This window comes from Ylistrum balloti, unplaced genomic scaffold, assembly GCF_031769215.1.
Source record: "Ylistrum balloti isolate Yb309-2 unplaced genomic scaffold, AGI_CSIRO_Ybal_v1 Utg371028, whole genome shotgun sequence".
NCBI lineage: Eukaryota > Metazoa > Mollusca > Bivalvia > Pectinida > Pectinidae > Ylistrum > Ylistrum balloti.
The window spans coordinates 1-67,817 of NW_026782571.1; the positions used below are offsets into that span (position 1 = coordinate 1).

At 34.1% G+C, this 67,817-nt stretch overlaps 3 protein-coding genes across 3 annotated transcripts; all 3 read right to left on the minus strand.

Moving 5' to 3' along the window:
• Positions 1–1,463: 1,463 nt before the first annotated feature.
• LOC132560184 (ubiquitin carboxyl-terminal hydrolase CYLD-like) lies at positions 1,464–27,952 on the minus strand. Its single transcript, XM_060224834.1, has 12 exons — positions 27,245–27,952; positions 23,882–24,193; positions 23,249–23,378; positions 16,465–16,688; positions 15,657–16,090; positions 10,144–10,235; positions 9,538–9,604; positions 9,042–9,177; positions 8,616–8,724; positions 7,700–7,815; positions 6,324–6,564; positions 1,464–5,649 (listed from the first exon to the last, which is right to left on the minus strand). The coding sequence occupies exons 1-12, from the start codon at positions 27,692–27,694 to the stop codon at positions 5,462–5,464; spliced, it is 2,499 nt and encodes an 832-aa protein (XP_060080817.1). The 5' UTR covers positions 27,695–27,952; the 3' UTR covers positions 1,464–5,461.
• An 11,938-nt stretch (positions 27,953–39,890) lies between these two features.
• On the minus strand, positions 39,891–54,349 carry LOC132560185 (tyrosine-protein phosphatase non-receptor type 1-like). The gene is made up of 9 exons (XM_060224835.1): positions 54,281–54,349; positions 46,939–47,047; positions 45,485–45,585; positions 45,012–45,110; positions 43,848–43,988; positions 43,055–43,264; positions 42,277–42,465; positions 41,324–41,700; positions 39,891–40,209 (listed from the first exon to the last, which is right to left on the minus strand). The coding sequence occupies exons 1-9, from the start codon at positions 54,347–54,349 to the stop codon at positions 40,014–40,016; spliced, it is 1,491 nt and encodes a 496-aa protein (XP_060080818.1). The 3' UTR covers positions 39,891–40,013.
• An 11,831-nt stretch (positions 54,350–66,180) lies between these two features.
• Positions 66,181–67,657, minus strand: LOC132560186 (uncharacterized). Its single transcript, XM_060224836.1, has 3 exons — positions 67,359–67,657; positions 66,547–66,759; positions 66,181–66,274 (listed from the first exon to the last, which is right to left on the minus strand). Exons 1-3 carry the CDS (start codon positions 67,571–67,573, stop codon positions 66,181–66,183), a joined length of 522 nt encoding a protein of 173 aa, XP_060080819.1. The 5' UTR covers positions 67,574–67,657.
• Between the last annotated feature and the right edge of the window lie 160 nt (positions 67,658–67,817).

Below are 67,817 nucleotides of genomic sequence, written 5' to 3' on the forward strand. Positions count from 1 at the left end.
TTATCTTGTGACAGATAGAAACTGAAAAAATAAAATCGTTTTATTTTGTATTTTTCAAGTAATGCATTTTGTTATTTGTCATTTTAATGATTTACAAGAAATTGGTCGATACACTTTGCATGATATGTATACTAGACTCTTATGTCCAGCAACAGACTTTTGAGGGAACAGATATGAAGATAATGCTGAATATTATGAAAAAAGGGCAATAACTCCTCAAGAAATGCTCAATCAAGATGCAGTTCTGGAAAATACGGCTTCATTTCATAGTCATTGAAATTGATTAACAAGAGTGAAGCAGGACAGGACAATATATTTTCTGGTCTACTGCTAGTACAATACATGTATTAATGATAAAACATAGGAAATGCAGACAGAAAAAACAATAAAGGCAATTATACTTAAAAAAATATTCATCAAAATGCTGTGACGAGGCCTGGTAAAAAAACACTGGAGGAAATAATAAAAAGAAAAAAAGGGCAATAACTCTTCCAAAAAATGTTGAATCATTATTTCATAAGGAAAACAGTTGTAGGCCATTGTTATAAAGATTGAAACAGATTGGTGGAAAACTGGGAGGTAAAAGTCAAGTTGGATAGAATCAATTTCATACTGATATGTCCTGTCAACATTTTTTGAAGGATGCATAAAAACAGAGAGGAGATACCTGGACAAGATCGAAATGCCAGAAATTATAAACAAGGGAAATACTTCTTGAAGAAAACAACTTTAATGCATGACGATTCAATTGAAAACTGTAGGAAATCTCCACACAAATGAAAGGTTACAACAGACAAACACTGCCATACTACGATACATTTACTGTACATCCCATCAAATTTTTGTCGGGTATTTAAAAACAATGGATGATGTTTGATGAGTTAAATTGTTTGTAATATTTCAAATAAACATAAGTTTTCTCTGCCGACGGTCAAATGAATGAAATTGAATGTACACATATTTGTATGTTATTCAATGAGGATAAAGAATGAAAAAAATTACATAGATCACAGATCATCTAAAGCTATCAAAGTTGTGTCCTTTTTGTAAGTATTTAACAAATTGTTTGAAATAGTATGGAGGCAACGAAAAGGAAACTGCCTCGCATGACCCTGGCTTTTCCCCAAGATGATAAACAGAGAAAAACAAACATGTTACTCTCATTTGGTTGGGATAGTATGTAGAGTTAGTCACAGGTACTACAAGGAATCTGCAAAATAACCTTGGCTGTTGCCAGAAAGATCAAGCGAGCAAGCAAACAAACAAAGTTAATGGCTCTGTAATAAAGACTCTTTTGAACCAATTGTTGAGAAAAAATTTGGTAAAGTATTCAAAGTGCATTTAAAGTGATTTTCATTTAAGGTCATGCAAAATAAATAACAAAACTTTCTGTTAACATTCAACTTTTTATTTTAAAAAAACCTATTTTAAATGAAAAGTGTGTCAAGGACAACATTAAGACAAAAAAAATCGTTTTCACCATGTTGCCCTTTTAAACAGGTAAATGTACAAAAATCGCATGGAGGCAGCTATAGTAGCAATATACTTTAAAAATAGTCAGGGTGTCAAACAAAAGTAAAAACAACTCAACAAAACTTTTGAAATATGCTTTGACATTAAACCAACTGGTTGACAGTTTTTTTTTGTTTTTGTTTTTGTTTACATAATCATTGAAGTTCATCTAAAGGAGCAGGAAAAAATTAATAATACATGTACCTATATAAAAATATAATAATCAACAAATACTGTAAAATCATCTATTTTTGTGGGATTCAATTTTCGTGGTTTATCCAAAGAATCGTTTTTATGGACACTTGATTTTGTGGATAAATATAGCTCAATAAATAAACTTGAAAATTGTGAATTTAACAGTTCACGGATGTATGAATCGATAAATTATGTGTACCCACAATGTTACTGAAAATAAAACCACCATAAAAATGAATGATTTACATAATACAACATATAACACATAACAAAATAATACATTAGATAAGCTTGGAGGAAAAACTGAAAATTTTGATATCTCAAAACATTTCTCAGTTAGATAGGGATGCTACAAATATAAACGGAAGTAAAAGTAATTCACATGATTTGTCGAAGTTTTCTGTCACTCAGAAATGATATGACATTTATTAAAGTTTCAGATATTGTAACCCGCACACCATGTTTGCATTCATTTGAATAGTTGCATTGTTGAGAATATACAAATGTACATGACATTATTCTAAATTTATCAGAAATATGAAAATTATAAAATTTACTGTTTCATGGGGCTAAATATTGACTTTTCTTAGGTCATTTTGAATTTTCTCAGTCACCTTGACTCCAACGAGTCCTAGAAGGACAGCTCTATGATAAGATTTGGTTCTAACACATCTAAATCTTGAATTAAAAGGTGTTATTCACATTCGTATCTTTTGTACTATCTCATAATAACAATTATGTCATTGTTTGTATTTATTAATATTGTTTTGTTAAATATTCTTAGGAGGTTTTTGATAAATATACATGAAAATAAAAGTTTTCATCTAATTACACATTATCTAGGTACAAATTTAATATCCTTACATCTACATTGAAAAATAAATTCAACATTATCTTATGTCATAACATTAACCAAAATGTTAGATAAAACAATCACTCGAGGATTAACAAAAATTAAAACATTTATCTTGTATTCTTTTCTCTATTATGTCATAAATACACCAAGTTTAACACTATATGTATATCTCTGTATGTCCTGAGGTTTTCTGAATGAATTTCTATCAGTTCAGTGTTATGCTATTTACTTTCAACACAAGAACTTTGAGCATACATCATACATTTAAACTGACATCATTCTCACACAATAAAAATCTTCAGTGTGTAAAGTTGCTGAAAAGCAGCATGAATATAAATGGTATATATGTCTTGATTTGAACAGTCCAAATAGGACAAAGAGCTACAAAGAGTAGCAGTCTCTATACACAGCATAAGCAACGTTTCACAATTCTAAAATTACAACCCACAATCCTTCACGCGTACATCAAAAGTTGAGAGGATGGTTTGGCCCAACAAATAACTGACATAACTTTTACTTTAAAACAAGATATTGAATAATTTTCCCTGAACTTGACGTTTTTTCATCCCATCCCTTGCTTTGCTGTTAGTATTGTCTACAATACGACTTTGATTACATCTTTTTGCTTCCTTTTCAAACATTGTTTTATATTATATGAAATATTCTAAATAAAATATATGAAGAGTCAATCGCAAAAAGTTCATGCATCACCAGTAAAGTATCATGCTTACCTTTATTGCTGACTAGTTTTGCCTCCTCAGTCGAGGCTTCATCAGAACAATTTTGAACGGTTTTCTCACCCCTAAAATACGCTGTGTAGGGTTCCCTACTGATGGACAAAAACTAAGGGCAGATAAATCCCCTTTAATGCTCACGTTATTAACTTATTTTACGTTACTATGCATCTAATATTATTTGTGGCAATATTTCATAATTTTCTCTTCGCTAATAAAAAGTTCCTATATATAAAAGAAGATGCTGTCTTTCATCCTGGCGTATCATGGAATTGGACTTATACCTACCTCTTGTAGTCCACAGGTACACCCAGTAAGTCCGGAGTACAGGTAAAATCTAATGAAATAATCTTTGTACATATAGATAGTATATGGACAAATAGGACGAGTCAAAGAAATGGAAAACCTCTAACCAACCAACATACAACCTCACAACTGGATCAGAAATTTTCATGGCTACATTCTAAAGCATTTGGAAAGCTAGCTCTAGTTTGAAAAGAGAATATCAAAAATTGTTTATTCACGTCTAGTAATTATCATCAATGATTGAACCAAAAGTTTCATCAACCATTCTGTGACAATTTTGTCATGACAAGGTTAGGTTGTTTTACATATCTGAATGTTTGCTTCTTTCCAGAATTAGACACCAGCATAAAAAACATTCATGTTACGTTGAAAAACATCTTTCATTAGTGGTTTAAATGATCTAGTAAGTATTAACAATCTTTTGTTTAACATATCAATCAAATTTAAATAAACACAAATGACTCTCTGAATATAAAACGTTATGCCTCTTCTGGCTGAGTAAATAGTTCTTTGGATTACAAAATGAAAATGTTCAGGTTGTCCTAGATTGAAACGAAAGGCTGGAGAGCAAGTATATACAAAAACCGGTTATATGATATCTTTTAAAATCAGACTCTGTGATATATAGAAGTTTCCTTACATAGAAAAATCCGTAATAAATAGTTTCTCAAGTGTAGAGCTGATAATATATATAACTACACTAACTGTTAGGTTATAGTAAATTCTAAATGTTGGGTCATAGAAGATATATTGGGTCATAGTAAATTCTAACTCAACTCTGTGATAAATTTATTGGTGTTCCAGAAACTCATAAAGATGATGTGACAATGACGGCCTTCAAACACTGCTTACATCAATAATAAATTCATATATTTCTAACAGATATCATGAGAAGTTCAAACATGAAACAAGTGGCCAATAGGACCGGTATCGCTCACCTGGATGCTAAAGCCCAGCAATGGTACACATGCCTGTAGGTTGGGCATTTCAAATACTTTCAAATTACAGCTCAGTCACTTGACCTCTTTGATAGACCAATGAATGAATTCCTTTATCATGACTGTCTTTCTCTGTTGATGCCCATTAATAGTTTATATGGTCATAGGCTTGAGATCTCAACTGTTTCAAAAATATGACCCAGAAATTATGCGCCTAGAGATGCACCATACCCACAGGTGAATTCTTACCATGACAAATGTGTTTAACTCTTGATGCCAAGCAATTGTATATATGGATATTGGGTTGGAATTTCAACTGTTTCAAAGGTATAACCCAAAAATTAAGTCCAAAGAGAGGGACCCACAGCCAAGTTCTTATCTCTTGATGTCCAACATTGCTATATATGGTTATGGATTTGCGATCTAAACTGCTTCAAAGACATAACAAGGAACCTTAGTCCCTGTGGGTGGGTCAAGACCCCAGAGCAAATTCTTACATCAAAATTGTGTTAAACTATTTATGCCCAGGAAAGTTATATATGGTAATGGGGTGGGGATCTCAACTGTTTCAAAGATATGACCCAGAAATTATGTGCCTAGAGATGCGCCATGATAGAACCCAATTCCCCTCTTGAGCCCCATCCCTCCTGCCCTAGGAGGCCAAGTCCTACCTTTGGGTTGGAGACCCATCGTTTTACAAAGTTTGGACAAAATCCAACCTATTTGGCTACACCCCTCTGACCCCTTTTTTACTACATATGTGTCCTTCCTTCAGGATTCTTCTGACCAAATTTGGTCAAAATCACCTCAGTTGTTCATGATTGGCAGCATTTGGTAGAAGTTCACTGACAAATGACGACGGAGGTCGGACGCCATAGTATCTCGGGCCAGTTGAGTAAATAATTTCAAAAACTCTTTGTTTACTTGAACATAGATACTTCAGGATTTTGGTACATGCACATATAGGCATCACACAAGAGTCTGCGCATGTGTTCTGGGAGGTCCTTATCGTCTTGTCGCATTATCTCTGACTGGTAATCATCCGACAACCACTGTGACAAGTCCTGACACAATTTTACTTCTGGTATATTATAACCACTTTGCTCGCCTGAAACACAAAACAAAACTGTTACAATCCTCTACGACCAAAGACATCATTGTTAGTGAGCGTAGTGACCAGGGCTTCACACTCCATTCCAATGTGAAAAGCTATGAGTTTCTTGACCATACAGGTATTTTCAATTACTCTGGATTTTTTCTACAATACTTTCTCTTTACAACTAAGTTTTTGTTCAATGAAACCTATTCTTTTAAATTTCATGTCATTTTAAATATCTTAAAAAAAGACTGACTGGCTCAAAACTGAATACTGTAAAATTGCATCTTTTTCATGGGACTTAAATTTTGTGGTTTTCCAAAAATATACATTTCAGAAAGCATGTGATTCTGTGGATGAATCAGACTCACAATATCAACAATATAAACATTTATTTATCATTTTACTGGCACATAAATTCAAGGATTTAGAGTAAGTAACCTACAACTTCCATGAAAATAAATCCCTCGTGAAAATGAAATGTCTTAAGAGACGATGTTCTTGAATATCAACCAAAACTTTTACAATAGAGGTTCATGCCCATAAATTTCTTAACTCAAAGCTGTGCTTTTCTTTTCATAAGATAACATTCTATTAAAAGATTTTAAAGGCTCAAACTTATTGGATAATATTATGTGTATGTCTCAATTTTAATCCTCAAGTAACGGTACAATACGACCACTCACCCATTCTATCTGCCATGGAGTCAAAGAAGAGCCATGGGGCACTTTTGCCCTTGCCACACTTCACAAAAGACACATAATGACTTGTTTGTATACAAACTACTGCAAAAAGTTCCATTTTCTCTCGAGGTATTGAAGGGTTTTGTCCTGTAACATTTTTCTGGTGTTGGTGTCTCTCACGATATTCTTGTGGAACAGAGATTTGCCGAGGCTTGTGATGTTGTCGTAATTTATGCATATGACTCTGAAAGAAAAATTTGAAAATTTTTACCAAAATTATAGAACTTAAAATGTTTCCTTTGTATAATGCAAAATTTGAAGTTTCCAACCAGTTGATTCCGTTTTTTTTAAGATTTACATTATCATAATTGTACCATCATGACACTCATAGTTTGCATTGTGATGTAATAATGTATGTTTTCTACAATATTTGCCTGAATAGTTCACAATGTGATAACAAAATAAGATTGGGATTTTGTTTCCATTTGAAATGTAACTTATGAAACTTGTCACAAATTTTCCATCCTAGTTTGCAAAAAGCTGGCTTAAATCAACAACAGGGCCATGGCCCTAATCGGTCATCTGACAATCAACGAATGGATTGACAAACCTCAGAATTTTACTGATGGTGGTCTGACAAATCTGATGAATTCTCCATCTACAATGACACTTTGTACCACATTTGGTTTAAATCCATTGAAGCCTTAAAGAAGAGTAGTGATGTGAAGTAAAATATTGTCTAACTTTCCTTTTGGGGTGTCATCCCCAAGTCACTAGTGGTTGAATCAACTTTCTGAATTGAAATGATTCCCCACTCTCAAAGCATTAATAAAGGGTAATGTTTTGAAGTGAAGTATTGGCTAACTACCATTTTGAGGCCCCATCCCCAGGTCCCTAGGGGCTGAATCAAATTTCTGAATTTAAGAAATGATCCCTCACCCCAAATGATATTTCAGACCAAATGTGGTTGAAAACTGCCCAGGCATTAAGCAGGAGTAGTGTTTCAAAGGAAAAGTTTACAAATGGCAAACGGTGCATGATGACAGACGAAGCACAATAGCAAGCAAAAAGTCTAGACCTTGTTCCATAAATCTCAAATCAAATTGAAATTCCTACAGGATCCTATGTATAATGAACATATTAGATAATGAATCTTTTCTGGTTCAGCCTGTTTTCCTTTATGTGAAAGACAAATTCACTGTACAATATACAAGTTCATCTTCTTTAAGATAAAACAGAAACTCACTATTATCAAGACAGCTCATGCCTGGAAATACGCTCTGAGTAAATGTAACTTTAATGCCTTTTGCAAATATGTTGGCAATTGGGCTTCCTGCACATTAAATATGATCATTTCAAACCCAAATATTTGCACTAACCATTTGTTTACAGCCTTCACAAAAGGCAATCGTATTCAGGCCAGCTCCATGTGTGTTGTAGCAGTCCTTGCATTCAAACATGGCCAGATCACCACAGATTATACACTCCCGTGGGGCTGTAACACAAAAACACCATCTCCAAAATTCTATATACTAGTTACCATACATTCTGATACCATGCCATGAATACATAGCATATTTACACAGGAAAGCCGGCAGTTACTAGTGTTTTTGTAGCATTATCTCATAACACATAATTCATTAATTTTGCCGTCTTTAATGCATGTTAGTTGTGACCAGGATTTTCATAGCAGTGTGGAAATGAAGCACAAGATGTTTACTCTTTTAGAACACCTGGTCTTTTGCTTTTTCTGGAACTTTTACATAGTTTTTTTTCTTTTGCTCACATTTTTGCCCAGATTCATTGATTGTGAATTTAAATTAATATTCTAATGACTTAAATCAAGACTCAATTTACATGTCAACATTTCTTTCCTGTTGTTGTTGATGTGGAGAAAAATTTCATCTTTCAAAATTATCTTATACATCAGGATCATGGCACTGTTTTTACTTCAATTAATTCTATATAAATGTATATACATGTGTATTATACAATAATGACATTTATTCCATGTCAGTATCACGAAAGTCATCGCACACTACAGCATCTTCAGCTGAGTTTTTCCATAAGACACTCTAATTGTACTCAAGAAAAAACTTTAGGAAAATTTTCCCTCGAGTTCCGAAATTTGTTATACATTAAGGATTTTTCTTTAGGAACTTCTGTTAGACTTTTCAGACATCTTGAACAGGAATTGACAATTGATAGGAAAATAAGGATGACATACTGATATATGTATTACAAAAAAGCAATCAGTTTGGACCAGTTTCTGAAAAGTGACGACTGTGCACTCACCACAATCCAGGACATCCGAGATATCAAGCTCTAGACTGGGAACAATCCTGTTGTACATCTTATAATCTTTACCAAACCTCGGCATCTGTATGATCAGACATGATGGCCGCTACAAAAGACACATATTTTAGTTTAAAATCCCAGACAAAACACATATTTTGGTTTGAAATCCCAGACAAGACAAAATTTATGGTAATATGGAAGTGCAAAACAAAAAACAATTTAGAACTTAAAAACACAATAAAAAATTGACACAAGTCAGTCTTAAACACTGACATTTTTCACAAACTATCCATTAATTCAAGATACTTAGAAGGTTAAGTGAAGTTTCTTTCATTCAGAACTCTTGTGCATTATATAACATCTAATATATTCAGACTTCTCTTGAATTGAGGAACTGAAGGAGAAAATATAAAAAAAATGCACCTCTTGTAATTTGACACCCATTTGTAAGAAGGACAATTCAAACAGCTGCTGTGTTGTTGGCAGCACAAGGCGTTCATCTTTCTCCATAATTAGCTGGTAAAGGAACGAGTGCTGAACTTCTTGGCCTCCCTCTGACCTGTCAGAGAAAGACAGGTGAAGGTCACATCAAAGTCAGTAGGTTAAGGTCACATTGAAGAGAGTAGGTCATGGTCACATTTGAGAGAGAACATCAAGGTCACATCATACAGTGAGTAAGTAATAGTTACATTAAATAGAGCAGGTCAAGGTCACATCAGTTCAGTTCAGGACGAATAATTTTCTTAAACAATAATTTGTGATAAATTTATCAATGCAAATGAAGTTTACCATCTTTTTGTGACAAACAAAGTTTAAAGATGTCTATTTTGGGACACAACATTAACCAAGTCAAAAATTGAATCAGATATGAGAGAAATGAGTAACTCGCACAAAAATTAAATTTTCAATGTGTACTGACCTTATATGTAGTAGAGGGTCTGCCTTGGTAATCTGATTCAATAACAAACCCATAAACTCTTCCGGATCTATTTAAAGTAAAAACATTTAATTAAAACATGTATGTTGAAGGTTTACATTTTCTTGAATTTTATGAAGATTTCTTATATATATGAAATAGCTCTGGTATTAGTCTGTTAAATCTATCTTTGATACTGTAACATTATTAATTTTCGTGGGGGATTTATTTTCGTTGGATTTGTGGTTACTCTGAACCATGAATTTAGACGTTAGGTAGATAATGAATGGTTAAAAAAATCTGACATGGATTACAGTACTAGCAGATTTCATAAGCAAGATTTCATTCCAAAATCAACAGCCAATTTTTTAAAAAGATATAATTTTGGAAAACAAGGATATTTGAGTATCACTAAAATATTTGATTTTACATGATTAGTGTTTAAAAGGTAGATATCTACTTATAATTAACAATATTAAAAATAAGCAAAGATACAACACTGTTGGAAAAAGGCTTTTCATCACTCTCGACATTAATAGCTTTCAACTCTATACCCTAATATCAATATTTACTGGAGCCTGTGAAAGCCCCTGTGGTGTTAACCATTACCTTTCTCTTCACTCATCATTCCTGGTATATTTCCTAATTTATGTAGCAGTTGTCGTAACCGCATCACTTTGTCTGCTCGTACATAATGGTATCTGCAAAATAATACAAGCCAAACAATATCTAAACAACTGCCAATTACTGTAAAGAGTGTCATATTCGAACGATTCTTTTTAAGCTATTTTTGAGGCTGGAATAAAATTAAGACAATGATAACTTGATAAGGAAATTCATTGTGACAACCATGAAGAATTGTAGTTCACAGTATACAAAATTTTCAAGAAAATGACACTTTTTTGATAAAAGCACAAAAATTTTAACCACAAAAAAATAATGGCATTAACAGCACAGTTTAAAGGTATTATGTGACTGACAATTCAAGTATGGTAAATTAAAAACTCTTGTAATTATGAAAGGTGTGTATACACAACAAGTCTGTTTATTTGGTATATGCACTATTACCAAAATTGATGTACGGTGCAAGAAAACAATTTTTATCAGAAAAGCCAAGGCTTTCATGTCTGGATCTCAAAGAGAAGTATGATTTTTCTCGGTAATTAGTTTTCAATATGTCATAAAACAAAACAGCAAGTGAACTGAAAATCTTTTAAATGTTTTTGAAATAGTTTTAGGAATGTTTTCTAAGCATCACAACAACCTTTTGACATATCATTGGCCTAAGAAATATTTGGGGATGCAATAAAATTAGACCAACATATACATATCTATTTCCTTATATCACTGTCCTGTTGAGATTTTTGACGATGCTACCGTAAATATTCGCGTATAGTGCGCACTCGCGTATAGTGCGCAGGTACTTTTTGGAGATCAGATTTAAAAAAAAAAAATCTACAGAAAAATTATCTGACTGGTCACTGCGACGAAACATTTGATGTGGTCTGATCCATTGATAATTAGGAAACCACAATGAGCGTGACCCTAACACATGTAATTTCAATGCAATATCATGAGAAGAGAAAGAATGGTTAACGTTGTCAGACGACAAATTCATCGACAAGTGGATACCTGACATCTTTATTTACACGATCACAATCAGAAGATAAGGTGAATCTAATTAAAAAATCAAACGTATATACCAAGTTGTGATTCCTTCAGTTCAAAAACTGACTATTTTAACTGTTTCTGTGAACATAACAGGACTAATTTGCTGTTTTCTCTGAGTAAAATTGAATCAAATACAGTTCAAGATTTTTTCCAGGTAGAAATTTGACGACAATGATCAATAAATTGTCATATGTATCAAAGTTTTAGGTATATGTATGTACATGTAAATACATCCAATCAGCTTATCTTTTTTACCTTACAGCTAGCAATACCGTACATGTTTAATACATGCAAAGAATACATGAACAAATGATTTGTACAGCAACAAATCCGATGACCTGATAGAGTGTTGTCTACTACATGTAGTGTGTAGTGTTAGAACAGTGTATATACACGGGAACATGAACAGGATACAAAAATAGTAAGTGAAACTGGGGAATTCCCTATATACTGGTATACCCAGTTACGTGTACAAAACCTGGCACAGTGACAAGCTAAATAAATACTGTATTTATCCAACAATAAGCCCATGTCCGATAATAAGACCACAACTACTTTTCTCACATCGAATTGTTAGCCCTGTAGAAACCCCAGTCATTTTTTTCTCATCTTTTCAAATCTTTTAACCATGCTTTTTCATTGTCCTTACAATAAGCCCTCCCATACTTGTGTCAAAGATGAAGTGTCCGTCCTCTTGGCAGGATGAAAATGGAACTCTAAAGTTCGTCAATGCTATCAGAGTATAATTAATATTTTATCAGAGTAGAGATAAAAACAGGGTTTATTGGCACACAATCCAACTTTTACTTTATACTGGTTTAGATTCAGATAGAGAACATACATCATTCATTCATCTTAACCTTTAAAAACTATTTAACTGAAAAAAGAGCAGATTTATATAGAGAAGCTTAATATACACCAGTTTACATTTTCGAATTAGGAAATAACATTAAACATTTGTTATTTTAGCATCACAGCCTGTGGCAAGTCAAAAGTAAAACATCTACCATTCCTCTCTGGAGGATCATGACTCAGAGATCCATTTACCACGACGAAAAATTGAAGTATTTCCAGAAATTTTATAAGTCCCATCAAATTTCTATGAGTACAGGATTCTGCACTTATACATAGATTTATCATTGATGACCTTTGTCCAGTTGTCCTAAAGCTTGACCAAATCTTGTTTATAGAAACAACTCAAAATCTGTTCAAATCTTACTCAGTTTCATTGAATTCTTGTTTTGTATTCTTTTGTATTTTGATAAGGACCCTGTTTTTTTTTTTTTTATTTATTTATTTTGACTTCGTATCTAGAAATATACTGATTTCCACTAGACTTCATATCTAGAAATATACTGATTTCCACTAGACTTCATATCTAGAAATATACTGATTTCCACTAGACTTCGTATCTAGAAATATACTGATTTCCACTAGACTTCATATCTAGAAATATACTGATTTCCACTAGACTTCGTATCTAGAAATATACTGATTTTCACTAGCGGTTGAGCAAAGAAAAAGACTTTCTCACATGAATGCCAAGTTAAAGTTTCACAGTGAGAATTCCTGACATCAGAATCATAAACTGTCTTTTTGTAGCAATAAGTCTGTGCCAGTTAATAAGCCCACTCATATTTCTATTGCTGATAAAAACGATTACAAACAAATGCCATTTCATTGTCTCGTAATGACCCCATCCCATGACTCTGAGGCAATGTGTCGGCCCCCTCGGTTTTATTGCCTGTACTAAATATTGGTATGTCAGACTTTTCCAGCACAGAATAGAAAGCACACGTCATCATATTGATCACAGCTCTACCTTGATCAGGTGGAAGTGAGTGAACGTTGGCCTGAATAACATTAATTACTAGTAATAAAGACCACCTGCCAAAACTGCCTGAACATTTCCTTTGCCAAATTTCCTGGCAAATTGACAAATATGGACATACCATATTTATCCTGTAATACGTCCAGGAACAGGAAAATATGTTACATCTCTGTGTTGTTGTCATGGGAGGTTTTATTACAGGAAAATGAAATGACACAAGAATATATATATATTTCTGTTGAAAAAGTGTGAGCTTTGTGAGAAGGTGTGGGGTTACTGCAAAATATAACAGGCCATTGGCCTTGTCATAAATCTGGCATTTCTTGTAAAGTAACAAGGCATGAGTTTGTTGTTAGATATAGTTTGGTTTTTGGTTAGAAGATTCCTTCCTATTCTTACGATTATATTCCGTTTGTAGGCTGTGAAGCTACAACATACTGCCTTATTGACAAATATATCAGATCAGAAGGTTTCTTCCAATCTTATTCTAACAATCACATTTCCTTTAAAGTCAAAGACATGAGCTTATAATATTGCCAGATACAGCTCAGTTAGAAGGAAAGTAGTTTTTTCAAGGGGTTCCATAATTTGCTGATATCATGAATAGATTTAACCTGTGAAACTAAACGCCTTCATGATGAAATCAGAATCAGGAGACACACTGTACAGGAAATCTGTGGAAAATAAATACCTTGACTCAAAGGTTTTGATAAAACTGAGAAAATTACAATTAGAAAAATGAAATTCAGTGACGATATTCACACTGACCTTCCAGAATTTGTAGTTTAAAGTCAATCAATGTTATAAAAGAACACTTCAGAAAGAAGTCAGAATAAACAAGACAGAAACTTCATTTTATAACATATCATCTATTGTATATACTGACACAGTATACATGCATTGTGCATTTCCAAAAAAAAACCAAAATAACTTTGCTACAACCCTAATATTTACCCATAACACTCAAATTTCTTTGAAGTGTTGTTTCAGAATATAGCCCCGATGACACATGCATGAGTCTATCAAAGGGACCCTTTAAATAGAATGTGACCTGTTTTGTTCCAGACCTGATCCAACTCTGGCATCTGACCAAATAATAGCTCGTAAGTCTTACAGATACAGGTTATTCATGTCTGCTGAACATCAATTTCAAAAGTAGACATTAAACTTGTAGTCAAATAACCTCTAACGGGGCTTGACAACTCATCCAAACAGTCTTCATCTTAGATAGAAAGCTGGCAACTCATCCAAGCAGTCTCCATCTTAGACAGAAAGCTGGCAACTCATCCAAGCAGTCTCCATCTTAGACAGAAAGCTGGCAACTCATCCAAGCAGTCTCCATCTTAGATAGAAAGCTGACAACTCATTCAAGCAGTCTCCATCTTAGACAGAAAACTGACATCTCATCCAAGCAGTCTCCATCTTAGATAGAAAACTGACAACTCATCCAAACAGTCTCCATCTTAGATAGACAACTCATCCAAACAGTCTCCATCTTAGACAGAAAACTGACAACTCATCCAAGCAGTCTCCATCTTAGATAGAAAACTGACAACTCCTCCAAGCAGTCTCCATCTTAGATAGAAAACTGACAATATAAGTGAAGCTAGTCCTGTTCATTCCATTGCAATTTGTTAAGTACACTCTGATTTTGCAAAATGGCCTCAGTTCACACGGGACATTTAGAATAACATAAAATCATGCCTTGTACTGGAGAGAACAGTAATTTGGGAAAGGTTTTGGATAAAAATGATCTCACTGATTGATATATGTAAGGTAGGCACCATGTCAAAGTTTGATAACTCAATATTCAATGATGTCATCAAATGGCATTGGGGAATTCCACATTTTCATACAGAAGTAATTATTGCTTCAAACATTGGACATCTGTCTGTCAAAATGTCTAACATCAGATGTAAAGGTCAGAGGAAACATGGACTAACTATTGATATAGAGAGCTGATTTTACAAGGAAACAATCAAAATTTAACTGGGCAATATAAGTAACGATTTAGTGATGTTAGTACCTTTGAATGGTGTTTAGAACATTCACTGAGTATGGAAGTAAATTTGTTGGTACAAAACTAACTCTTCAAAAAGGTGTTATCTTCACAAGAATGAGACAGATTTACAGAGCTAAACAATGAAAGTAAAGTAAAACTGAAATCTCCCCCATCTGAAAACTGAGACTTTTTCAATAGTTTTAATTCTGTTGAATATCACTATAAATAGTTTACTACTTATTTATCTGATAAATTGAACAGAATACTGTATTTATCTTTCAAAAGCCCAAGGAGTCATGAGATGGGCTTACTGCAGAACAACTAAAAAGGTTTGTCATTCTGTTGAACAACAATAGACATGGGTGGGCTTATTACCAGACATGGCCTTATTGCTGGATAAATATGGTATGTTATCAGAACATCACAGATAATATCTTACTGATTGTACAATAAGAACTTATATTTACATACACATATGCATATATAAGGGATTAGATTCAGGGTAATTCCTGCTAAAAATTGGTAATGGAATCGCTGAAAGAAAAACCTATTATATTATCACAAACTCAAAGGGCGTTCTGTTTACATAATGTTTGTTTGTACATAAAGTTGTCTTACCTTCTAAGTGGGTTCACAATGCCTTCCTTAATAACTTGCTTAACCTCTTCATATTCCTGAAGGTCATCACTGCGTTTAGGCCTATACAAAATACCGTCAAACACTGTCGTGAAGTAGAACATTGCCAACAATGTAGCGTCTAAGTAACAAGAGTTATGATGACCTTGAATGCCCTTTTCTTTACCACAAACTTTACGCCGGATATCCAATAAATCCAAGGAATCAGGCGGAGATATATTTCCTGGAACATCTGGAGTTTCCATTGCTCCAAAGTTATTTTTACCCAATGCATCTTCTAATGACATCTTGCTTTCCACAAAACGCTTGTCCTTTCTACACTTGTACAATGGAACAAAGAAAGCTTTCCTAGGCGCACAGGTAAACATACGATACTGACCAAATGTACCGTCCGTTCCTGCAGATATTTCTTCTTCCTGGAAATTATAACAAAAGAGAAATTAAAGAAATTCAGGAATCGTTTACATCCATGTGATGTAGAAAATAATTTTAACCATTACCGCAAGTAATATTTTCAAAGTAACCATTGAAAATTAAAAAGATGTATATTCTCTAGCGGGTTGGAATATATTTCCATCCACAATACTGTGATGATTTTATGCAAAAGAAAGTGTTGACCCGACCTTATCCTGTGTAATTTGTCTTTACCATAAGGAAAGTGTGGCAGATAGACAAACTTAACAAAGATTGAATAATGCAATATCTAAACTTCATCTGAAATATTATTTCAATTCAGTGATTTTTTAATGACATCATCCCTTGGTTACACAAAGTCATCAGAAAAACTTACCATTTCCAGTCCAGCAATTTTTTTAAGAGGTTTCTTCTGATCAGGAAGAAAGCCAGTCCATTTGATGACCCCATACAATGGAGGATTATTCATGACCTCCACCAACGACCCTACTTCGAGGTCAGGGTCAGCATTAGGGACGATGGACTCTTGTCCCCTTTTCCTGCCCCCACTCCCTGGTTGTTCTAGAGATTCACGTTTGACTGGTTCAGACGGCAAAAATTCTGAATAAGAAATCAGTATTTATAGGTATGAACAAAACATATGAGATCAACATTATATCAATTTCAGTAAGTCAGTGATGCAAAATGCAAGGATGCTCATTTTCTTGTTAGTTGGGGTTATCGCCATGTTAAATGTAGGGTTATTTGGAGGCGGGGGGTCTATTTGAAGACCCTGGTGTCTACCTTCACTGAACAAGATACAGGAGGCCAGGCACAGACCTTCCAGAGAAATTAAGGTAAACTGTCTTGCCTAAAGATACAACAATAAAAAGCAGAGACAGATATGTTTCTGAGCTTCCTAAGAAATACAAACTTCCACAGGAAGGGAGCGTCGGGCCACGTATCTCCAGACATATGTATTTATGTTCTAAATGATAAGAGGTAACATTTGAAGCTGAATACAAAGATACATCCGTACCAACTGATTTTCTAACTCTTTCAATTAAGTCACTGATAAACTATCGATAATGATAGAGTTTGTATTGTCAATAGTCATTTCCAGTTGACCAAGAGTACAATAACACAATGAAAGCTTTAACAGCAGCATAGAATAGGACTTCCCGTACTTACTTTTATGGGATATCTGTTAATACTAGGTAAATTCTGTCTGCATAAGTAAGTTAAATCATAAGAATTATTAATCACTTTGAAGTAATCTGATGAAAACAAACAGGATTTACGGTATGGATATGTATGTATCTTGCCAAATTTTTATGCCAATAAAACCATGTCTGGTATTTACAGCATTTATGTATATATATATATATATCTTACCAAATAAAGCCATGTCCGGTATTTAATAATCACAAATCTTCAAAAATTGCATCATATCACATTCCACAGAAATACCAGGATATATCACCTGGTAATAAACCCACCTCCTGTATTTGAGTTGAGATCAAGTTAGCCCTTGGGCTTATTTCAGGATAAATACATTAGTAATTACTTAGTACAATCATCACATCAGTATGTACAGTGACCCACCTTGTTCTCTCATTCCTATATAATACAGTATAACGCTTATCTTACACAGTAACAGAAATTGTTTGCTGCAGTCTGTGATGAGTTTGTACAATGTTATCACTGGTTTTCCAGTTCTTTCAGTTAAAGGGAAGCATTTTACTGGGATTCCCAAGGACGCAATGTCATAAACTAAGTTTATAACCAGCTAACTGCACTACAACAGTACTGCTGGTACCGTCCAATATGTTCTGGATAATAAAATACACAACATCAGAAGGCACCAGTTGTTCAAAGTTTAGTTAGATTTACTGGAACTTCATAACTGTCGTAAAATTATGAATAAAACAAACAGAGGAAAATTTAAAAATTATGAATGAAACAAGAACATGATACTGAAGATAGGTCACATCAACATACTCTCAAAACCTACTTTGTATTCCTAGTTGTAAAGGTTTGATGGTGTACAATTTGATATTGACTATCAACTATTTCTGTGTTATAAAATGAAATCAATAACTAGGTGTTTTAAACATAATTTATTGAATTAAGGGTCAATATTATCAATCTATCAACTAGAATTTCTTGGAAAAACTTTTAAGTTCTTTTTTGTCATTAATTTGGAATGGTGACATTTGGTCTTATTTTGTGAAGAAAACTGACCGATTTGGCCACATATTTTCGTTGGTAACATTAAGTCTGAGGAATCAAGAAAATGTTAGTTATCTTCATTAAAGAATTGGCTGCACTGTTAGTTTTGAATGTCCACAGAAAAAGCAATGCAATACTTGGTACAGAAATCAGCTGATAACAAGCAAACAAACAATTCCATAAAAATATTTTTCTATGAAGACAGCAATGTCAGGTTCCCAAAAAGAAGTTATGATCAGCACCAACATTGTACTAGGTAACCTAAAATCCTGTATCCAGGTCCTGAGAGACACACATCTGCTAAGCTCAAGTAATAAGGGCTATGAGGGCAAAATTTTGTTAAGTTTTGAAGCAATCTGCCCCTTTATCAAGGCATACATCCAAAAGAAACCATTATTATTATTTACAAGACCCTAATTCAGTATAATATAATTCCAGTAAGTAGTTTAATTCTCATATTAAAAGAGCAAGGTCTCATCCAGGAAAACAAATTCTACATCAGTGGACCATTCTAAGAGTACTTTACAGATGATTTACCAGATGCCAGCAAATTCTAGATACATCATGCAGATCAGAAATCACACAAAACTCTAGTTATCAACACACCATGCCACTCAAGTGCTGTTTTTGGTCAGACTATGAAGTTAATTGTTCCATAGAACCTTGGCCATCCAAACACTAAGGCTTGTGTGTACAGTAGAGCCTCGTTTGTCCAGACATAAAGGTCTGTATGAACAGAAGAACCTTGTCTGTCTAGACACTCAGGTATATGTGTACAGTAGAACCTTGTTTTGTCCAGACAGCACAGGTGTGTGTGTACAGAAGAACCTTGTTTTGTCCAGACAGCACAGGTTTGTTTGTACAGTATATCTGTGTTTTGTCCAGACAGCACAGGTTTGTTTGTACAGTATATCTGTGTTTTGTCCAGACAGCACAGGTTTGTTTGTACAGTATATCTGTGTTTTGTCCAGACACTCAGGTTTGTGAGAGCAAATAGAGTCTTGTTTGTTCAGACACACAAGTTTGTGTGTACAGTAGATCTTTTTGACAGCTGTTAAAGCATAAGAATTTTTCTTGAAGATTATAAGTTGAAATAAATTGTATTGTGACTAATGTAAAATAAATAGAATTTATATCTATAAATTTCCTCCGATAGCCATATAGCCTGTACTGATTTTAAATGTACATGAAAGTGAGAATCTTCTTTGTATTGATGTTTATGCTAATGAAGAAACAAAGAATATAAGAAAGTGTTAAAAAAAACATGAAAAATAAATTAATTTGGGCATGATTAGATACATGTATTACATATGACCTACCTTGATTTTTTTTGTTATATTCATACACAGGATTCAGTCCCTGGCCTTTCGGCAAATCCTCTGCTGGCTCTGTTTGCCTACATATAGGTTTTGTTAATCCCACTTGTTTAGGAGGAGCATGGATATCCACAGTTACTTTATTTTTACAATCGTTTTGATTGAATTGTTCAGTTCTAGGATATGTCTGTGAATTTCCTGGTTTAAAAAATTGTTGTTGAGCACCATATTTTTCAGCATTTTGCTGCAACATCTTACGCTTCCCCGCTTCCAATAAAAGCTGTTCCTGTTCTCGAAGCAGTTCTGGTGAAGTGTTTGAACCTTCCATAAATACTTTGTTACCAACCTCATAGTTTGAAGCTAGAATTTGGGACAAATAGACAAGGTTTCGATCAGAAATGGCAACATTACTGCAACTTCCATGCAATGAAGAAGTAAAAAGCACACACATACACACACACACAAACAATGTCAACATAATTACCAAAACATGCGAAACTGAATTCAAGGCAAGAGATATTTACATTTAAATAAGGTATGCAACTTCTACAAATGAACTTCAATTTTTACAAATAATTCTAGGCATCCTGATACAATTCATCATTTGATAGTTTTTTAAATGTATTGTTTCAGCATCCTCATTACATCCTGCAATAGACTATTGCCTGGTTATATACCAGTCCTTATAAATATATATGTATTGCTATTAAATACCAATATGATACAATGTCAATTACTTGTAATAAGTCCATCCCTGACTTTGAGTCAAAGGCAATATGCTAGATTGTATTGTAATACGCCAACCTTGAACTCTGAGTCAGAGGTAATGTGCTGAATTGTCATGTTAATGTGCTGTATTGTTATGTTGATAAGTCCACCCCTGACTTTAAATAGGAGGCAATAAGTTGGATTGTCATGTTAATAAGTCTGACTTTGAGTCGTAGGCAATGTGCTTGACTGTCCTGTCATAGGCTATACCCAACTCTGAGTCTAAAGTAATGTGTTAGATTGTCTTGTAATAAGCCCACCCCTGACTTGGAATCAGAAGCAATAAGTTGTATTGTTCTGTTAATAAGCCCACACGTGACTTTGGGTCAGAGGCAATGTGCTGGACTGTCCTGTAACTGGCTCGACCCAAAGTTTGAGCCAGAGGTAATATGTTTTCTCCCAATACTTTTCACAGGATAAATAGAGTACACTTGACTATTATGATAATTTCACTAATTCTATACACACACATATATATATCACTTTTTCCTTGGTTCTTCTTGACTAGTTTTTGATAATAAGATTACACAATGTACTACATGACCACAATATTTCAGTTTTAAATTGTTCTCCAATAAATATAATGCTGCAGAAGTAATTTTATCCCCTAAGAAAACTGTTCTGTCACTTTCTATGATCAGAAAATAAATATTGTGTGGAGAATTAAAAAACATATTTTTTGAGTCAAAAGCGATATCAACCAGAATTATTTTTAACTCGTTTGCTTTTAAACAAATGTGATATATGAAATCCTACACCAATGTCTACTTCATATAAAGATTAATTCATCAAATTCATTCAATGATTTCATATGAGACTCTCTTAGCTCATTAGACTCACGTTGTATCAAATAACTGAGCTTTTTAAACTTATAATTCAATACAAGAGGCCCAGAAGGCCTGTATAGCTCACCTGGATCTTTATGACTATCGGTCAACTTCATTTCTTTTTGCAAACTTTCTTGGACTTCATAAAAGGAACATACTGGCCAAATATAATGATTCTAGGCTTTCGATATTTCAGAAGAAATTGTTTTAACACATTTGACCCCAGTGACCATAAAGATTGGTCAAGGTAATTTCTTTTAGCAAACTTTGTAGGACACCATAAGAGGAACATAGTAGCCTAATATAATGATTCTAGGCCTTCTGGTATTTGAGAGGAAGTCATTTAAAGGTTTTAACACATTTGACATCTGCAACATTGAATATGGGTCAAGGTCATTTCTTTTTTTCATTTGTTGGGCTTCATCAAAGGAACCTTCCAGCCAAATATGAGAACTCTACGCCTTTCGGTATTTCAGAAGAAGTTGTTTAATTGAAAAGTTGACAGATGCAGGACGGACGGACAGATGACGGATGCCACGGTATGGCATAACCTCACTTGGCCCTTTGGGCCAGGTGAGCTAATAAAATGAAAGTGTCGCATCAAATGGACCACTTTATAATTGTTCCAGTTTCATATTCCATAACTGGATACATATCATTTATAGATTATCAATCAGTCTGTTTCATGTGGTAACTGTACAATATAGTTTTAGCTCTTTTTGAAATCAATGTTTATTAGAACTTTATTAGAACTTTTGAATCTGACACTATACAGGTATTTGTGTATTATTGAACATCACTGATAAAAGACTTTCAAGGCTGCCAGTTATAATTAGCTCTATATAATCTAACTAGCATAGGAAATTACATCTGACCTCTGCATTTCTGAAATATTTGTGTCATTCCTAATTCTACCAATAAATATGATTTCGCAATTTTGGCATCTATCAATTGTTTTCATTTCCCAGATCAATTAATTTCGGATCACTTCTGATTATCAGCCCATCGTTACTTTAAACATACCGTATATGACCTAATAAGAGCAGGGAGCTGGTAATTGAAGGCGAGGGCGCCCTTAATAAGATGTAAAATTCTGAAGTTTTTGAAACAGACTATAGGTGATATGTATATAGCAGGAAAAAATTTGAAACAGACTATAGGTGATATGTATATAGCAGGGAAAAATTTGAAACAGACTATAGCAGAATTCCCATGAAACCTTTTGATGTTATCTTTAGACCAAGTCTAGACAAAATATTGGCATGTGAAAGTACTTTTGAAAGCCATTCAACCGAAAACGATGAAAAGTTACCTTGAAGTAGCCCAGGCTGTTCTCGTTAATACAAGTGCAGATGTGCACAATGCAAACATTGAACTTTCCAAGAGTAGCGCTAGTGACTCGGACAGTGATATGGACAATACTGATGATTACAATGACTGCACTAACCCTGGACATTGAAATCAGGCCTGCTTTCAATGTCCACAGTTCAGTCATAGCAACCCCCAGCAAAGGTCTATTTATATATTCTGAATAGAAAGGTAGATGTAGTAAAAAAAAAATTTGATCATTTCTGAATGCAGCTGGACACTCAGCCAAGAAATTTCCTTAAAAAAGGCATGGGCAACCTTATTGAGGCATGAGCCCTAAAAAGCTCATATACGGTATTTGATATACTATTAGGCACTCCATCAATATAATAAATCTATCATTGAGTGATTCCGTAATTGCTCTTATTGAAAATATCCTTCAATGTGTTATTTACTTTCATTGTAAAAATATTACATGTTACAACTCTATCTATAGTAAAGTGAATTATTTTCAAGAAGACCTGCATAAAAAATTAAGTACCTCGAAAATGAAATACAAGAAACAACGAAAAAAAACTTGTATTCAGCATATCCTTTCTTCTTGAGCAAAATTGCAAAATTTGAACTATCTACAAAAATAAATCTGTAAAATAACAAACTCTTTTAATAATCTTGAATTTAAGTTTTACTTTTTAAGGCATTCTTCAAGCAAAATTTCAATTCTACTTACCCGTACTCATGGCAGTGACATCATCAGCTTTCATAAGGCCCATGATGGGTACTAAAGAAGCATGTTGTGGTTTTGCGTAGAAAAGACGAGAATTTTTATATTTACCGGTTCCCGAACCCACAGGATTATCCTGAAAAATAAAACAGGGATTATTCTTCAACAAAACCAATTAAATTTGTGAGGATTGTAATTTTCATCGTAGTTGTAATAAGCCAATCACCACCTTTTTTTGAGTCAGAAATGTAATTATAGATCATTTGTTGGGCATAATGCAAGAAATATGTGGCTTTTATAGAACAAAAACTTGTTAACAAATTAAAACTCTTAAGATAAAACATAACTTTCATATTTCTTATTTACTTTGATGGGTTTATTGCTTCAGTGGAAGCCAGGGTAATTTTGAAGCAGAATCTCCCTGAAACAGCTGATGGAAAAGACAATGTGATCTTAGCTTCCCACTGAACAAAAAATGACCCAAAAAGGGCTAAAATCATACATCTTGGATCTACACCAGAGGTTGTCTACTGAATAAGCTTAATGTGATACTTTATTATTAAAACAAATTTCATGTTTCTCCATGACTTACATCACTATATCTAAATAAATATAATTCTGACACATTGAAACACTTACAAATTCAACACCAACAGTGACTTCCTTATGACGAGAGTCGGGTAAAATTCCTATCCATTTAACAACACCATATTCAGGCCCACTGTCACTCATCCATACCACACGGTCTTTTTCACGTAAATCAAGATATTCAGAAAAAGTCTGCTGTTCATTTGTAAAACCAGTAGCTCCTCCTGTCCCTCCATGGCTAGCTGGTTTGGTTAAGTCTCTTCGAATCTTACTTAACGGTACAAACACTGCAGAATTCAGATCTGTCGTAAAATATCGTTTTTTACGAAACACGCCATCACATGTTCCTTTACCCCGATTTTCCTAAAAAATAGAAAATATATATTGAAAACATACACACACACATATATATTGAATCTTAAGTGAAAATTCATTAATCCAATCCATATGAGATTTTATAAAACAGGACAAAGTTTTAATTTCTTTCAAAGTCAAAGTCATGAGGACAAAATCAAACAGAGGCAGCCATTATGATTAACTATTTTCAATTCATGACATCACATCATTGTCTATGTTATGACACCACAATCAATTTCTCACCCTCACAGCCAATGAAAAATTCTCCAGGGTGTATTTCACTAGTGATATTTAAGCAAAGATTTAACATCTTATTCATTAGATAACTGTGATTCTCAAGGTGACCTTTCAAAGTAATGAGCTCCTTCTTGCTCTCGTGTTAATTGTTAATGCTAAATATGGATATTCGCATTTGGAATAAAGGAATTGAATGTAGTATGAATAATTTACAGCACTAGAATGGCAACCCTCTCAACATTTACCCATAATGCAAGTGACAAGTTCAACATCAAAAAATTCATTTCCAAATTTCCAATACAAAAAATTACCAAAAAAAAAAGTGGAAACACATATCTGTTAGCAGTACAATTAAAGGTCATATCTTTTGTATAAACAACTGTGGAAAAAGTCCATAAATGAATTTTCATTGATATTTGAAAATACTATCAGTTAATTGAAATTAAATGCATAAATTTCCTACAAATCAGTGACTATTTCAACTGTTAATAATATTTAGTTCCAAATTGTGTTTATAAACAGTCAATTATAAATCATGGGTTTGAATCAAAATAAGACTAATAATCAGTACAGATTGATCAGTATTTCTCAGCTTCCTGAGAAACACAATTTGCCATGGGCAAGGAGCATCACGTCACACATCTCCGGGCTTCACCTGACTTAATATGTAAGCCAGCACTGTACTGACTGAGCTACCACCATCAGAGTCCCAAATATGTGTTTCCTGATAAAATTCTGCCAAATAGATCTAAAAATTAACTGTATATTGTATCATAATATAGAAAAGTCTGGTTTAATATTCTTACAGTATTTATCGGGTAACAGTATTAAGTAACAAGCCCATGCTTGGTAAAGAACTTGCCAAATATGTTATTGAACTAATAATAATGTTTTCTCCTCATGCATTGTCTTGTAAAAAGCCCAGCTTTTGATTTGACTAAAATGTAATGTGTTGGCCCCCTTAATTTATTGCAGGACGAATAAACATTTTTTTGACAAGAAAATTTTTAAATTCATCCAGAAAAAAAAAATTAACAGATTTTTAAAGTATACAAGTCATTTTGTACAGCTTTAATCATACCCGAACAGTTTTTATGATTTAGCTCAGAAATTCAGTAAGACTATGACTGTAATTAATAACCAGACAGTAAACCAGGAATGCTACATGTTTTATCTTTGCCTCACATGATAGGAATTTCCAAATCGATGTTGTGGCTTCATTCAGACAATAGATTTTTTGTGTGCAAGACAAGTAGTAAACCATACCACACCTCGACAATAAGGAAGTTTTGTACAAAACACATATCGAAAGGTCATGCTCGAAAATAGATATAGCCCTGATTATGATCATGGTGTTATTTCTACCTGAATTTTACAGCATTTGGTGCATATGAGAGAATACTGTAATTTTTTCCTAGAAATTGAATATTTCAAAATTACTGAATTCCTAACTTACGGAAACAGTGTATTTTCATTAAAAAACAAGACACAAAAAAAAAGTTAATTAAAAATGCATGTGATTCTGTTTTCATCTCCGCAAAAATTTTTTTCGCCATACCACTTCTGTTGAAAAATATCCTAAAAACAATAATCATAAAACCTTTATCCAAATTTTGTTATTTTTACCCAAACATTTATGTATAACTCAGAAAACTTAAGCATAGTTAACAGGAAGATATTCAAGAAAGACTGGAAAACCTAATCAATACTAAGGCCATGATAACAATGTAATGCAATCCATTGATAAAATTTTTGTCAATGCACTTGTTTATTGAATACAGCAGAGTGCTAGAGTCATAATAAAAAAAATTTTTTGTCAATGCAGTTCTATAAAGAATACTTAGGCCTTATCTAATCTGAGCCTTTGTCAATGAATACAATGGTGAAACACAAGAATGAATAGTTATATACATATAATTATGATCATGTTTCTGCTATAAAACCACTAGTTCTCTTCATGTCTTCATACATATGGTGTATATATATATAGATCTGTCTTTAAAAATATTTATCTAAACATTTTCTTAAATTTCCTATCCTTCATTTTTTCCTTTTTCACAAGTTCCTTATTGCATGCTTATAGCTTACCAGGTGAATTATGTTTGCAAGAACTGAAACGGGCTATACTTATTTTTGTCTAGATAAATACAGGTAACTACAGGTAATGTTTATTTAAATTGTTGGTGGAGTAGGGATGAACTCTACAGATCAATGTGAAGTGACGTAAATGTTTTCAGATAAAATTACTGTCAAAAACCAATCCTCCATAAATTTTTCAGATCTTTAGCCACACTGATTACATGATGTCACCACTTTCAAAACATGTGTACTCAAGGACATAATACAGACAAGAAAAAAAAATGTATTACATTGATCTTGTTTTGTAATCTAATATGCAATAAGGAACAGAGCATTGTTATCAATACTACATGGAAAAAAAATCCCGGGAAATCCAGAATACTACCTGGTGCACAAAGCCAAAAACCATTGTTAAATCATTAGTTTCAACGCCAATCTGTGAGACAATTGAAAAAAACATTTCCTTTATCTTGAAACTACTTATCATCATTTAGGTTATAGCTGTTTATCACTACAATGGAGTATAAATGAACTTTTTGAATAATTCACAGGAGTCATGTGTGCAAATAAATTGTAGATCAATCACTGGTTATGTAAATTATTTACATAACAAAGATGATTATGAAAATATATAAGCACAAACATAGGTAGATATTCATCTTTGTTATTGATATTTAGTATGTACAATGGCATACAACTGTGATAAAGATAAAGGGCAATAACTCCTTCAAATACGCTTACCCTTGAGAGTTCTACACCAAACTGAATACCAGTATTATCTTTCAGTCCCCCTTTGTATCTCAGTATACCAGCTAAGTCCGGATTGCCTTTGAGAGATACTATAACCGGATCCCCTACACTAAGTGTCACTCCCTCATTTAGCCAAGTTTTGTCATGAAAAACTGTCACTCGTTCACTTAAAACTGGTATAGGTTGTAGTAAGTATCGCTCCTGATGTTTTAATTGTTGTATTTCATCAAGACAACACTCCACTTCAGTACTGTCGGGTTCCAACAGTTCCAAAATCCAAACTAGTTGTCCGTGTTTGTTGATTTCTTCAATATGAACCAATAAACTTCCTGGCAAAACTTCAACTTCTGAATTAGATGGTCTTAATATTGACCGTTCTTTCTTTCTACCTATCTTTCGGACAAGTAAAATATAGTACACATCTTGATCCTGGCCGGACATAATACATAAGTTTATAACATTCGAGATACAGGTGTCTAAATATGTGATAATATTTTGTCTCGTGTAGGCGGATTTTTTTCATTCATCAATATGATTCCATGTGGGAATGCGTAATACGTTGTACTCGGAAATAGCAATTCCGGCAGAAAAATTTAGCAAGTAAGCACACGTTCCAATATGCCGTTGTTCCCAGAATAATGTTCAATGTTTTGACACTCTGGACCCCTTGAATTTCGGAAACAACGCTGGAAATTCCGACAACGTCACAACGAGATGACTCATCTAGATCATACGACCGCTTGTAAACAACCACACCTCGGTGGGTCAATTACAAGCCTTCCCATAACGTATTTCAAAAGGAATTCTATGCCTGCAGCAGCATTTGTTTTCAAATACAACTTGGCCAGAATACCCAAGTTACACGAAGAAAATAAATTTTAGAAGGCATATTGACAGATGACAGATTTGCTATCTGAACCAATTGCAGTTTCTGTTGTCAGTATTAATTACGGTGACGCTTAAGTGTCGTGGAACAAGTTATTTGTACTTTCGTTTTCGTTTTCGTGGACACAGTACATGTGAATGGCAACCATTGGGACTGTTGACATCTCATCAAGTATTTCATATTAATTTTGTTATGTTATTTCACTTTGTTTATAATTAATTCTGATGTCGAACTGCACGCCATGCTTGTCTTCAGTGTTCCATAAATGGTAAAAAGCCGTATCAAATAAGTATAAAGCTTATATGTTCGTAGTAAGTGCAAGTAATGTGTGCGATTAACGGTAATATCTCATTTAGATATTTCTAAATTAATGTAAATAACGCATTATGATTTTTTTTCAATTGAAACAGTCATATTTAACTTTCAGTTCTATGCATATTATAAGTGTTTCACCCAGGCAAATATCCATGTACTTTTTGTAAAATCTGTTTTCAATGAAATAAATGATACTTGAAGAAATTCGATAAGCAAGTATGAAAATTCAAATGCAAAGTGGGTTTGATCATGTAAATGGAATTCACACTTCTGTTATGCACCAAAGTACTGTTTTACAGAAATTGATACACTTATTAAATAAGGGATGTTCTTTTAAAAAAGTTATAGGACTTTTATTTTACCCAGATGACATGAAGAAAATGAATTTAAAAAGGCATATTGACATATGACAGATTTGCTTTCTGAACTAATTGCAGTTTCTGTTGTCAGTATGAAGTACGGTGGTGCTAACGTGTCGTGGAACAATTTATTTGTACTTTCGTTTTCGTGGACCCAGTACATGTGAATGGCAACCATTGGGGCTGTTGACATCTCATCTAGTATTTCATATTGATTTTGTTATGTTATTTCATAAGTATGAAAATTCCAATGCAAAGTGGGGTTGATCATGTAAATGGAATTTACACTTTGGTTATGCGCAAAAATAATGTCTTACAGAAATTGAAACACTTATTAAATAAGGGATGCTCTTAAAAAATCATAAGACTTTTATTTTACCTGTTTTAGAATATGCTTGTGAATCGTAGGACGGCTACACTGTTTTTGAATCAGAAAAGTTAGAAAAAGTCCAACGTGAAGCCACTAGTATTACATTAGGACTGCCCTCATATACCCCTATTAATACTTTATACTATGAAACTTGTCTTGAATCCTTGTCTTATCTAATCGCAGAAAAATAAGGAAACATCAGCTAATGTATAAGATGCGTAGTTAAATAACTCCTGAATACCTTGATCATCGTTTTCCACCTTTATCTGGCAAAAATAAGTGTTACAAATTACATAATAGAAATGACTATGGGATTCCTCATTTTGGACTGTCTCTTACTAACTCTTCTTTTCTACCATCTACTCTTTACTGTTGGAATAACTTAGAAAATTTGGATGGATTCCAACCCTCTATTAAATAATTCAAAATCTGTTTAATATCAAAGAATCAGTCAAGTCCACCGATTTACTATAAAACAGTAAACTTAATACTGTCACCAGTGCAGTTCATTTAATTGTGACTTTTTTTTTTAGATTTAATCACATTGAGAATGCATCTTGTAATTGTGGTCATCCTTGTGATAATGTCTTTCACTATTGTATTCTGTCAATATTTCTCAAATGAAAGATATATTTTAGTTTAAAATCTAAATAGAACATTGCGTTATATATAGAAATTATTTTGTTGGGCAATTCTCAACTTTCCGTTGACCTTAATGCCAACATTTTTAGATCTGTGCAAAACTGTATTAAATCCAGTAAGAGATTTTGATGTCAAATGGTAAAAATAACTGTATTTGTATTGTCAGTATTGTAATGTCACTTTAATCATATATTGTGAGAAGGCATTGATAAGTTGCAATCACTTATGCCTAATCCCTTGTCTATCTTTTGGCAATAAATGTGTTTAAATTAAGAATGAAAAATGATGTTATAACCAATGATGAAACATTTATCTTTTTTTTTTTTTTTTGTATTGCAATCATTTTTGTCCATCGTCATGCACCATCTATTAACTTACCATATTTTCATCTTCTCAAGAACTGCTGGACAGATTCGAACCAAACATGTTTGCTAGCACTACAAACTCACATATATTTAGTCGGGATCAACATCAAAATTCACATTCCTTGGGCCCATGTGGCAGGGCAAACAGTGATAAAAACATTTTAAAACTTTTAGAAATTTGAAAACTCTACTCCCTCCTTAGAGACATTACTGAAATGAGTATTTATTAAGATTTTATTCTCAAAGAGTAGCTCTAGCGAAATTGTAAAATTCATGGTCTCTGGATGTGCCGTTTATCCTCAAGGGGTGGGGTAATGTTTGCATGAGCCAAAATACTGTAACAGCAAGTTAACATTCAAGTTAATTTAAAACTGTCTGCTGTTTGCAAAGGCACATGCTTTTAAAAGTTTCAGGAAATGATGCAAAGATTTTTTAAGATTGTTTGGTCAAAGGTCATCATGATCAGCACTAAGAAATTAAACTTCCAATTTTCTCCGAAATGTTTTGTATAGGCAAATGCCTTGAAAAGTTGTAGAGACTGGTACTAAGTCTATTTTGAACCAAGATTCAAGGTCATAGGGTCAAAGGTCAGCAGGGTAATAAAACTGCTGCTTTTCTCCAAACTGTCACATTTTTATATAGACATACATATTTCAAACACATGGCTCCAAATGCCACTTAACAGCCTTTTTGAGTTCCACATGCAGTTTATTTATGGGTATGATAGATTTAGGAAAAACCCTTTTGCTATTTGACCTCAGTTTGTGACAACTGAGGGTCTGATTTTTCCCACTAAAGTCACACCCATTTGAATGTTGTCGATGTCATCAAATCAGAAACCTTGTCACTGCTACTGAAATAATTCTCAACATTCAAATTAATTTTTTTGCTAAATTTGTTTCTTTTGATTTTCAATAGTAATTTCACCATTCACACACACATATATATAAATACTTTTCGTGTTAAATGCAATGTTTTGAATACACTAAATTCAGTTTTCTATTGTTTTATGGATCTACATCATATACTGATTTAAATTTATCTTACATATTGAATTCAATAATAAGCTGAAATTTATTTTCACAATTTACCATTGTATTTATCTGGCAAGTCCATGCCTGGGTATGACCCAATCATAGTTCTGATAGTATGATGTGCACATCCATATATTACCCTGCTGCCAGAACACCATCTTTTCTTGGTGAGAAAATGCCTAGTAAAAGGAAGAGTCATGGAGACTGAAAACATCTAATTAACCAACTTATAATATATCACACACTTGTTTCATTTTTTTAACCACTGCATCAAGTCTTCATGACTCAATTCAAATGTCTTGATTGACAAGAATAAAGGATTTTGAATATTTGCTAAAAAGTACCTTCAATGAAGTGACTTTTTAAGTAATCAATGATATGTAAAAATGTGTGCATTGTGCAATAATTACAGAATTCCACAGAATCTCAGTTTGGAAGTATACAAGTTGCTTTCCTTTATACTTCGCATCTAAATTAAAACTTCGACTTTCCTTAATTTTTCAAGGTCACAAACTGTTTTCTGAAAGTTCACATGTTACAATGTCTTGAATTTAAACTCTGGAAGAGTTTTAACCCTCCCCAATCCCCTTAATAAATAAAAAAAAAAGGAAGTTTGTTAAAAATTTACATATTTATATTTCATTTCAAATATCATACAAAAACATATACAAATATTTAATGTTTCACACAATTTGTTGTTTTTTTCATTAAACAACTGTTTATAGATCTGTGAGAAGACAGAAGTGTTAACATCAACAATTGAACTCATCAGGTCTGATGCCATGTTTTTACAAAGTACGAGTCTAATTTCTATCTTTCATACCTGATGTACATGTATACATTATTCTGCTATTCTTTTTATTTCATCTAATGATTTAAAAAGATGAAAATATTGATTGATATTACCTAAAATATAACCATATTTTGTTTGGATAGAAAAGAGTGAAGCTGATTTTAAACAAAGAGCACTTACCCTATCATTCACATAGTGAAAGAACGAAAATTCTCAACATTTTCTTCATTTCTGAGTATAATTGTTCTTATCAGAAGCATGATCAGCTTGATTCTTAAATGGTATCTGTTTTCAGGTCCAGTAAACAATATTTCATTTTCAGTTTTGACCTAAATTCTGATCAGTATGAAATACTGATAAATGGTTTAATAATATAACTAACAGTAACATCAAATTAACACGACCAACTCACACGACCAACAGTAACATCAAATTCACCGAACCAACTCACACGACCAACAGTAACATCAAACTCACCGAACCAACTCACACGACCGACAGTAACATCAAACTCACACGACCGACAGTAACATCAAACTCACCGAACCAACTCACACGACCGACAGTAACATCAAACTCACACGACCGACAGTAACATCAAACTCACACGACCGACAGTAACATCAAACTCACACGACCGACAGTAACATCAAACTCACACGACCGACAGTAACATCAAACTCACACGACCGACAGTGACAGACAGTAACATGAAATCCACATGACCGACAGAAACATGAAATCCACATGACCGACAGTAACATGAAATCCACGTGACAGACAGAAACATGAAATCCACATGACCGACAGTAACATGAAATCCACATGACTGACAGTAACATGAAATCCACGTGACAGACAGAAACATGAAATCCACATGACCGACAGTAACATGAAATCCACATGACTGACAGTAACATGAAATCCACGTGACAGACAGAAACATGAAATCCACATGACCGACAGTAACATGAAATCCACATGACCGACAGAAACATGAAATCCACATGACTGACAGTAACATGAAATCCACATGACCGACAGAAACATGAAATCCACATGACCGACAGTAACATGAAATCCACGTGACAGACAGAAACATGAAATCCACATGACCGACAGTAACATGAAATCCACATGACTGACAGTAACATGAAATACACGTGAGACAGAAACATGAAATCTACATGATGGACAGTAACATGAAATCCACATGACCGACAGTAACATGAAATCCACGTGACAGACAGAAACATGAAATCCACATGACCGACAGTAACATGAAATCCACATGACCGACAGTAACATGAAATCCACATGACCGACAGTAACATGAAATCCACATGACCGACAGAAACATGAAATCCACATGACCGACAGTAACATGAAATCCACATGACTGACAGTAACATGAAATCCACGTGACAGACAGAAACATGAAATCCACATGACCGACAGAAACATGAAATCCACATGACCGACAGAAACATGAAATCCACATGACCGACAGTAACATGAAATCCACATGACCGACAGAAACATGAAATCCACATGACCGACAGTAACATGAAATCCACATGACCGACAGAAACATGAAATCCACATGACCGACAGTAACATGAAATCCACGTGACAGACAGAAACATGAAATCCACGTGACAGACAGAAACATGAAATCCACGTGACCGACAGTAACATGAAATCCACATGACCGACAGTAACATGAAATCCACGTGACAGACAGAAACATGAAATCCACATGACCGACAGTAACATGAAATCCACGTGACAGACAGAAACATGAAATCTACATGACGGACAGTAACATGAAATCCATGTGACGGACAGAAACATTGATCCTACATCACCAACAGTAACAGTGAAGAATCAACAAGAAGAAAATTAATATCATACTCAGAAGAACAGTCATACTATTCAATCCAGAAAGATCAATACAAGAAACGTTAACATTCAAATCAACAATTTTGGCAATTCCTTCCTTTGAAACACCAACGTATCACAAAACTTTTCAATTCAAATGTTTATGATACAACCACTAACAAATTGTTGAATATAAAAACAGCTTTTTTGCTGTTTATATAATGCAGCCCCAACGTTATGTACAATGTGTATGATTAGACATCCAACCCCCAGTCAAATAAGGCGTTCCAAACTTATTGAATCAAAACAGAAAATGACCATAGCTAACTGATAAAATTTCAGATATTTCAACTTTATCTTCAAATCATGATCTTAAATCAAATGCTAACACACAGTGTTGTATGCTAACCAGAAAGGTGTCAAAAAACAGAAAAGGGAGGTAATCAAGTAACTGACTTCTGTTTAAAGTGGAAGTTTCAACATTCATTGCCAAATTAATCACAGAATACAGCTACAGTAAGAGAACATTCTAACCTTACACTGCAGTACACAGGAATAACATAACTTACAACACAGAATCATAAATAGTAAAAAAATGTACGACAAATAAGCTGAATGGAAACTGTACCTGACATCTTGTCAATGGACACAGATAATCTGTCAGTAACTGATATTAGAATGTGAAAACGTCAAAGTCCATCTGTGTGGTATATACCACTGAGTAAACAGTGACATTTCAATTTTACTCATCTTGCAATATTGTCCAGTTATTGTACAAAAGGGCAAAGTTAGAAGAAGAAAAAAAAAAAAAAGGATTGCAGAAGGTTGTGATTTTCTTCTTTCATGTTCAGTGAAATTCACTTTAACAAGTTTACTTTTTGTTTTAGCAAACTCAAGGGTTAATTTGTAACAGTTTCAGTAATGACGGATACCAATATGTATACCACGTAGTCAGCAGACAAAGATAATCATACTTTACAATATACAGAAAAATGAAAAGATCTACATATCAAAATAAATAATAAAGACACAATGGTGTCTAGTGGCATATATATTCAATAGATTTTGAAATTTGCTGAACTTAAATTGTAAAAGGTCAATTTATATTTGATATCTTGCTGATAACTTGTTTCCATTAAGATAGCCTAGATGTCTTACTTCCATCTCTAGCAGATACCATATTCTTATCTCACAGATGTCTCATCAAATTTTCGTCAAAAGATAACACAAACATGTTATTTCCATTCAGATATACAGCTGATACCTCAGTATCACCTGAATGACAAAACAATATTGAGAAAATTATGGAAAAAAATAGTAGCACATGGCACCTGTTATATACAGGTAACCAGAAGGACTAATGTAGAGAGACTTTAAAAATAGTTTTCACCACAACTGGACAGCAGAAATAATTTTCACAAAACCAAGACATTAAGAGTAATTTTTCACAACAGCTGAACATCAAAAATAAAATAATTTTCACAATAACTGGACAATAAAAATAATTCAATGCAAAATTAAGGAGGAAGAAAACTAGACAAAAAAAAAAAAAAAAATGGGACAAATTTTTGTGATACTGCAGTCAGGAATAAGAATGATGGCAGTGTTAAGGTGTACAGTACGTAAACATGTTTCCCACAAGAATTACCCAGCATGCATACTCCAGATCACACGTTTTGGTGGGCAATCCTATAACAATCACAGGACAGTTTCAAATTTGAAAAAAAATTCCAACTTCTTCAATAATACATCTATATACAAAATACACACAGACCAACACAATTTTAAATTCATACAATCACAATGTTGAAGCCTTGCTGTCTCATATGGCAAGGTCTGAACACTGAATAGGTGCCCATGCACTTAAAGGAGGAGTCCTAATAAAGATACTTCAGGGTTGTAGGGAAACATTTAAAAGATTGGGGCTCGTCAGGCTGTTCAGAGCTAGGGACAGTACTTCATCTCAAACATTTTATTTCACCATAATAATCCTGGTACCTAAACAACCAAGATCTACTGTTGTTTAGTATAACAAGTGTAATATCACAGTCCTGTAATAAGCCCACCCCAGGACCTTCAGAAAGAGGTAATAAGCAGACCTCTTGGCTGGCTTATTGCAGGATAAATACAGTATTTTGTATTTTTATTATGAATATTTCATTCATCTCATTTCAATGGTATTTGTTGAATACTTTGAAAGTCAAAGTCACTTGAAAATTTGGTCAGAGTATGTTCTGTTTACCAGAGGCAATTGCTTTAAAGATACTATCAAGCACATTGTATCTTATTTCTGATGTACACTATTGATTTAATGTTCTTACACAATGTATTTAAGACATTCTGGGATTTTAAGTTCAATCTGCTCAGTGTTTATTTACTATCCATTTTTTTATCTCTCTCTTTTCTTTTTGATAGCCTTGTTAAATCGTTGTAAACATTTTTCAAAATTAACAATTCAATCCATTTTCACACAGTTTTGTAATAGAAAAATAATTTTAAGAAAAAAGCAGTTGGCATGTATTAACAAACTATGAATCTATTGTTTAAACCATTGCATGGCATTAAGTGAATTTTCATATATATATGAAAATAAAATTAAAATATAAATACTTAAATGGCATGCATACAAAATATTCTTACTTGGCAGATGTTGCAACCTCTAGGTTGAACCTATTATATAAGTTAAAACTACTACGAATTAGATATTTGTCTACACAGTAATTTCTCGCTATGTTGAAACTAATTAATTGCATGCAATTACAGAATTTAATGAATGTGAGTATAAGTTGAGTAGACCTGATCTGTAATTACCCACCACAATATTACAGAAATTGTGAAGTGACCATCTATATACAGTAATTCAATACAGTGTAACCTTTGAAGAGTGTGTGCTGTTTTTTAACAGCTAGAAGGTGTTTTGATTAGGCATAATATCTGGCAATTAGCCCACACCTATAACCCATATCTATTGCTGTTACAGTAGAACTGCAGAGAAATGTGAGGTGTCAATGTCTTCTGATCAGCCCATCCATACAGAGTTAGATGTTATGAAACCAATAAGTACGGTGGGCTTATTCTATGATAAATACAAGGGTACACTTCTCAAGCATAGGTATAGTCAGATCAACTAGTTTATATAGTATTATGGTATAGACTATTTAATAAAAAAAAATAAAACATGGATTTAAAGACTGTAGTTTTTAATTGCTACAGAATTTGATAATGTGCTTACTGAAGAGAAGGTAGAGTATTTAGCACACTGATACATACTACACAGAAGAGGGAAACCTACTGATAACAGTGAGTCAACACATCCTATAGCATCTTACATTTTTCTGAATTTGGGGAGCTCTAATTCAGTGAATCAAATATTTTATCACAATGAACATCATTGGATTTATTTGTGAGCAAAATATATTCCTCTGTACATCAAAATTAAATGCATGGTTTTTCTATTTATTCATTATTTATAGAATGTAGTAGAGGGAAAAACTACCATACCACACTATCATGGTATTGTTTGAGAGAACTCCCCACCCCCCAACCCACAAAAAAAATACTTGTATCAAATTTGGGATATGTTTTCTATTACAGAATATATACCAAGAAAATATATCTTTCAAGAGATAAACAATTTCAATCTAAGAAATCATATTTAATCTGGAAAATGATCAATGATATGCATTATCAAAAAGAAAAAGTTTCTTGTATGTCAATAAAGATTATCAACCATAGCAACTTGTAATTACTTTGTGAATTGAGTATGCCATGATCTTAAGTTGATTTCAGAACACTTCCTGTATCTTAAAGATTATACAGACTTCCGAAAATTTAGTCGTTCCATTATCAACTTACACATAACTGGACTATAGGGACTGAACTAATATTTCCCAAATGTTTGTGTTTGACTAAAGTAATAAGTCATTTCTCTATAAAATATACATTGTGTATATATACCCAGTTATGATAAATATATCTGTCTGCCAATGCTTGTGCTTGATTGGAATACCATGGCCTGTAACAGAGCACATTTTTTCTATGATTATTTGCCTATGAAATCAAAGCAATTGTGTGAACTAAACCATATACAATTTCATTTTTTAAAAATCCAAACTTAATCGTTAGAATTTTACACAAAAGTCATTTGTACGGTCAAAGACTGTAAATTGATGTGGACGGAATTTTGAGGCAGATAAATTAATTTCTTATGAAATCTCAAACAGTGAGATTTCAATTACTTTGATTCTGACAGATTTCAACTTTATTCACAAACAAAATAAATTTATTTCTTTGAAATTAAATCCATAAGTCAAAGAACTTTTCAACACTTAGAAAAGCAAATTCCATCGAAACAAAATAAAAGTGGTAACATTTTATAAAACAAAGGACATGGTCAAAAATTTGTAAGTTAAAGTAAACCACTGTTACTTAACAGTTTTATCTTTGTAGAACTGAAAGTATTTCAGAAAATTTCGTTATTAATCTGTTGTTTGCGATTAAAGACATTGAAAACATTACTAGAGTCTGAAACGATATTTGACATAATTCTCTGTGGAAAATCATACAAAAAAATAATAGAAACAGTTCTGATCTTTTTAGATTATAGTGGTTGACATGCATGGTGAAGCTGTATAATGAAAAAAATTAGTATAAAAAGTTGCATGAAAGGCTTCCATTCAGAATACCTCTGGTCCCAGTCACATGAAGCCTAGAGTATCTGTTATAAAGAGATCTTGGTTCTAAAACCAATATCAAAAGTTTTTCCATCAAAAATAAACATGCCATTCCACATGCCTGCATATTATATCAACCATGAGCTCATTTTAACTTGAGTTCTGAAGATTTTTTCTTTCTTATCAAGTATTTGGATCTATTTTTCATCGTTTGTTATTCACTCTGTCATTTGTTCATTGAACATGACTAGAAGTTGAGTGGAACAGTAATTGACTTTCATGATACAATATTGAATTATCATCCCCCAGGGATGCCTCATACCAATAACAATTCTTCAACTGTTGAGTGTTCTCGTTTATCATTTACATTCTTTTGTGTGTTTTTTTAACAAAATATTTAATTCCAAATAACCCAAAGACAACGCCATATCAAAATTCATATGAAAACATGGACTGTAGTTTTTTCTATGAAATGTTGAAATGTAACAATGCATGCTGAAACAACTGCTCATGTTGGTTTTATGTGGTAAATATTTCATATGACTGATAAAAATATTTTTGTTGGTTTTCTGTGTTTATTGATAATTGTTAAAGTAAAAATATCAAAATTGCAAAATGCAATTTAAATATTTTTGCTAAGTGACCTAAACATGATAATTAAATTGATGTCATTAAAAATATGTAAGGATTTCTTAAAAAAAAAAAAAAAAAGGAAACAAATCTCTTTTGTTAATCAGGCTTTTAGTTACTGAGACCCACTATATTTTATTGTAAAGAGCAGAAGGGAAAACTAGAAAAATATAGATATGCAAAGCAATTAGAGAGAAAAAAAGTAAAAATATAAACAGTGTATCTTAATTAGTTACATATAATTAATCATTGTCGTAATTAATGAAAAAACATCAAACTTGCCTTTGATGCACTGAATACATATTAACAAACTGGCTTCTGTACGGCAATATGGGATGAAAAAATATTGAAGATACTTAAACACTATTATGTTATCCTCCATCCCTACTTAATCCTGTTGTATTCATGCTCAGAGCTTTCTAGAACAGAAATAATAAGATTGTTCGAATAAACCTTTGACATCTTCTTTCAGTAGATTGTGCTAAGAAAAAATCCAGGTTCTTTATATTTCTGCTATATATCTGATAGTAAAACCCTGGTGATTTTGAATACCACTATGAAGTACACTCAGCTCAAGACAACAACTTCCCTGTTTAAAACAATATAATATAACAATACTTTTTTTTTTTTAAAAAAACTGATTACATTCTTTCATGCAGATAAAATTTTATTTCAATTACTTTTCCTGTTCCAAACCTCTTTTCCAAGATCGAGTCAATTCAACAGTCCTGAAATATCCTACTTTCCTTGTCGAGCCCATGTTGGACAGTTAACACAGATTTTGATAACAATATAAAAATATTTCTATACGATCAGTATGTAGACCAGTAATAACGATATAATAGCAGTCCCCCTAGGAGGATTGAAAGCCCTATAGCAACTGGCTGGAGGTAAGACCTCCGATTTTTCCACATTTCATTGTCTCTCTGTTTTTGTCGCATCCTATCGACCTGATCGCGCGTCTTCTTTGCCCTCTCTTCTCTATTTCTCCGTCTTATCTCGTAACCACTGTTGAACATATAAAAAAAGAATTTAGGAAAGGCTACAAACTTCATTTAAAGTTAAGTGTTTGGCATGTGTGAATTCTTTTATGCCTTCATTTTTGACAAATTTCCAAGCAGTAAAATTAATGATGTATACAAGAAGTTTCATACTGTAAATTTCTGAAATAACTATTCAACATACTTTTGATTGAGGTCACAAACAAACATAAAAGGCTAGAAGTCACCAGTAATGTCAAAATGTCATATACAAAGTCAAAAGTCATTGATAATGTCAAAAGGTCACATACAAGGTCAGAAGTCACTGATAATGTCAAAAGGTCATATACAAGGTCAGAAGTCACTGATAATGTCAAAAGGTCACATACAATGATAATGTCAAAATGTCATATACAAGGTCAGAAGTCACCAATAATGTAAAAAAGGTCACATACAAGACCAGAAGTTACTGATAATGTCAAAAGGTCATATACAAGGTCAGAAGTCACCAATAATATAAAAAAGGTCACATACAAGACCAGAAGTTACTGATAATGTCAAAATCAAAAGGTCACATACAAGACCAGAAGTCACTGATTATGTCAAAAGGTCACATACAAGGTCAGAAGTCACCAATAATGTCAAAAGGTCATATACAAGGTCAGAAGTCACTGATAATGTCAAAAGGTCACATACAAGGTCAGAAGTCACCAATAATGTCAAAAGGTCATATACAAGGTCAGAAGTCACTGATAATGTCAAAAGGTCATATACAAGGTCAGAAGTCACCAATAATGTAAAAAAGGTCACATACAAGACCAGAAGTTACTGATAATGTCAAAAGGTCACATACAACGTCAGAAGTCACTGATAATGTCAAAAGGTCATATACAAGGTCAGAAGTGACCGATAATGTCAAAATGTCACATACAAGGTCAGAAGTCACTGATAATGTCAAAAGGTCTCATACAAGGTCAGAAGTCACTGATTATTTCAGCAAAAAGTACCATACAGTTTCAGAAATCATCAATAATGTCAAAAACTCATCTACAAAGCCAGAAGTCACAAACAAATCTTCATGTTACACAATGGTTAAGAGTTTGATAGAATGAAATAGTTATGAAATAAGGGGTTATGATTACCTAGTATTATTCTGCTCCTCAACATATGGGATTTTCTCCTCATGGGGAGGTTCTGTCCGAATTTCTTCCTCTAAACCGTTCACTCTATCCTCTTTTTTATTCTTCAGTATTTCCTTCATATCCATAAAGTCATCCTCATCATCAGCTTCACTTTCTGACAGATTAAATTCTTCATTGTCATCATCATCCTCGTCAATGAGCGAGTCTGAATCCGACATTTCAAAGTCTGCTGATCTATCAATTCCATCAGCCTTTATCGTTGGAAGCCCTGTGCGTGGTGGGAGTGGTGGAGGTGCCCTACCAGCATGTCCATGGGAGGGGGACAAACTTGTGGTCCTTGTTGGGGGTGCGGGAGGCATTGCTTCTTTACTAGGCTCCTTCCCAAAATACAAATAGATACGTTATCAGACACATAAAGGTCAATTACACATAAATAGGTTGACAAGTATATATCTTTATATATATAACAAAGGTAAAGATTTGTTTTGTTTTGATTGGGTATAAGATAGTCACCTGCAGGTCAATAAATAATATATTGACTCCATGTTTCTAAATTTAGAACAGCCAGACCATATGGATCGGGAAATGTAATATACATGTTTCAGAGAACTTTTTTATTCTGTTGAGAAAATAAACCCATTTGTTAATTATCATGTGTTTGTCTGAATATTCTAGGCTATAATTATATCCATCCTCTGTCAATATTTTTCTACAAGGTTGATATAACACTACACTGACCAAGGACAAAGGTCCCTAATTATCACCGAGTAAAAGGTGACAGCCATCTATCCTTATCAATATGTAAATTCTGCTAGGTCAGAGGTTACAAAATATATCAAATTTTACATCCACTACTTCTCCCTGAGGTAAACCAAGAAAAAAATGCATGAAAAAATTCTAATTATAAGACAGATTATATTTCATTTAATGGTACAGCATTCTGAAAGTCTCACCTGCATATATCCCTCAAGGACTGACAGAGTGGAATCTTCATTGGCAAGGATTCGGTGACCACCCTCGATGATGGCCAGGTATGAAAAACGAAGTTGGTCTGGAGTCTGGATAAGACCCATTCTACAAGTCCGCATCTTGAGCAATAGCTGTCGTAAGTCCACTGCATTTAGATCCTGATTCTTCTCTACCTGATATAGCAAAGTTTGACCATAGGTTTAATATTACTGAGAAAACATGCAGAATGGATCAGACCGGCTAATCCAGTTACCACTACTTACCCAATGCATCATGAATAAATCTGGATTTACAATGCAAAATTAATGCTAATTTGTCAGACAACCACAAACTTTTACTGAAAATGACCACAATTAGATTTATACAAATTCATCAACTATCAATACATATTTATCTGTCAAAAGGCCAATGTCCAGTAAAAAACCCACCCACATCTTCTCCAGTCCAGAAGAAACACTTATATGCTCTTTACGGTAAAATAAATTTTGACTTGGCCATTTGCTCATGTTGTAGGATATATACGAAAGTATTATCATTCAAAATGAATTCCTATATCGTCAACATATCCATAGTACTAACTTCTAAATCTGATACTCAGGAATCGATCCTTATTTGTCACTTTAAGATTTTCTTAATTTCCCCAGTTGTACTGACCTGAAGGGCACTGGCCTGAAGGATGCTTGTAATACATTTGAATAAATGAATTTATTATCTACTTTTTGCTCAACAATGTTGTAATTTACTTGTTATTTGATCACTTACAATGACTAAGCAACTGTCGACGAGACAAAATGTGCCGGAGCGGCCGATGCCAGCACTACAGTGGACTACGGGTGGACCCACATCAGCATCTAGAGCTCCTGTTTCCCGTACCACCATCAGGAAGTTGAGGAAGACATGCGGTGAAGATGGTACACCGAAATCCGGCCATGTAATGTAGTTATAATGAAGCACCTCTCTGGTATCTCCAGACTAGGACAAAACACAAACATGCTATCATACAAATAAATATTCTATCATTCAAAGGACAAAACACAAAAGATTTTATCAAAGTACAAAACCAATCACATCTTCCATAAAGAATTTCTTTGCTTGTGTTTTCTTTGAAACAAGGTACATGTATAATTAAATTATACTTTAACCTCTGAAAGAAATAGTTTACTAATTAAGTTACGTTTAAGATAATTTTCTAGTTTGAGAAACCAGAACTATAATCCACAGGAAAAATACCCCAACCTCCACCAAGACAAATTGTCAGTGGCACACCAAGAGACAGGGTTTCATTATGCTAAAGTTTCTCAAATGTTCTAGACTTTTTTCAACAAAAAACAGCTTTGAAAATTTTTTTGGTTAAATTTAACAAAATACTGAAGCACAAAGCAAAGCAACATAATGCTTAATTATGACAGTTTTGAAATCATTTCACAAATTTAGTTAAGGCCCCCTGCAGTAATCAAGTTGCAAGATGGACACCATATGATTAGACATGGTTGGGAGCAAAGCAACTGATATCATCTATCTTACAAACGTTACTTGTATAATGTTAGCTATATACCTCCATATCTTCCAGTTCTATCTTCCGTACAGTGTAATAGTTGAGATACGACTCGTCTAACAGCAACACCTTGAGCCCAACATCCTCGTATTCAATCTCCTCTTCTAACCCACTTTGAGGGTAGTAAGGGTGACACTTTTTCTAAAAAGAACCAAAGTGTGTTCATTTTATACTAATTTTTCTGATATTGAATGTGGTGGGATCAAACAGTACCATAAAAGTAATTACTTGTTTGATTTCTTGGTCTGTACACTAATATATTAAATCTAGAATCCATAATAAGCTCCGCCTCCAATTAATACTTTCTAATAATCACAAATGGTTTCATTAATTTGCAAAATTACCTCTGAAATGGTAAATATTTTCCTGAAACATAAAAGTCCTAATACAAATCAGTCCATTTTAACCAATACACAATATCTGACAGAAACCCTCACATCCTTGTTAAAGTATTCATTACAAGTGTGATGTTCAGGGATGGCTTATCACTAGATATGGATCAATAACAGGGTTTCCAGATTGTAAATATTCATGATCAATGATGATGATTTTGAATATTTAATATCATAATGTTTTTTTAATATTTTAAAATTATGACAGCTATATGAAGATTAAACACTAGTTCTGTACAATAACTAATGCTGGAATCAAACATCTTTTGCCATCAGATATCAACCAATCTAACATAAAACCAAACTTCATCAAACTCAAATACTTAAAACACTCCAATACTAATCGCTACATCCTGATGGTGGTTTGGTATGATAAATGTTATCCAATGTTGAACTACTTGAACCAGTATTCTTCAAACCCTCACTTAACCCCATCCCTTCATTTCCTCCCTTTGCATTACTCTTTCAAATTTGTTGAACAGGTGCTTATTTTTGTAAACTGTACATCAATTGGAACTTAATATCTATTCCTTTTCTTGTAAGAAAGACTAATTTTGTTGCTTTATCAGCATAGTAGAAAAATATTGTAAAACTTCAGTATATAATTTGCTGGTCATTTATGTGAAATTGATACCTGATGGTTTAGAATACAAATCTGACCTGTTGAATAATATCCCATGTTTCTTAATGCTGGCAAACATGCAATATTTGGAGGATATTGTCAGGGTCCATTTGATATTAAGAGTACTAATTACCTCCTTGATTTACTTACATATCCATTTTCAACTAGTTTGTTGAGCATTATAACAGCTTTGGATTTGTGTTCCCAAACCATCTGCCAGAAATGGCCGGACGTGTGTTCTAAGGGACCCTGTAAATGGAAAATCAATGTTACTCAGGAACCAAACTCACGTGACAAGAAGTGCAAATCTAACTTCCGATACATTTTTTGTAAGAAATAAAAAAAAAAGGGCCTGATTTTTTACTGATTTTTTCAGTTTGTGAAAATTGCAATTAAACAAAATGTAGCTAGATGTAATTTCATAAAATTTACAATTTCTATTCCCTATTTAATGAAGGTACCCCTATAAAAGGAAAATCAAAAGTCAGTCAACAATATGTATGTCCGCCTTGGGCATTGATACAGGCTGTGCAATGTTGTCTCATGGAATTGCTGAGAGTCTGGAAGAGTGCCTGCGCAGTATACCCAAGTGCGCACTATTCCCACAAATTTACGGTACATACCTGAGCAAGTATGTAGTGTCGATTTGCCTCTGTTACTTCTATAAGACTGGCGTTGATGTAATCTGTCTCTCCACGGTGAAGAACAACTCGACTGTGATCATCTGTTAACAAACCAGTATCATTGTAGAATTATTTTTATAGGCGAGTTCTGGAAATTTTTTCAAAAAAATTTGCAGAATTGAGTTACTGAACGAAATAGTAAGTTTTCTCACTATGGTAAAACAGGCATCCAAGACTGATATATCACAAATGTCATACTTCTACTACCTTACTCCTTCTCCATCACTTTTTTCAAAACCATGAATAAATGAATATATATCTAAATTCTCCTATGCAAACTTTCTTTCACATCAAACTTTCTTATTTTACAACAAATGAAAAATAGGTGGGGGATTTATATTTTTTTATATCTTTTTATTTTTTCAAGCATTTTTTTCAATTATATTACAAGGTCCTGAAATATACTCTCACACATACTTATTCTTTCTCACTCATACAGATCCTCACACACACCCACACAACCGTCGTCGTCGTCATCGTCATCATCGTCATCATCATCATCATCATTATCATCATCATAAACAGGCAATATCATTATCATCAACATCTTCATCATCATTCCCAACTTATATTAATATTAATCCCTCATGGGGTTCAAAATGGAAGCACACAAGGGGTCTAACTGTGGGGAGGAAACCAGAGAACTCATTCAGATAAGTAACTCCATAACTTTTCACATTCATTCCCTGAATCAAAATCTCACATACAAGCAAAAGGTGAAAGTACGTTACATATACCACGTTGTCATACAACTATCCAAAATCTAACAGAAAACAAAGGAACTAGCTACATTCTTCAAAAAAAGTTCTGAATATGACTTTTTTCAACTGTAAAACTACATCAAATACCTTAGGCACACTTAATCTTCTAAACACCTGGCTATCCACTAAAATTTGAACTAATTATAAGCTATTTGCTTACAAAATTTGCCCAGAATGTAATTCTTCATGAAATCAAATTATTTCTATACTTCTGCATAATCTGTATAGCAGGTTATTTTATCTGGTTTTAAAATTTAATTTTTCTGATCAGGATTTGCATATTTTTGTAAACTTATAGATCAAAATATCGTATTATGAATCAAAATTTTACACTTTTAATTAATATAAAATCTCAAAATGATAGAAAAGAGAGATTTTTTTGTAAAATGATTGTGTATCACATATGCTAAAAATCACAGCTGATACCATGCCTGGAAAATGTAAAATGGTTTGTTCTGATACATACACATCCAGTATTTCATCAAAACCTGTGAAATGGGTTTAGAATATATATACATAGAGCTTAAGTTCATAAGGTAAAATTTGCACCCCAATAAAATAATCTACAACATATATATATGTGTATGATGTATGACATCTGTCAGAAAAATATGATAGGGCTAAAACACTCACAAGGACTGACATCTCGATACCGGTTTTTGTTACGGTTCACCGGTTTCTTGGCCTCTGAAGTGGAGAAGTCTTCATCAATGGCTCGTTCAGCAGCCTCATTTTTGACTTCCTGAAAATACAAAGATAAGCCATGCAGATAATTTCTAACCTTTAGTTCAGCACACAAAACCCAGTCACACTAACAGGAATTCAGTTCTTGTCAATGGGATGAGGAAGACTTCATCTGGCACATGTCGTAACTAAATTGGTAGGATTTGGTTTAAATAAATCATTCTATAACTAGGTTTTAACATAAATCAATGGCCCTTGTTATATCAGTTTTTAAAACTAAAGGCATAGAGTGAGTGACTTAAACAAAATCTTATCATGAACCATAAACAAAGTATCCATTATACTGCTTACTCCTTGATCTCCATTCCACCCCCACCCCCACCCCCACCCCAACCCCAACCCCAAACAGGGATATAAATCATTCATTATACTCCTTCCTCCTTGACCTCCAATCCACACATTTTCCCCACCCCAACCAAAACCCCAACCGGGGATATAAATTGCTCATTATACTCTACCTCTACCCCCCCCCCCTCCACCCCCTCAGGCCCAATAAGGGCATTCAACTGTTTATCATACCCTTCCTGTTCTAACTATTGACAAAGGATAATTATTAGTGGGGCATATACTTTATGGGGATTGGATTTTTTTATTTTATCTTAATCCTCCCAGGAAGATTAAATGTCTTATCTTCCTGTCAGGTTCAAACCAGATAATGCTACAAAGATGAATTGTGGCAATATTTTAAACAATTTAACTAACGATACAAACTGAATGTTTAGTGATCATGACATAATTCTAAAATTTCATAATTAGAAGAAAATATGAGTAATACACTTTTAAGATTACAACAAGATATCTAAAATCCTTTCGAAAGTACGAATGAGCAAATGAAAGTATGTCAACTTCAGGAGACTTGTACAAGTATCTCCAGTCAACAGAAATAGATCCTGATACCTTTTATTCTATATATACCATATAATTACATATAAAATTATCATCAAGAAAATGAATCATGGTCTTTCACAAATTGTATGATATATATCTTATTCTGAATCACCCTTTTAAAAAAAAATTTAGTAACCCACTTGACATCAAGATTTTTAATGATACCAGGCTTTATCAGAAGAGGAGACACTTCCTCAAAATACATATATAAATATAATGATGGAAATTCCTGAACAGATGATAAATATTCTTAATTGTAAAACATAACCACACACACTAACATATACAGTGAAACCTCGCTATTAAGACCACTTTGGGGACTGGACAAAAGTGGTCTTAATAGCGAGGTGGTCTTAATAGTGAGGTGGATCAGATTGACCACAAAGAACCGTAACTCTGTTTAAAATAAAGAGTATATATATCATTAAGTAATGTACATGTATATTATTCAACAATAATAACTATAATAATAAACTAAAATGTTGAATTTTATGAAATGCATGTAAAAAAGACAAAATTGCTGAATTGACAGAAGAATAATTATGTATATATTCCTTAGTTTATATCATAATATACATGTTTATTTACTATTGTAAACATTGAATGAAAGGAAACAAACAATCCATTTTAAGTTCAATTGGAATTTAATGTTAATTTTGCAACTATTTCACACAAATTTACGAACACATTTACCCAGTAATTGTAACAACTTTAATGAAGTCACTATAAAGTCTTTCAACGCTTCATTTTTTACTTAAATTCGCAAAAACATTATCTTTATCAGTGTATCACTCAGTACAACACTTGAAAAAACAGAGTCCAGTGCACAATATTGCGAAGAGCTACGGATCTGGACAGCCTCCTCTTTCATACGTCCTTTTTACCGATCGCGATAGCTTGTTTCGTTTCCTTGGTTTCGTCATTGCTTGATTAAGTTCATCGGAGGTTTGTGACAGAGAAAATGTGTCGTAAAAAAATTGGAACACATACACGTTTTTTATTGTTCAAACAATATTGAGAGTGTAACATTGCTACAAAAACAGTTAAAAACCCTCGACAACGTGTGCGCGTGGGAGCCAAGGAATATCGGCTGAAACGACTACATTATTCACTTTTGGGTATGCAGGGCTTCTAAGGTGTTCAACAGCATACCTACCGATCTATCAATATATAATTAACAAACAACAGATCGCTATTAAAACGTGTCTAGCACACGGTTTCGGACGGGTAGGCCAAGTTAATCCGATAATGATGTTTACTTCGTTAAACGCCACCTGGTGACAGTGTCGGTAACCCGTGACGAAAACAATGGTCATGAACGACACACATGTTCGCGGTTCACTGCCCACCAGGTAAACTTTAATCACTGGTCAGACCATGGTCGTAATTGTGAAGTCAATTATCGTTAATAAGAGGTCGTTGGGACTGTAAGAAGTGGTCGTAATACGGAATAGCAGAGTGGTCGTAATACTGAAGCGACCAATACAAAGATATATAGTGGAAAAAAACGGGACTGAAAAAAAGTGCCCGTAATAGCGGGGTGGTCGTAATTTTGAGGTGGTCGTTAGGTGAGGTTTCACTGTACCCTGCATTATATAGGTCAATCATATATATGCTCAACCTGGTAGAGTCAGAGAGAGAGATCACTAGGCTTGAGGCAATATTTATAGATCTCTATTCAATATTAAGCCAATGTCTGGCAATAAGTCCATTTGATTCAAATATATTTTATTGCCATAATTACCAGCAACAGGACTGGGCACAAGCTATAACAACATCATTTCATTTCTGTCAGAAGTCCAGTACTGGACCAGGTGTCTAACCACTGTCAGAAGTACTGTGCTGGACCAGGTGTCTAACCATTGTCAGAAGTACTGTACTGGACCAGGTGTTTAACTTTTCAGTCAGAAATATTATACTGGACCAGGTGTCTAACCACTGTCAGAAGTACTGTGCTGGACCAGGTGTCTAACCACTGTCAGGAGTACTGTACTGGGCCAGGTGTCAAAATTTTCTGTCAGAAATACTGTACTGGGCCAGGTGTCTAACCACTGTCAAAAGTACTGTACTGGACCAGGTGTCTAACTTTTCACTCAGAATTACTGTACTGGACCTGGCCCCAATTGTATAAAACATCTCAACTTGAAATTTCCTCAAGTCGAGATTTTCCTCAGCTGATATCTCCTCAAAAACGGCTTGTATAAAATTTTCTCAAGGAACAGGAGGAAGGCATCGGCTAGGATGTCCTGAAATTCCTTGAGGAATTTTCATACAAGATATTTTCAAGGAGATATTAGCTGAGGAAAATCTCGAGTTGAGGAAATCTCAAGTTGAGATGTTTTATACAAGTGGGGCCAGGTATTTAACTTTTCAGGCAGAAATACTGTACTGGACCAAGTGTCTAGTTTTTCAGGCAGAAATACTGTACTGGACCAGGCCCCACTTGTATAAAACATCTCAACTTGAGATTTCCTCAAGTCGAGATTTTCCTCAGCTGATATCTCCTCAAAAACGGCTTGTATAAAATTTTCTCAAGGAACAGGAGGAAGGCATCGGCTAGGATGTCCTGAAATTCCTTGAGGAATTTTCATACAAGATATTTTCAAGGAGATATTAGCTGAGGAAAATCTCGACTTGAGGAAATCTCAAGTTGAGATGTTTTATACAAGTGGGGCCTGGTATCTAACTTTTCAGGCAGAAATACTGTACTGGACCAGGTGTCTAACCACTGTCAGAAGTACTGTACTGGACCAGGTGTCTAACTTTTCAGTCAGAAATACTGTACTGGACCAGGTGTCTAACCACTGTCAGAAGTACTGTACTGGACCAGGTGTCTAACTTTTCACTCAGAATTAATGTACAGGACCAGGTTTCTAACTTTTCAGTCAGAAGTGCAGTACTGGACCAGGTGTCTAACCACTGTCAGGAGTACTGTACTGGACCAGGTGTCTAACTTTTCTGTCAAAAATACTGTACTGGACCAGGTGTCTAACCACTGTCAGAAGTACTGTACTGGACCAGGTGTCTAACCACTGTCAGAAGTACTGTACTGGACCAGGTGTCTAACCACTGTCAGAAGTACTGTACTGGACCTGGTGTCTAACCATTGTCAGAAGTGCAGTACTGGAACAGGTGTCTAACCACTGTCAGAAGTACTCTACTGGGCCAGGTGTCAAAATTTTCTGTCAGAAATACTGTACTGGAAAAGGTGTCTAACCACTGTCAAAAGTACTGTACTTGACCAGGCCCCACTTGTATAAAACATCTCAACTTGAGATTTCCTAAAGTCGAGATTTTCCTCAGCTGATATCTCCTCAAAAACGGCTTGTATAAAATTTTCTCAAGGAACAAGAGGAAGGCATTGGCTAGGATGTCCTGAAATTCCTTGAGGAATTTTCATACAGGATATTTTCAAGGAGATATTAGCTGAGGAAAATCTCGACTTGAGGAAATCTCAAGTTGAGATGTTTTATACAAGTGGGGCCTGGTATCTAACTTTTCAGGCAGAAATACTGTACTGGACCAGGTGTCTAACTTTTCAGTCAGAAATACTGTACTAGACCACTTGAGTGAATACTTTTAATTTTCGAGAAAACTGTTTATTTTTAGATTAATAATTACCGGTATCTATTAATAATTACTTTAAGGAACTTCCAGAATGTGATGTTAAATTTTTATATATGGCAAGTCATTCTCAAAGTATAGCTTGATATATGCAGGTACCCTTAATTTATTCAGATTACAGAAGTCACCTAAATTATTTTACCACTCTAGTAATTATTTTTATATAGGTCTACAGTTAATGAAATTCTGTCCAATACAAAAAAGGTTTATCGATTTTCAGAATAATTCAGATTAGTCATGCGGTTGAAGTAGTCTAGATGGCCTATGTGTGAAGGTAACAGTGTGGAGTATTTCTTGTCAAAATATCCAAAATGGCTATAAGCCATAAATCTAGGGAATCTGTGTAAGGCTTTATATATATATGTACATATCCAAATTCTCATAGTTACCAAAGTTCTATCCATGGATGAAATGCTGATATTTCTCTCATACCATTATTTATGACCAGGTTTAAAAAACATACTTGACAGTAACTACATGCAGCATGGTATCTTATCACCAACCAAGAAAACTTCCTGTAAGAGCAATATAAACACCTGATCATTATCTTAATGTTTGTTGAAATAACACTGGCTTTCCCAAAAAAAGTAAAACAGACAATTATATAAATTGGCAACAAAATTGTATTACAATCTATGTAAACTTTCATTGTGATGTAATTATTTTCAATTTCCAGACAAATTTCAATTTAGTTTTCTAACTGACTTGATAATCCTTTTCCCATCATACTTCATTTATGTATGGTATTTATTTCCAATACTTTGCAGATTTCAAATTAGTATTTTAGACAAGTGAACAGTCCTAATAAAGTCATACTTAATTATCTATATATCTACTAATGCTTATACTTATCATATATGTGTATTTCAATGTAACAGGTGTTTGTAGACTAATAGATATTGACACTAATGCCCAATTGTGGTATTTAATTTGAAAAGCTATTCAATCATTAAAATGGCAGGATTGAAATGTTTTCAAAAAAGTTGTATGGGAATACATGAGATGATTCAAGATTCACACAGGTAGTATGTAAACAGGAAAATAGGCAGTATTGTTTCAAAACAGTATGAAGGACATTCACAATCAACTATTCAATACAACAAGGTCGTTAGATGACCATCTTATCAATCAGTCTAAGATTCCATGCTGGTTTAAACAACACTGCTGGTCGCCCACCTATTTTCCCTGAGAACCAATGCATTTCTCACCAGTGTTGTATTGAGGGAAAATTTTTGTTAAATCCCAAATGGTAATTTTTCTATCTGAAGTTTTCCAACAGAAATATGATCTTTCTTGAAAAATCTGCATGATGGATATAATAATCTACCAGTGAAATGCATGCATTAACAAGAATTGTCACTTTGTGCAATCATCAAACATTACAGCTTCCATATTATATACTATATAAATTGAAATGTATTTTTATTTAAGTTTGATTTTCACTATGAGCATTTCAGTGGGGGAGAGTACTTAAACATGACACTGAAATGTGAAGGCATTGTATGTGAAATACATATGGCCTTAAACAATAGTTCATAGTGGAATTGGGATTTTACTAGTGCAGAGTGTCCTGCTGTTCAGTGTTGCACCTGTAAATATATTACCGTACCTACCCTGTTCTGCTTTGGAGTGATCAGCAGGTAGTAGTTTGCATGGCTTGTTTTTCTTTACAATAGTAATCTGTTTATAAATGGACTTGTAACACAGTATATAGGGAGTTTAAGAGTATATTTAGATTATCTCCCTTGTAACATGTAAGCTAAAAATTGTTTTGTACTTTTTATATGAAAAACAGGCCCACAACACATTATTTGCTTTTAACAAGAATATGAAACATGTTATTTTGGATGCATAAAATAGCATTTGTCTATGTCTAGATTTCATGGTGTCTGTTCTGTGTGTTCTTTCTTTCCAGAATGTAATAATATTGAGTCCAAATTTTACTAGTCACATAGATTCCTGTATAAAATGAATTTAATTTTAATATTTACATGGGAAATTATATTGACACTAGTATGTGCCATTACAAAACTCATATGAGCTTTTAACTTAACATAGAATTATCAGATTATTGAAATTCTTGGATTCTGGTAGGTCAAATGGATTTGAAAAATGTGTAACAGGAAAAAATATGTGCTATCCATTGAATCTATAACTAACAAGTTTTATTTTAATTTTGAAAATGATTACATTTACACACCTGCTTAAATAAAAATCAAATACTTAAAAGGATTTCTTCCATCAAGAAGAACTTTCGCTCATCTGTGCATGATGCATTAATGTGTTCGAGAGGATTTTTCAGCTCTTAGTTGAGAGGACGCCTTGGGGTTCCAATGCATCATCTTAACTCAGATAGGGCTAACACATTCGTGAAATAATTACATAGCCAATCACTCATGCATGTAAAGTTCAACTCTATCAATGAAAGAAGTTAAATCTGAAACATGGGAAACGTGTTCAGCATTGAGATTACTGCAAACGATTTAGTTATGCCAATGTCGCATGTTTTAACACACTTAAGAATTGTCTGCACAACAGAAGATGTCATTCGTTCGATACAATACTTAATCACATTCAGGTAGGCCTAGTGACCTATATGAGTCCATATACACACGTTTGACAATTGACTATAATCATGTAGAGCAAATCACAGAAAATGTTTCGTACTACTGCATTTCAGTGTTAAACTGAAAGAATCGTTCACCTTACATAGTTTTACCTGATATATCGGTAGCCAGAGATTGTGCTGATCATATTGAGCAAACTCCTTTTCCACTGTCGACTGCATAATTCACTGTTGTTGATAAGTTTAGGATTTCGAAGAAAGTTATCACACCGGACGCGTCGCCATTTTACCTCTACAGCGGAAATAGGATTGGCGAAGTGAATTCTTCAAAATTAACCAATCAAAGCCGTACAAATTCGACACTTCCTTCTATTTGCACTTCCTATTCTACTTTCGCTTTCCACGAATAGGCCAAGTCCGATGTTCATGTGTTTTATCATAACTTCTTTATCTGTGTTTTTAGCATGTGTTGATCGTCTTGAAATTCGTAGAAATATTGTATATGTTTGAAATGAGTGATGCCCTCTTCCATTTTCTAATTTCGGACGACGACCCGCACCTGACTAGATTTTTTAAATGGTGGACATAGGCCTAGCGATGCAGTTTTAACACATTTGTTTGCTATTTTTTCTCGAATTCGCCGTCATTTTATTGATTACAAAGAAACAACAGAAAAATGTTTGTCGTACGTATGAAAATACAACTTGATACTACTGAGTGGTTGAAAAAATAATAAACTAAAAACAATTAATTTTCGTTATTTATTTATTTAAATATATATATATTTTATCGATAAATATGCAGATAGAACGAACGTTCTACAAGTAAATAAGGAAATGATAAGATGAGCTGAAACTTTCACTAGGTCAAAACTTGCACTTGCGAGGACTCTGCCAATATATTCCGGCATAAATACTTATGTAAATAACGTCAAGCGATGACAATGTCTGTTGCCGGAGTGGTTTTATGAAGAAAAATATGGTCCCTAAATTACTTAGAGATTAGGATGTTTGTATCTAGTACTGCTAGTTTTACATTTTGTAGTATGATATATGTGTTCAAAATGAAAAGGGGACAACATTTGTTTGCTGTAAACGTGCACGTATTCAAACCATAAACATGCAAAAAGGGTTGGACTACAAGTTGTTTCAACTCAGTACTGACTTCTGCAAACATACATAACCAGTCTATGTGAATTTCGTGTGCAAAGATACATGTCCAGACTGTATTTTAACGGGGATTTAATGAACAATACTTCAAGATGTTTAACAAATCGAAAACGTGTCAGATTTTCCACGAAACACTCCTTTGTCCGACTCTGAGAAAGGAAAGTTAATCCCACAATGACCCCAATAACGAATACTAGTACCCCAATACAACGGGGAGGGGTAGTTAAATCCCACAGGGACCCTGACACCAGATAACCTAGTTTCCTAGTAAAATTTTAAAAGTTATACGACAAATGCCTTCAACACCTTCACCAAAACCGTGATATGTAAAAGCTAACGCATACGCCAGACTGACAACAATAAAGTTCCATTTCCTTTTGATTTCTCCATTTTGTTAGGACTGTAATAGTACAACCCAATGTCCTCTATTTTTATAGCAGTATAAATATAACTTTCCTGTTGAAAAGGACGAAATAGTTTCCCTTTGTTTACAATAATAGATGAGAAGCATTATTTATCTCGTAATCAAATCTAGCAGTACCAATCCCAAAAGGTATGGATTGAGAATCAAAAGGTAGTTCTATACCATATTTTGTTTGCAAAAGATTAAAGAATGACGACCAAAAAGCCTTAATATAACAACAATCCAAAATAAATGTAACATTGTTTCTCTTCCATTTTACCAAATGTACATCTTTCGGTTTCAACCAATTTAGCTTGCATTAATTTAACGTTAGGGTTTAAAATATTGTGCAATATCTTAAACTGAAAATTCTGAAGTTTAGTTTCATCAATGGTAAGTCTAGGGGATAAATAATAAGTTTGCCATACTTCATCAGAAATATTGACCCGCAAAACATTCCACTTCCTTTGACTAGTTGGTTTTGTTTTATTATTACAAGACAAAAACTTATTAAAATGTTTTGTTATTTCTATTAATGAATGCAATGATTTTGCAAGTAATAGTTTGAATAGGTACATCATTTTGCTCTCTTATAACCCTTTTGCATTCTCTTGGTATGACATTTATCATGCCATAATACTCAACAAAAGACGTATCAATATCATATTTTTCTTTTAACATTTCAAAAGTCATAAACTGGTTATTTATCACAATGCCATTAATAAAAATAACTCCTTTTAAACACCAATGCCTGTAAAACATAGGATTTCTATCTATTTTTACACAATCATGATACCAAATTGGTTGAGAAACTATTTGTTGAGGGGTGGTGGGAGGTGAATTTTCGACCAAAGATGACCATATAATTAGTACTTCTTTCCAAAATGTGTTGAAAAAATTGGAAACTCTAGTCAACTCTTCTTTTGTCATTCTAAAAATTTTGTCCCCGCCAAATAATTCTATCTTATCCAAAACGAAAGTTTTCCAAGGAGAGCAATGAATGGGATTTAAGTTTTTTTTTAATCTAGGAAAGTTTCAGTGCATGACAAAAAGATTTCACATGAGGAACACGTAATTCACCTTCATTATAATCACCGTACATAACATTTCTTTAAATTTTATCAATCTTTCCCTTCCATAAAATTCTAAAAAATGTCGACTGTATATCGTTATAGATATGTTCTGGTGGATCTGGAAGAACAGTTAACGTCTGTATTAAGATTGGTAAGGTTAAAGATTTTATAACAGAAACTTTCTCTATGTATGAAAGATTCCTAAATGACCAATTACCAAGTAGTTTTTTTATAGACTGTACTTTTTCTATGAAATTATCCTCATATATATTTTCTTTATGAAAGTTATAAGTAACACCAATTAGTTAAAATGTCCCCCGCTGATTCCATTTTCTATTTGGACCATGCCAAGTATAAGGTAATTTCTCTGGGTTGTTTTCCTACCAATCAGAATGTAGAAAGTTCACGTGTTCTTAACCGGAAATACCGAAATAACCGAAATAAAGTGTGCTTTTATTATGAATGGTTAAAAGAAAAGACATTCAACAAATTTTTGAAAGTATATATTTCAAACCGTTTACACATATTTTTTTTAAAAAATTGTACGAATTATTTGCGATTTTTAGTATGATTTTATTTCCACATGAATGCTTGAAAAAAGATCTTGTCGGTCAAAATAATTTTTAACCATTGAACGGGTCGGCAGTTCTCACTGCCTGCTGCGGTAAGTGTATTGTGGGCAATGAAGTTCCAGCCACACTTTCGTTTGAAGTTGATCGTATGGGCAAGTTGTTGGAGGTGAATAACCACACACACAATACCATAAAGCGCTCGCTTTAAGATTCCACAAACACGTGTTTGTGTTTTAATAGTTATCTCCTTCTCTGAAGAGTTATAAAAATTGTGGGTTAGAGTTATCGGCCTTCCCGCAGATTCCCGAGCAGTATAACAACAGCCGTAACAACATGTCACTTCAGAGCGCGACATTACTTTGCATTCATCCAGATTTATATGGCGAGTGTCATTGGCGAAACAGAAGACATTTCATCCGTCTCTGATGAAACTTGTAATGAGCACAAAATGACCGTTTTTCCCCTCATGGAAATAAGGCATCGTGTATCGGATTTACGCTATTGAGAAACGAGGATAATTATTTAAAGACATTTCAATAGCCTACTGCCTTATAAGAGAGACAGACATGATTACGTGGTCAAGCTAGAATATCCGATGTGTTAATTCTTACAGATTGTGCTGCATCTGTCAATACTCTGTTTCTATGGAAACGAGAAGGAAAACGGAAAAGCGAAAATTGAAATACTTTATCTAATCCGTTCTGTTATCCGATTGTTGATTGTTTTCCTGTTTAATTTCATAGATAAGCCGGTATGTTGAGTACGTCTTAACAACAACAATGCTTTAATACTATCGTAATTTCTATTTTTTCGGAAGATTTTTTTGTCCCTACAGTTCAATGATAAACATACGAACTAAGCTATTGAGACTGTACACCGTGAGCTAGAAACGCTCAGAGAAAAATGCGACTAATTTTTCGACGGCATTAAGGACAGGATGGTCTTGTTTGGATAGACACATTGGCATAGATTGAATGAAAATGATCATTTAACATCAGCTTTATTTAATTAACAACTATTGTAAAGCAAGTTATAAGATTATGCATGTCACTCTTGTTGGCTCGGTAGGAGGAGAGGAACCGGAGTATCCGCGGGAAGATTCCATGTGGTCCGGTACGTGACCCCATGCCTTTTCACGCCCTTTGACCCCATACCTTTTCACGCCCTTTGAACCCATGCCTTTTCACGCCATTTGACCTCATGCCTTTTCACGTCCTTTGACCCCATGCCTTTTCACGCCCTTTGACCACATGCCTTTTCACGTCCTTTGACCCCATGCCTTTTCACGCCCTTCGATTCCATGTCTTTTCACGCCCTTTGACCCCAAGCCTTTTCACGTCTTCTGACACCTTGATGAAAGGTCAGTGCGATGCCTCCACCACCACAATAAAATTATCGTGTTCTGGTGTGAATGTTATATAGTTATTTATTATTTAGCAAACATAAACGTGTGTTCTTACTGTGCAAAAGGAGAGAGTTCACTGCCAGGTAGTTGCAGAACATCCCAAACAGCAACACGAGAACGGATTATTTAAAGTGAGATCCCTGGAATTAAACGTCTTCAATGACAAAGTTGGATACCGCACTTCAACATATTTCCCAAGTCAATAAGAGACAAACAGTGTTTGTAACACCAGAAGAACAATGAAATTTAACATTGAAGATGGTGTAAGATGAAAGTGGATATTCATTGAAAATCGTGAAAATGGAGGAAATATGATGTCGGCCACTGTGAAGGTTTTAAATATGATTTTCAAACGTATCTGATGATACAGATGCTGAGAATACAAACGATGAATAAGATAGGTCTAGAAGGTTATATAGAACTGTAGAAAAACTTTTATGATTCTAGTTCACTATGTTCAAACGAACATAGACCATTCATCACATGAAACTCAACACTTATATAAATGTGTGGCCTTCGACGGTCATCTAGCTTTATTCAGGTAATCAGGCAACAAAAGCCAGCCATACTGAGCCATTCACGAAATCTTTCGACGTCATTTATTCCTCCGACTTCCGGAATTAGCGCGAATGACCATGTTGCACTATAATCTTGTTTATTATCCCGATTGACACTCGCGTCGCACCTTTCTCACGTGCGATATCGAGCAATACGCCACCGCGCAATTTCCTCAATACGGACACCTGTCAAAAGTACATTGTCTACTAAGAGTACATTTGTACCGAATGAACTACATCGACTGTTTCGTGACTATAATGAATTTATTTATGAAATTGTTGGTAAAAGTACAATTCCGCTGTGAAATCTTTTTTCCTATTTTTTTTTATATATATAATCTATCGGTAACGCAATGCTAAATCCGCATTGATGAGATGCCATCGCCAAGCTCTGGCTATTTCGCGGTCGCCTCTGACGAAGGTTGAATCAAGTTTTACGTTCCATGTCGACAGGTATTAGAAATTAAAGGCTCACTTTTTTATTCACAATAGGTAAAACGGACACTGGGGGTTGTGTGTGTGTGGGGGGGGGGGGGTATAATGTAGTGTATGGTAGACAGGACATTGCGAGCACCGACCTGTTTAATTCTAGAGTGAACCAACTCTGACACAAAGAAAATACGAAGTGAAAGCGAAACTATATTTCTTGGTACATATTTTCGAAAATGTTGAAATTAGACAATTCGATGTGAACTTTAGACCCAATAGGTTGACTGCCGTCAGGACCAAACTATGTGTACGACTTGCCACTTACTGGAAACATGCATTAATACAGAGATAAAAGTTGGATGGTGATTGTGATTGTGACGGTGATCAGGTGTTTAGAGGAATCTTACCATGATTTTCCCTCGGTATGTATATCACACGAAGAGCAAAGTCTAAAACACTCTTTGTACGTTTTCTATTACAAATAATGTGATATCCTAAAGATTGTTTTTGACTAATCAATATGCTATTACTGAAACGCATTTATCAGTAACTTACAGAAAAAAACACTGTACATGCGGTAAGTACTGGACCATTCGAATAAATCAATGTTGGGGTAAGATATGCACATATCACTATATACAATAATTATTACAACTTATTTATTTATTTATGTGATGCCTCCGATTCTCACATGAAGGGAATTGTTTTACAGTGCCCATGAACTCGACTCCAGCGAAATATGAAAAAGGAAGTAAAAGAAGAAATGAGTGTTAGTTTCCAAACCTCACGAACGTGCGAAAATATTCATACCTGTACACTGATTTCATCGACGGACCGAAAAAAATATATTGTTTTGCTGACTTATTTTGGAGGATTTGTTTAATATTACTTATTTTCGAGAATAAGACAGACCCTTAAAGCTTCTGGGAAAATATTCAAACCAGGACAGAAAGAGACACCTCCACATTACAGGCCGAAGGTGATAGAATGGCAACAGATGATATTGATGAAGCAGACGTTTTATATTATGAATCCACTGCTCAAGGAAGACGTCAGATCAACTGAAAACTTGCAAAGAGGCACTAAACTTGTAACATGTATTGAATCAATTCAAATGAAGGATAAATAACTATTGGAAAGGACTAGAAATTAAGTTCAAACCAGATCGTTACTAGTAAGGAGCTATTTAGTAGGAGAATAGAAGACAAGGAAGTATATATACATAAGATTTTAAAAGTGAACATTGACATCCATGCAGAATTTTATTTTCAAATTCATAAAAGTGCTTTTTTTTAAAAATAGACTAGTTCAGAGAAACCAACAGAATAAAGAATCAAGGTAGTTTAGAAGCTTATAGATTATACAGACCAAAGATCAGGGCCCGTATTCATGAAACCGTTCTCGTGCTCAAGCATGAATTTTGTACTCCAGTTTTCTGTCTTATTTAAGTTAAAGATTAATAAATGAGGCTGATTTTGCCAAAGATTTCAAACATTTTTTGGAAGAACTTCAAGTCAAAGTTATATTCCATGTTTATATCTGACATTTGTATTATTTTATATGATTTAGGCGAGTGATAAAAAGTTTGCTTCATCACAAAATCTATGCTTGGGCATGAAAACGGTTTCATGATACGGGCCCTGGTGATTCAGGTGAATCAGATGGCTTTACTCTTGTTTCTGACCACTCTGTTATACCATTGTAGGCTGCTCTCATCAGTATCGTTTTATTGTACAGAGTAGAGGCCAAACAAATAGTTTCACAGCTCTAAAAGAGATCCTAGAGTGTAGTTGACACTCACCAGCGTTTGATCTGTATTTGTTCATTAAAAAAGTATTTTTTTCTCTTTCCAGATTTTGCTTTCAATTACATGACCCAGAACAATTCCTCTTTAAGAAATGGTGATGATAATATGTGTCAAATTCAAGATGGTCACCTACAGACATTGTAAGGAATTTTCTTCTACATGATAACAGGAAGAGTTTAGGTATTCTGCACTTGATCTAATGACCTCTGTGTTTAATTTTACTGATAGATGCTAATTTACTGGTTCATTCGTTGCCAATAGAGATACAGAAGTATGCCAACTTGTATTTATTTCAATCAAAAGATTAAAGATGATGCAGAGATGACTTTATGCATACGTGGCAAAATTTGATTATTTCTGAAATTAGATTGGATAACAGTCTTCATTCAATGAACATTTTTGCAGCTATACTCATTGTATTTGTGTAGAAATGATGTGATATTTTTTATGCATATTTTAGATATTCAATAATTACTAAAAGCCAATAATAGAAAAATGAAATAACGCTGTCAAGTTCGTTCACAAGTTTTCTAGAAGATTAGAAGGAACATGAACTATTCTGGATTCTCCGTTTCCGTGAATCGTAGTTAATTGAAATATTAATTTGAAATGCATGTCAGTTATGTACAACGTCAATGTTCCAAACATAACCTAATTGAATGTCACAGATCACTCTAGTGCTTCCATTTTCTTGATTTCCATTTCGGTGGTTAACTTCAGCATATAAAAATAGCATTGAATAGGCTTATGAATAACAAAGAATGCAGAAGTGGGTCCATTCTCCTGTAAAAATGCTGATATTATGTTCATTCATCTGCATTTCAGTGATTCAGCTTCGGCGAAAATCGACAGTGATTCGCGAATTCTGGAAAATCAATTTAAAATAAATGGAAGTCAAATAATCTTTGAATATTTTACAAAAAAGCAATAACTTTTATCAAATAAAGCTATATATAATATAGTCCGTCCGTTAGTTGGTATTTTCATAAATAAGGACTAAAATGTTTCTACGTGGAATTAACCCACTATTTTTGCATACAAACCAACATGTCATTAAAGAACACGATTCTAGGTCCATTCTCTACAACTATGATTGATACAAGTCTATTTTCCCTCCATTTTGGTAATGGTCATAGTATTTATCATTACTAAATATTGATGGCTTTGGATTACAACTTTCACGAGTTATATTCATCTCAAATTACCACCATGGTCATACTGAAAGAGTTATGGGACAAAAAAGAGATATTTTACCACCTTATGTATTGCGTTTCAACCAGAGTCGAAAGCAAACTTAATTACAGGAACAGGCGGGTTATGAGGAGCAATGGGACGTTATGATTATTTTGTTTTCAAAGAGCCACAAATCAGGTGAACAAATTATCAGAGTGGCAAGTGGGCGACAAAGGGCATGAGTATGAACATGACAATTATTAGAGTGATAAAAGGGGGGATGAGGGTGGGGTAGGGGGTGGGGGGCAAAGGACAGGGGGACAAGAGGGGCACCAGAGAGCAGGAAGGCGAGAGTGATGATGGAACAGACGTATTTGAAAGTGACGATAGGGCGTATTGAGATCAAACAGATGAGAAAGTTGACATCAGTAATGGAGACAAAGGGGCGATAGGAGACTTTAACAACGAGGCAGACGCTGATTCTAGGACGGGAGATCGATTAGATGACTGCACTTTACTTGACATGCCAACACTTGTTAAATCGACGGAATATATAGATTCTATCCCGTTCAGGACCAAAAACAATGTATATTATATATAGAACTACGACAGAAACCAAAAAGATCAAACATCTGACACGTACATTTTCTGACCACTGGGCGGACTTGGATTCAAAATAAGGATTTTCACCACAAACGAGTGATTAAATTACTTACGACGGACAAGACTTAAAGAAACTTTTTAGGAGCACAGATAACAGTCAGAGGACTTTCGGTGATGAAGCTCAATGTCAGAGAAAACAAACAAGGTGCAGAGACAATATGAAACGCTGAAATTAGACAATAACCACAAGTCGTGACTTAGTCAGTAGAATGAATATATAATACAAGACATTTGGCTGTTGTAAAGTACAGTGTACTTTGCAAATTACCTCAGTCTGGTGCCCTACGCGAACACCAAAACTGACAATATAGGTTACATTAGAACTCCAACAGATATTAATAGAGATAAATGACATACTTAAGCAAGGTGGTACAAAACCCAGAAACAATTATGACAAAATAGTGCGGAAGAATTGATGACTCCACCTGCAAAACGAAAAGATAATCATCCTTTTGTCAGATCTGTGATAAACTCCTCTGGAAAAAACACCCAGCGTGGTATTGTATATGGCCTGTGTGACATGCACGTGACTTGTTTCAAGCAATTGGCTGTGAAGAGACACACGTGCTTTGTTTATTGAACCTAGGTATATAAACAACAGTAGTGATTATGAAAGCTGCAGCTATTTGGTCGCTTACCTTAAAACCAAACTGCTTGTTACTCACTTGCCGAACCTGGTGATCAGTGCGGATGACAGAGGACTGATGGTTAACGCCATTTTACTGAATCGACCCGCATACTTAACGCAGAAGACACTTGCGGAAGAACGTGATATCAATAGAACGACAGAACAGACATACGCGACAAGTTCTTCAGTGAAAACGGCATACTTGCCAGTCATGACACAAATTTCTTTTGGTGAGCACGGCGACAAATCTAAACGTTATATCAATCGACGGCCCGTAATTTTGAGTCATTTTTCGACAGACATTTGAAGGACCTTCTACGAACAAAGGTCAGCGAACCTGAACAAATAGACAAGAATGAGAAACATTGGACAAACAACAATTGCAGAAGTATAAATCAGCAGACAGTTGACTGGAAAAGCAAGCCACTGACAGAGCTGGTACAATTAGCCCAAGACCTTTTTACTATTCACTATCTGCAACACGCATAACTGCAGACAGGACAGTACAGACTGGCAGACAGCCACAACCAGTCCCAAATGCACAGAGACATATGATTTAGGAAGAGTACAGATGAACGCAACAAGCATTGCAGAAGGTTCAGACATTATGTACACAAAAGCAAATTAGAAGTTACCTCAACTGATGGCCAGATATTAATTCAGTGACCAAAGACACACGGTAAGAAACTAGAACACCAATAACAACTAAGAGAAAACAAATAGTGTCTGAGGACACAATGGCAGAACCCTCGCTATTTCCTTACCATGGGAAACCTAGAAATAGGTTTGGATGGTCGGACAACTGTGAATCCTGTTATACGAATGACCAGATATTAATTCGGGGACATAGGACGCACGGTACGTAAAACAGCCGAAAGAACAACAAAGAGACTAAAAAAGTAATGACTGACGTCACCATATCCTTAACCTGGGAAACCTAGAAATATGCCAGGACGGTCGAACAAGTGAAAATATCTTTGTTGCAAGTGTGAACAAATCCTAAATCTTGAGGTTACTCAGTGATCTACGTCATGACAATTCCAAAAACTGAACTAGGGGGTTGGAATTGACGCTTTTATTTATCTATCTAGCTCTTTATTTTTTAAATGTAGAATTGCTATATACCGAGGTCCTGGCTTTATTAACCATTTCCCTTTTTAAGTCTGAGTGTAAAAATGCATATGTGTTTGCACTGTACATGTAGATGTCTTTGAAATGATCGGCTGTGATCAATGCCGAACCTAGTTTACCATTTACATTTTAAAAACTATTTTGGTTCATTGTAACAAGTTGAAAAAGATCCCTATGGCGATTGTTGCTTATAGGCGGTGCATGTCGTATTCTCTGTTGTAGTGTTACAGCAAAGGGCCCTATTACTGAAGATTCTGAAGAAAATTATTGGTAAATACGAGGTAGGTTAATTCACTGGACAATTTGCGGCTATACACCATGCTTTGGTTAGCTTTGTCCTGAGATTTTACAGTTCCTACTATCATAACAGATCGGTTTGTACATATCGTACGTAAGTTATAGTAAAACATGTTTATTGTTGGGGTTATCAAGTAGTTATTACTCTGACAAGGGAGACAACTTGTCCGATCACGTTAGAGAAGTATGTTTATTTTATTTACCTGCATTGATATTTTAACAAAAAAATTAATGAGAGATTTTAAATATAAAAGTATATTAATATCATCCATTTTATTGACGTAAATCATTTTTCACTGTTTTATTTTTAGATAAATCTAAACAATGTTTAGAGAAACTTACTGGTATTTTATAACATACCAACATAACTACCTGGTATAACAAATTAGATGGCAATAACAAGACACTTCATTATGACTGTGACCATTCAAGTTATAGTTCTTATTGTTCTTGTTCTGCCTTAAACTGTTAATGTCAACTTGTCAACAGATTACATCAAAGAGTTGATGGAGGAGGTTGTAGTCAGAAGGCTACAATTCACAACCATCCAACAGGCTGAAGCAGCTCTTTTTGAGGAAATGGATGCTCCCCCTCCTTCCATTGCAAGTCAACTCCGCAGTGCCATGGGGAATTTTGACAGAGATGTTATCATCCATAACAATTGTCAGAGATTTACGAGCTATGTCAGAAACGAGGGTACTTGAAACCAGGATATTGTTGTGATGGAAATTGTTTCCGTATGGCAGTCACAGCACATGATGGTATGACCTGTCGATTTTTTCCCCTAGTACTTTCCATGTCCACCTGATGAAGCGACGATATGCTACAAGCCGATACTTCCTGAAGTGACAAAAATTGTTATCAAATTTCTTAAGTTTGAAGACACTGGTACATGTAGGCATATATACAAGTATTTGCAGTGTAATTTAAGTGCTACAAAATGGACTGTGGTCAACATTTATTGCTAATCCATTAATTAGTAGTGAAATATAGGAATTAATTATTTAGTTAGGTATGCAATGTAGGGGTTTAATTAGTAATAGAGGGTACCAATGTTGTATATAATCTGTGAGACAAAGATGTTCATTTAAATTGTCATTTACATTATATACCTGTGAATGTCTTCTTGTCTTCCTGGGCCGTGTGTTTCAGAATATTCATAATAGGATGTTTCCAGGACATGCATGTTTAGACAATTCGCAATAAACCCTTCATGTTGGGTGATACAGCCTATGTCGGTCAACTTTTCTTCTAATATGCTCATGTCCTGACAGCATTTTCTTTCGTCCTCAGTGGACATATGGGAACACATGTTACAGGAACACCTGAAACGAAATGTATAGATTTATAGTGTAATATATTGTAAGATATCTTGAAAATGTTATTTAAGAACAAATTGTACATAGAGTAAAAAAGTTATTATGCAGCCATCCATTGACTTTTTATTTATCATAATGCATTTGAGGTACTATAATGTTCTGATTAATAAATATAATCGTAAAATAATGAGCATGTGTCATGTTTCTGCTGGAAAGTACATCGTTCACGTACTAAAATACTTGCAGGAAAGAGGTAAAATGTACAAACAGAAGAGTCAAAGTGAATGAAAATGTACACACCAGGAGAACGTAAACTGTTTGAAAAATTATATCAATACAAACTAATGAAGAAAAACAAATAATTTCATAAACATATTGATTTCATGACAATGTTAATGATCAGTAGACCTGTTGGTATATGAACAATAAACGGAAGAATGCCTTGCTTACCGGCGGATAAAGCGGTAAACAAATACGTATTTTTTCCGCTTTTGTTTTGACGATAGAAAAAATTAAAAAAAAAAAATTGAATACAGTTTATAGATGACATACAATTATCGAAATCTGAACAACAATAAAGTCGTGTAGTTGCAATGAAAACTAACCATTCTCCGACAGGTTGATCGGAAGCCATGCTATCTTCGTCATCCTCGTCACCTCTTATATGCAGTTCCTCGGAACAATCTGACGAATCTGAGTCGATATGATCGTCATTGTTCGATGTCTCAGGTTCATACATATATGGATGGATACATAGCGTGAATGAAACCTCTGGGATATCGTCACTGTCGCTACAATCGGAGTTATATACGTGCGCCATAGTCAAGTTTCGTTGGATCGGCGATTGTCACTTATGACGTCACAGCGGTTTCGAATTCACGGACGATAACTCAGGCAAGATTCTTTGATGCGATTTCAACCGAACATTTATTATTTCAACATTTCGAGATAAACGACACACATATAACTTCTGAAAGTTATAAATATATTAAATTTAATAACCAGGGAACGTCATAAATAAGGAAATTTACAAAAACAAAAGTGCATTTCGTTCACCTTTAACG

Bases quoted from the DNA above. Each gene is read 5' to 3' on its own strand.
- LOC132560184 (XM_060224834.1), bottom strand. From the start codon at position 27,694: ATGTCCGGCCAGGATCAAGATGTGTACTATATTTTACTTGTCCGAAAG. The intron at 24,194-27,244 runs GTAAGCGTATTT...TCTATTTTTTAG, and splicing joins TTGGTGTAGAACTCTCAAGG to GAAAATCGGGGTAAAGGAAC. The intron at 8,725-9,041 runs GTGCATTTTTTT...TGTCTTTTGTAG, and splicing joins TGGGTGTCAAATTACAAGAG to CGGCCATCATGTCTGATCAT.
- LOC132560185 (XM_060224835.1), bottom strand. From the start codon at position 54,349: ATGCAGTCGACAGTGGAAAAGGAGTTTGCTCAATATGATCAGCACAAT. The intron at 45,111-45,484 runs GTATGTACCGTA...TTCCATTTACAG, and splicing joins GACACTACATACTTGCTCAG to GGTCCCTTAGAACACACGTC. The intron at 41,701-42,276 runs GTGAGACTTTCA...TATTTTGGGAAG, and splicing joins TCCTTGAGGGATATATGCAG to GAGCCTAGTAAAGAAGCAAT.
- LOC132560186 (XM_060224836.1), bottom strand. From the start codon at position 67,573: ATGGCGCACGTATATAACTCCGATTGTAGCGACAGTGACGATATCCCA. The intron at 66,760-67,358 runs GTTAGTTTTCAT...ATTTCGTTTCAG, and splicing joins GATCAACCTGTCGGAGAATG to GTGTTCCTGTAACATGTGTT. The intron at 66,275-66,546 runs GTATATAATGTA...TTGTCACTTCAG, and splicing joins AGACAAGAAGACATTCACAG to GAAGTATCGGCTTGTAGCAT.